Here is a 67,500-nt window from a genome sequence, read left to right on the forward strand (position 1 = left end):
TAGTCTGCTTTATAGTATAAATAAATCATTTCTTACCTTCACGCTGTGTCCAATAGTAGAGAGAACAAACCCACACCACAAAGCGTCACATTAGAATGCAAGCACGAGGAAATTCTCTCGCAGCTGATATTGAAGAGTTTGATGAAGTTACGTGGAGGTTAGCCAAAGCGATGGAGGCTGGGACATTCCGCTGCGCGCCGGTTGAAGAGATGATCTGGGGGCCTGGAGGTCTCCAAGCCCCGCTCGACTCCACCTGGTCCGGTGATGTCCCGTCTCGACCCCCTCGCACTCGTCAGCAAAGGCGGAAGTCGCAGTAAAAGGCTTCGCCTCTCGACATAGACGCGCAAACCCCACCATCACTCCCTCCAGGACACAGCCAGCTTCAACCCGTCCAGGACTCACTTCTTATGTCTGGTAAAGCTTTCGTTTTCCCTTCCATAGACTCCTCCGGCTGTCCAGTCAGTCACACATAATGCAGCAGTGACGTCACTCCTCTGACGTCTCCTGAGGACAGCGGTGACGAGAAATTTTTCTTAGAAAATTCACTCCCTCAGTCATCCACACATGACCTTAATGGCACTATCAGACTTCTTCACGGCATTTGTTTACAGTTCCAAACTGAGTCTCAGTTTTTCGAAGTCCTGCCGCCAGTGACTATTGCTCCCACCCAGTCTACCTCCTTCCTGAACTCCCCCCACCCACCCGTAGAGACATTTTTAGACCACGAGCAGCGCATCTGGCATCCGCTTATTGAGGGGGGGTGGGAGTAACTGTGCTACGGAGGTAGCACAGCTGCGCCCAGCCAAGCCACAACCTCTAGCTAGACCTCCATCACCGGTATTCCGGCCTGCCAAACCCCAACCCCCTGCTAGGCCGCCTCCACTGGCAGCATGGCTAGCGGCACCATGGGTTGCACCTATAGCTAGCCCTAGCCCAATTCCTGGCCCAAGTCCTAGCCATAGTCCTAGTCATAGTCTGAGTCCTGGTCCTAGCCCAAGTCACAGTCCTAGTCCGACTCCTAGTCCGGCTCCGAGTCTTAGTCCGAGTCTTAGTCATAGTCCGAGTTTTAGTCCGAGTCCGAGTCATAGTCCTAGTACAGGTCTGGATCCCACTCCAGCACCTGACCCTATGCTGGATCCCACTACAGCACCGGACTCTATGCTGGATCCCACTCCAGCACCGGACTCTATGCTGGATCCCACTCCAGCACTTGACTCTATGCTGGATCCTACTCCAGCACCTGTCCCTAGACTGGTTCCTACTCCAGCACCTGATCCAAGGCTGGATCACTCTCCGACAACTGACCCTCGGCTGGATCATACTCCAGCGCCTATCTTCACGACGACGACACCGCCTGCTTTGGCTGCAGCACCCGCACCCGCTTCGTCTGCGGCACCAGCGCCGTCTTCGTCTGCTGTACCCATTTCTGCTTTGACTGCAGCACCCGCACCTGCTTCGTCTACGGAACCAGCTCCGGCTTCGTCTGCTGCATCAGCACCGGCTTCGTCTGCTGCTTCCAAGCCCGCCACGTCGGCCACTGATGTGGCCTTGCCCTGGTCGTCCTCCTCGCCCTGCGCATCCTCCTTCCCGTCGGCCACCTCTTCGAGGTCGCCCACCAAGACTTTTGCGGCAGCGGCGTTCCATTCGCCACCGCCACCTCACTTGTCCTCGGTGGACTAGGGGACACACGACCTGGCGACCATCCACCATGTCCTACCTCCGCCCTTCCTTTGCTCCTGAACTTTCTTTGTGGGGGCGGGGTTCAAAGTATTTTTTGGGACATCTGGTATCCGTCCCTTAAGGAGGGGCTTATGTCATGATCCGCTACTTGGATCATGTCATATTTTGTTTTTGTTTTGTCTTTGTATCGTGTTCTGTTAATTGACTTCCTTAGTTCCTGGTGGCATTTCCTGTTTTGTTCCGTTGCCATAGTTACGCATTAGTGTCCCCTGCCTTTTTGTTTTTGAAGCGCACCTGCCTCGTAATGACTCTCCTTATTTAAGCCTGCCTTTTTCGTTACTCGCTCTCGCATTCCTGTTTCTGTCCCGTGCAACAGGTGACGACGCTGTTTCCCAAATGTGGTAAAAAGACTATTTGTTGTAGTTGTTAGCTTCCGCGCTATGTTTTTTTGTTTGTTCCCAAGCTCACATGATAGTGCTTTTAGTTCTTTCTCGCTCCCATGCTAGTTCTGTTCGTTTTGCCTTTAGCGCCTTGTGCAAGTGTTTCTGTTCTTACTCTGTTTTATAGTATAAATAAATCATAATTTCTTACCTTCACGCTGTGTCCAGTCCGACTGCATAATAGAGAGAACGAATCCACACCACGATGCCAGCAAAGCATCACAAAGACAACAATATCCACACAAAGATGGATAAAAACAACTGAAATATTCTTGATTGTTAAAACAAAGTAGATGCGGGAAATATCGCTCAAAGGAAGACATGAAACTGCTACAGGAAAATACCAAAAAAAGAGAAAAAGCCACCAAAATAGGAGCGCAAGACAAGAACTAAAACACTACACACAGGAAAACAGCAGAAAACTCCAAATAAGTCCTGGCGTGATGTGACAGTACACCTACTTTGAGACAAGAGCTATAGTGATGCATGGTTGGTTATGGTTTAAAGTCATATCCAACAATTGCGACAACCACTTTTTACTGTCCACCTAGTTTAGTGTTTTAACGATTTCTGCTGGTGGTGTGCCTCCGGATTTTTTCAACACAAAAATGTGCTTTGGCGAAAAAAAAGGATGGAAAAACACTGCCTTAAGAAAAGGGCGACTGCAGATATTTTGGATACTACACATCTCAGACAGCAAGAGAACTTTCGAACAGTCAGCTGTGATCCTACCCACCGGAAAACATGGTTCCTCCCTCTTGTGGATCTGATCGTGATAGGCAGCGTGTGACTACAAATATTGCTTTACGGATGTGATTGTGAAATGGCCAGGCAGCGTGCGTGATGCTCGCATCTTCGCTAACTGCCATTAGTGCGCAGCTGAAAGATGGAACCATCCCTTTGTGTCTTAAACAGTTTATCGCATTGTCTACTTTTTCATGTCGATTAAATATTTTATTAATTTGTGATGGCTCAGGTGTGATTCACTACAACAGGGCCTCACAGCACACTGGATTGTAGTTCATTGAAATACTGTACCACAACATTGGATATTGTTCAAAGGAGATAACTTTTGATTTAAAAGCTTGCAAACAAAACACTGCAAACAAATGTATAATGCACAGCAAACTATTTACAATATAGCTGGTTTAAATAACTTCACAGTGAAGTAAAGTCAACTACTGGAGAGCTAGTAGCAGATGGAAGTTTTTTGGGGGTTTTTTTCCGCGCATGCGTACTAAGTTGCGCCGGTGGACGGACGGGGGCCGTGGTCTTAAACGGAGGCATTGTTGTGCGTGGACACGAATAAGGTTAGGTTTAATTTACCCTGGCCAACCTTAAACGGGGCCTTAGTCAACCAGTGGTATTCAAAGTGTGGCCAAAATTACAAAAAGGGTCTTAGAGTTTTCTTAGCACTTATAGAAGTGATAAAGGTTATGTTGCACACCTGGAGGTTTTCTGTGCACTGAGGTAATGCACACTCTATTGGGCGGTTTAGCTCGGTTGGTAGAGCGGCCGTGCCAGCAACTTGAGGGTTGCAGGTTCGATTCCCGCTTGTGCCATCCTAGTCACTGCCGTTGTGTCCTTGGGCAAGACACTTTACCCACATGCTCCCAGTGCCACCCACACTGGTTTAAATGTAACTTAGATATTGGGTTTAACTATGTAAAGCGCTTTGAGTCACTAGAGAAAAAGCGCTGTATAAATATAATTCACTTCACAATTCACGCTTGTGGTGGCGGATCTCCACTCTCATGGTACAGGATACTTTTGTAGGATGCTTGCATAGAATTACAGGATAAACGCATAACACAAGATACACCACTCCATTACTTATACTGTGTGTACCTCTACTTGCTATATATAGTGACAAAGTTGCTAAAGTGCATCGAAGATCATTTCTGCTACATCTTAGTTCAGTTTCGTCTTTATTTAAAGGGTCAGTGCACAGAGACATTAAGCTCAAAGACAGATATGTTCTCCACCAGATTGAAGCTGAACCGCTAATTTCCACCTGCAGTCTCTGGTTACCTGAATTTAAAATATACAATAACATGCAATACAATTCTAGCACTAACGTATATGATGGCATGTAATCCAATTTAGAACAGTCCTAAAATGCCCTCTCGGGTCTTAAGGCAAACCAGGTGTGTGTGAGGTGTTTTGTGAAGCAGAGTTACGCCACACCTACGGTTATGCCACATTTCCATTGTAATTTGTTTATTAGCGACGGGGCGAACCAGAAGTGCCAAATCCGTTACAGGCATCCACAAATAAGTAAATATGGAAATACAGCTCGGCAGCACAGTGGAACAGGGGTTAGTCCGTGTGCCTCACAATATGAAGGACCTGAGCAGTCCTGGGTTCCATCCCGGGCTCGGGATCTTTCTGTGTGGAGTTTGCATGTTCTCCCGGTGACTGCGTGGGTTCTCTCCGGGTACTCCGGCTTCCTCTCACTGCCAAAAAACATGAACCAGGGGATAACTTGATTGGCAACACCAAAAATTGGCCCTAGTGTGTGAATGCGAGTGTGAATGCTGTCTGTCTATCTGTGTTGGCCCTGCGATGAGGTGGCGACTTGTCCAGGGTGTACCCCTCCTTCCGCCTGAATGCAACTGAGATAGGTTCCAGCACCCCCAGCGACCTCAAAAAGGGTCAAGCGGTAGGAAATGGATGGAAAAACAGCTACACACACCACTTGATTTTTTTAAAGACAGCAGGCATTCTTCTTCGCCACTGATTCAGTTCTCACTCACATCTTTGAGGTGCGTTCATGTGCAACAGTTATCTATGATCGCTGTTATCATTCTTTCAAGTGCACATTGTTCCGTGTCTTCTACAAACTTTGTATTATCGCTAATGTCTACAGTTTCAGTTTCATTTTGGTTTCGTAAAAAAAGATGCATCAGTTTGATTTAATCTCGTTAGAAGAATGCTGAGGCAGAACAACGGCAGATAAGGTTTTAGTGGATGTTCCACGCTAAATATTTGCACACTTAAAGTACCTTCACAGGGAAGAGGGGTTAGTGTGTCTGCCTCACAATATGAAGGTCCTGCAGTCCTGGGTTCAATCCCAGGCTCGGGATCTTTCTGTGTGGAGTTTCCATGTTCTCCCCGTGAATGCGTGGGTTCCCTCCGGGTACTCCGGCTTCCTCCCACCTCCAAAGACATGCACCTGGGGATAGGTTGATTGGCAACACTAAATTGGCCCTAGTGTGTGAATGTGAGTGTGAATGTTGTCTGTCTATCTGTGTTGGCCCTGCGACGAAGTGGCCACTTGTCTAGGGTGTACCCCGCCTTCCGCCTGATTGTAGCTGAGATAGGCACCAGCGCCCCCCACGACCACAAAAGGGAATAAGCGGTAGAAAATGGATGGATAGATGGATGGATGGATTTAAAGTGCCAGTAGAGTGGAAAAACAAGTTGACTTTATATGCTTATTTGTGTTCTATTGTATCCATTAAATCATATCCAGTTATATTTACAATCCGCAAATGATGCATACCGTATTTCCTTGAATTGCCGCCGGGGCGCTAATTAATTTAAAACCTCTTCTCACTCCTGCGCTTACCAAAGGCATGCTGTAAAAATTTAAGTGTGATATAAGAATACCATCATGAAAATCATATTTAATAAAAAAAACTTTATAATTGTACTACCTTTACTTATAAATGAACTCCATGCCAGCTCCTTCTGATCAAAAGCATCGATAACTTGTTTATAGAAGTCTTCCTTATCTTTCTTCAGTTTTTAGTCTCTCTGTCTTGATGGAAATGTTCCTTTATTACCTCCTGCTTCGATTGAAAGTCCAGTTTAGAAAACTGCTATCAGACTGCTGCTATCAGTTAGCTCGCCTCCTCAAGTGCGGGGCGACGACAGAATTATCCTCGGGTAACTCCCCCTTCCGTTCTGCTCCGTAGGTGATCTCTTTATCCCACCGCTGCCACCAGGAAGTTTTATTGTATAAATAATACACTGGTTTATTTAGGACTGGAACATGCTTTATTTCAGCCCGGTTGTTTACATAGCCAGCATTGGTGTTACATCCTAAAAGGTCCGTCGTGCACCCACCACATCATATCCGTCCCAGCACAATTCAAGTCACTCATTGTCACTTCTTCTCCAGCTGAGTAGTCGCAAGAAGGATCACTAGCGCCCTCTACCACCAGGAGGCGGGATTCATTTAATGACTCATATTTAACACACGCAGCTACGGTATTGTGACGCTCTCAAGCCGTTGTCTTGCGGGTTCCCAGGACCACCAAGGAAGGACATGGCTTGAGCAGTTTGACATTATTTATTTTTCAATAAAACCTCAGTCCAGTTTGCTCTTCCGCTCCTCCTATCCGCTCGCTCGCCGACGCTGCCTCCTCGCCGCCATCTTGGGCCAGCGTGCCCTGCCTGTCTGTCGGACCGTCGGCTCCACCTCTCCACAGCCATATTAATAAAACATAGCTGCTTACTGTTCTTTTTAGCATACCAGTATTCAATAGCTTGGACCTTAAATCCTACTGAATAGCTCTTAACCTTCTTCCCTTCATGAGATTTCAAATTACCGGTATTGAAATCAGCCTCCTCTATTTTGAAAATGATAACAGGGGAAGTGTCACTCGTGACGTCACAAGTTTGACTAGGCGGTAATACTAAGCATGCGCTAATTATTTTGGGAAGCGAGTTTGACCCGGCAGTAATTCAAGGCAGGCGCATACTCAATGCCCGGCGGCAATTCAAGGAAATACGGTATGTGAAATACCGTCTAAAATGCCACATATTCAGTCAGACATTTTGAATATTCCACTCCAAGCACCTTCGGTAATTTCCGTAGAATTGACATCACGGTAGTAACGCTTCTGCACTCTGACCATGTTATCAGATCAGTCATCATCACATTGATTTATCATTCATAATCCTTATGCAAGACAAGAACACATATGCGTGGCTTTTTTAAAAATCGTAAATAAATAGCAAATAATTAAATCAACGGATCGAGGGTCCTCTATTGCGCTCATCATACTCTCTCTAAAAATACATTCAGTAACCGCTAACAACATTCCATTTACATGTCAGGACATGATAATTTACCAAATTTGAGTGATATTATTGTTATAAGCGCCAACGCCAATGCAAACAGACTATTTTAGTGACACATTGATAGGAATGCGCTAATGATAGCTTACACTGCTATTGTTGACACACTATAAGCCGGCAGCTGCTTCTGCTTTGTCTCAAACTTTGTCTCAAACTTGCTAAAGTAAATTTATAATTCATGCATCTCTCACCTGGTAGTAGACCAGGGGTGTCAAACTAATTTTAGCTCAGGGGCCGCCTGGAGGAAAATATGTGCACACGTTGGTCAAACTATTAAAATTATGGAATTAAAACAGAAAAATAAAGACAACTTCAGATTGTTTTCTTTGTCTTACTTTGGCCAAAAACAGAACAAACACATTCTGAAAATAACACAATAAAAACAACAAAAAATACCGGCAGCGGTAAAGTTTACATCCATGAAGGAAAGAAGAAAGTGAATGAATGTTTATAACTGAATACATTTACATATGCATAAACATGTTTTCTTTCGTATTTTATTTTGTTTTATGAATTAACGTTTATGAAAACCTTTTTCCAAACCACAATATAGAATGTGAGATCTAGTAACAATGCATACATTAATCATTTGCTTTCAAAACCATTACAAAAACCTTGGGCCCAAAAAATTTACTGCGGGACCCCATTTTGAAAATTGTTAGTGCCAACACTGATAGACTATTGGTGCGTGCAAAACAGCAGCAGGCGGCTGTGGCCTGCGGGCCGGTTCTAATACTAATCAAATACCATCCCGGGGGCCATAGATAATTCATTCACAGGCCGGGTCTGGCCTGCGGGTCTTGACTTTGACACATAAGTAGTAGAAAACTGTGGCCATGGTTTGACAGTCAAAAAAGACGCTTCCTTTTTTTAACCCTTTGTGAGGATTGTGTTTGAATCTTCATTTAAACTGAATTATTTGAGTGTCCCGTTGGTAGACATCCTAGCGAGAGTTGAAATATTACAGTGTTTCTTTTATTATGGTTTGTTATTGTTAATTTGTGTGTTCAGCACCCAGCAACGCTGCTGATGCAATTGTGTCACAATAAAGCTGCACCCGTTTAACACTAGGCTTCTAAAACCTATTGTTCATCCTCTTTGTGTTCGGGCTCAAAAATATAAGGTCCTGGATCATATATTTTTTCCCAAAAGTAATCGTTGTTGACGCTCACAAAGACTGCTTGATTATCATTGTTGTTGATGGGGAAGAGATCTGTGGTTCCTAGCACAACATCACGCGATGAAATGACTGGCTTGTTATTAACTCTACAAATGGGTCGGGAATCTCTGAGATTAATACTATTTTTATCGTATATTTATTCACAAACTTTGGAAGTCTTTTGGTGTCATAAATGAGATATTTTTGATAATGCAACTTGTTGTTCCACTCTACTCTACTGCCTCTACTATCATGCGATAATATCGTGCAAAAATATTCCTCGCATAGTTTTGTCAGCTGGTGTCGAGGCTGAGGTGCCAGGAGAACTCTGCGTTGGCGTGGCTTCATCGGGTGGTGAGTGGCACATGACGCACCATGTGACCCGGCCAGCGTGATGGTGACATCAGATTAGCCAAGAAGCCACGGAAGAGACGCTGCATTCACACTAGGACACAATCAAAAGCTCCTGTCCTCTAAACTGCCATTATTCTCTGGTAGGGAGGCTTTAAAAAATGTATGTATGAAATGTATAATCAGATCAATGTACAGTCCAAAAAAATATTTTGTAGTTAATTTAATCATTTCATTTCCTGAGAACCCGCGATCCCGAAGCCGTAGAAAATGGATGGATTGGATGAATCTCCTTAGTAATTTTGGTAGAATGACCAATATAACAATACCTGATAATGTTCCCCACTTGGTATTTGCAGATTGCTATGATATGCTTTCCAGGAAATACATTTAAAGAGTGGGATTTTGACGTTTGATGTGATGTGACAAATGGAAAGGTTAGGCACGCATCAAGGTGTTATTTGTGCCAAGACAATCCAAACACTGCAGAACAGGTCCGTGCACAAGGATTATGTGTATTTTGATGATCTCGCTACACTGGTTTACAATAAAGTAAGGCCACGTTTGCGTAGGAATGATCAAAACGGGAAAGGTGTGTGTCAATTTTTTAAATCTGTTACCTTTTTTTCACGCTTGTGTGAAAGGATAAAAACTACGATGCGACGCAAATTAGCTTTGCATTACGCCGTTATCGTTTAATAGGTGTTTTGTTGTTTTAACGCATTCATATTAAAGACAACATTGTTATTTAAAACATTGGCTGTACAGGTCATGTGTGTTTATGATGGCGACAAAATAGTCGAAATCAGATAATAGTTCAAAGAATTACCATTCATCTTTTGTTAATAGAATTAGACATACCGTTTTTTCTGGACCATAGGGCGCACTGCCGGTGAGCAAGTCTATTCAGGTCTTTTTGCATACAAACGGCGCACCAGATTATAGGGCGCATTAAAGTGGTCATATTATGATTTTTGTCTGGATTAAAAACACTTTCTTGTGGTCTACATAACATGTGACGGTGGTTCCTTGGTCAAAATCTTGCATAAATATTGTGGGCGATCTTATTTACGTGTCTCATCTTCGACAGGGTCTTCTCCCCGTCATCTTTGTTGTAGCGGTGTAGCGTGCAAGGACGGGAGAGGAAGAAGTGTCAAAAGATGGAGCTAACTGTTTTAATGACATTCAGACTTTACGTAAATCAACAATGGAGCAGCATCTCCTAGTCCGTGTCCACGAGAAAAATTGTCCAACGGGAATTTTCTAATTACTAAAATGCCATGGGTGAATTATGTAAACCCACTACACAGGTATGTTTCTAGCGCTTCCATATCGAGATATAAGTTACAACTTTACGCTACTTTATATTACAAATGGCAACAGCGGAATATTCCCATAACAAGAAGATAGAGAAAAAGAAGAAGATTATCGACTACGGCATCGACATAGACTACAGTGGCAGACTTGCGCAAATTTTCAGAACGTATGCAGATCTCAAATACACATCAGCAGGTACCAAAAGGTAAGAAAAGTTGATTTTGCATAATATTGTGAAACAAAACGCTAGATAGTGTCTAATGGGTGCCATTTTGCAGTCCTTATACACACACCATAGTAATACTTGTAGCTCTGTCTACAGTAGCTGTAATGGCCCGACAATCCATCAGGCGAAGCGGCTTCAAAGTCATATTAAAACATTTTGACAAATTTTTGAATGCCGTGTTTAATGTTCTTTATTTTCAATGGAACATTTAAAGTTTTGGTGTTGTTTATTGCCATCATATTGCAGTGTACATGTATCTCTTATATGTGACTAACCCCTACTGGTCACACTTATCATTACACCATGTACCAAATAAAATAGCTTCGAGGTTGGTAAGAAAAAACCGAATTATTCCGTACATTAGGTCCATCGGGTTATAAGACACATTGGCGATTTTTGAGAAAATGAAAGGATTTTAAGTGCGCCTTATAATCCAAAAAATACATTTAATATAAATCTTTGAATTTAATTCACAGCTGTAAAAGTTAACGCATTTACACATGCGAGTATTACCAAAAAATGGTTGCATTATTCACATAGAAACACAGATTAATCGTGCTATTTATTTTGATTGCACATGCTCCTTTACCTGAACAGCAGAGGGTTACCTGAAAGGGGGTGCAAGTCAGGTCAATCCATGATAATAATATAGCAACATAGTGCAAATAACAAAATTTAAGCAGCTGTGAACACAGACTACAACAACAGAAAATGTACACAAATGCGAATAATTTAATAAAACAATAATTAAACTTAAAATTTGCAAAACCTAAAACCAGTGAAGTTGGCATGTTGTGTAAATGGTAAATAAAAACAAAATACAACGATTTGCAAATCCTTTTCAACCTGTATTCAACTGAACACACTGCAAAGACAAGATACTTAACGTTCAAACTGGAAAACTGTTATTTTTTGCAAATATCAGCTCATTTACAATTTGATGCCTGTAACATGAAACAACCAAAGAAACAACAAGTTTTGTCTGAGTAGACAAACAAAGAAACTGAACTACCAGTCAGGATAAACGTTGCCCTGGCTTTCACTCGCTGGTGTGAACTCAAAGAAGAGGAATTTCAAACCGATACAGCCTTGGCTCCATCCATCCATCCATCCATTTTGTACCGCTTATTCCCTTTTGGGGTCGCGGGGGGTGCTGGCGCCTATCTCAGCTACAATCGGGCGGAAGGCGGTGTACACCCTGGACAAGTCGCCACCTCATCGCAGGGCCAACACAGATAGACAGACAACATTCACACTCACATTCACACACTAGGGCCAATTTAGTGTTGCCAATCAACCTATCCCCAGGTGCATGTGTGGTCTCCGTTCCTGCTAAACTACAACTGCTCAAAAAAATTAAAGGAACACTTTGAAAACACATCAGATTTCAATGGTGAAAAACAATATGTTGGATATCTATACTGATATGGACAATTTAATGTCTCAGGAACAAAAGGATGCCACATCTTTTGATGGAAATACATTTTTTCAGCTTACAGAGGGCTCAGTATATAGACACCCCAAAAATCAAAGTGAAAAAGTTATGTGGCAGGCTCTTACATTTTGCTTAAATTCAATTTCTGCAACTCAAAATTGTTTTCAATATCTTGTGTGGCCCCCACGTGCTTGTATGCATGCTTGACAACATCGCGGCATGCTCCTAATGAGATGACGGATGGTGTCTTGTGGGATGTCCTCCCAGATCTGTCTAAGGACATCAGTGAGCTCCTGTTAAGTCTGAGGAGCAACCTGGCGGCGTCTGATGGGCCGAAACATTATGTCCCAGAAGTGTTCTATCGGGTTTAGATCAGGTGATCGTGAGGGCCATTCAATTGTGTCAATTCCTTCATCCTCCAGATACTGTCTGCATACTCTGACCCATGGTCAGGACCTACTTCACCAGCGTAGGGTCTGACCATGGGTGCAAGGATTTCATACCGATACCTAATGGGAGTCAGACTGCCGTTCCGTAACCGGTAGAGGTCTGTTCGTCCGTCCATGGAAATGCCTCCCCAGACCATCACTGACCCACAACCGAACAGGTCAGGCTGAATGATGTTGCAGGAAGCATAGCGCTCTCCTTGGCTTCTCCAGACCCTTTCACGTCTATCACAGGTGCTCAGGGTAAACCTGCTCTCATCTGTGAAAAGCACAGGGCGCCAGTGGCGGACTTGCCAATTCTGGTGTTCTATGGCAAATGCCAATCGAGCTCCACGGTTCTGATCAGTGAACACAGGGCACACTACAGGACGTCGTGCCCTGAGGGCACCCTCGTGAAGTCTGTTTCTGACTGTTTGGGCAGAGACATTCACACCAATAGCCTGCTGGAGGTCATTCTGTAGGGCTCGGGCAGTGCTCAACCTGTTCCTCCTTGTACAAAGCAGCAGATATTGGTCCTGCTGATGGGATGAGGACCGTCTACGACCCTGTCCTGCTCTCCTAGAGTAATTGCCTGTCTCCTGGAATCCCTTCCATGCTCTGGAGATTATACTGGGAGACACATCAAATCTTGCAACAGCACGCATGGATGCGCCATCATGGAGGAGTTGGACAATCTGCGCAACTACAGGAGGGTTAAGAAATCGCCTCATGCTCCCATGCGTAATAATGACTCTAGCTAAAGCCAACACTTGTGGAAAAACCGTTAAAAAAGATCAAGAGGGAGGAACTTGAAATGGCCTCCACCTGCAAAACCCATCTTGTTTTGGGGGCCATCTTGTTGTTGCCCCTCTTGTAGCTCCTTTCGATACACGGTAACACAGGGAAGTTCTTTTTTGTAAAACGAGTGTTTATTGACGCCTTCTTGCTGTATACACCATCCACGCCGACATGCCTCCACACCAACGCCAACACCAACGCCAACGCCAACACCAACGCCGTGAGAACTTACAAATGCAGTACAATACAGTACATCAGTCTTTGAATTTACATCAATAAACACTTGGAAATAAATTTAATTACAAAAAATACAATACCTCGTTGGCTGCTTGCAACGAAAAGAGGTTCTAAAAATCACTTGCTTGAAGTTTTACACAAATTATCGAATACACTCAAATCTTTTTAGGAGCTGAAGACATCGTGCTCAAGCACCCTCCCCTCTTGCATGTTCTACTTTGTTTACGGTCCGTGTGTTCGCAACATCACAACAATCGTTCCGCTTTGCAACACAATTAACACAATACATTTACATTTTGCTCAGGATATTTTACAATCACACATTTTCTAATAATATTTTATAAGTCTGCATCATTAACTTATTTATTAATATTTATTTATTTATGAAACATATTTAAAGTATGAAAACTCTCAGAAACAGCTACACCTCTTGAGCACCTGTTGTTAATTCCATCAACACCAATGCAGCTGAAACTGATTAACAACCCCCTCTACCACATAACTGACCAAAACCTTATCAGAAAAGTGCAATTGAATTCATGCCATACCCTCATAAAAACTGTTCCTTAAATTTTTTTGAGCAGTGTAGTGACTTTCGATGCCCAAATCAAAATGATAACGCTAATCTTAGCAATCAGAAATTTGCATGGTAGCAATAAATAGACACCAGGTTTCAGTACTACTTCCTTTGAAAAAACTCTCCTGGCGGTCTTTCTTTATTTTGAACCTGCATCCGCCTGATACATTTTTGGTATTAGCGTCGTATTTGTAGCGCAATTCAGGGTCATTTCTTAAAAGTGTCTGATATTTAACATTAGAATAGCCATTAGATATACATGAACTAATCATTATGGAAAATGTGGTCTTCTTCTGGCAAAATACTACCACTTTGGTCCACTGGCGCTGCCAAAATCAACCAAAATTGAAAGTTCTTAAGTGGGACTTTAAAAATGGTCAGTAAAAAAAAATGTATGCAAATTTTAGACCATGTCATGTTATGTAGAACACAAGGAAGTGTTTAAAAAGTACACTCAAAACTATAACATGACCCCTTTAATATTCAAATTATTGCCTGTACAGGTAATATTTAAATATGTTTGTCACATTGTATTGGTGACGAACCCCAAGATGCAGAGATGACGGCAGGCATTGAGCAGGAAAACATAATGTAATGTTCAAAAATTAAGGCAAAAAACAAACCAGGAACTCTGAGACAGGAAACAGGATGCCAGGAAAACAGGAACTGGAAGATGAGGAACAAAAAGACAGCAAGCTACAAACAGCTACAGAATATACTGTTGCTTACCGCTACCACATACAGCTACACTGACATCGATAAGTAGAAATGACAGTACTCCAGCACAGACCGGATGGGAAGGCAGGTTCAAATAGCAGCTGGCTGATTGACAACAGGTATGGCCAGGTGCCAATCAGCCACAGCTGAGGGCACACAGCAGGAAATAGTACACACAGAGGAAAAACTAAAAAACAACCAAACAACCAAACTGTCAGGGGCAAGCCTGACAGTAGCCCCCCTTCTCATAACAGATACCAGACGTTCTCGAAACCCTCCCCCCCCTCAAAAAAAAAAGTCCAAAGTCACGGGAGGGAGGAGGGAGGACAAGGAGGTGGGACGCCAGGCCAAGTGTCGCCGCATCCAGCGGGGAAGAGACAGGTGGCTACGGCGAGTTGAACGCCGCCGCAATTGGCGAGGCGGTTGCCCGTGAAACGACCACATCTGTGGCCAACAAGAGTATGGTGGCGCCTTCGGCTGGCCCACCGGAGAGGATGGTGGTGGCGACCCCTGCTGGCCCACCGGAGAGGAAGGGTGTGGCGACCCTTGCTGGCCCACCGGAGAAGATGGTGGTGGCGACTCCTGTTGGCCCACCGGAGAGGATGGTGGTGGCGACCCTTTTTGGCCCACTGGAGAGGATGGTGGTGGCGAACCCTTATGGCCCACCGGAGAGGATGGTGGTGGCGAACCCTGCTACCGGAGAGGATGGTGGTGGCGACCCCTGCTGGCCCGCCGGAGAAGATGGTGGTGGCGACCCCTGTTGGCCCACCGGAGAAGATGGTGGTGCGACCCCTACTGGCCGACCGGAGAAGATGGTGTGGTGACCCCTGCTGGCCCACTGGTGGTGACGCCCCCAACTGGCCCACCGGAGAAGATGGTGGTGGCGGCGTCTGCTGGCCCACCGGAGAAGATGATGGTGGCGGTGTATGCTGAAGATGGTGGCGGCAGCGTCTGCTGGCCCACTGGAGATGGTGGTGGTGGCGTCTGCTGGCCCACCGGAGTACATGATGGCAACTACTGGCCCACCGGAGTGTATGGTGGCGTCTGCTGGCCCACCGGAGTGCATGGCGCCGTAGGTTGCAGACCCACCGGAGATGATGGCGCCGTAAGTTGCAGACCCACCGGAGATGATGGCGCTGTAGGTTGCCGGCCCAGCGGAGATGATGGTGCAGTAGGTTGCCGGCCCACCCGAGATGGGGGTGGCGTCTGCTGGCCCACCGGAGATGGTGGCGGTGTCTGTTGCAGACCCACTTGTGTGAGGAGTAGCTGTGCCTCCTCAGTTGCACAGCTGCTCATAGTCTCCCCCCCCCTCAAGGGACGGATCCCAGACGTCCCCAGATAGGCCCACAGACAACAGGGGTGGGTAGGAGAGGGCTTGAAAAGCGGCCCAACTTTTCTTCAAATTAGCCATAATTGCCAGAATCCCAAAGAGCCTCTCCGCCATCGAAATCTCCGCGGGGTTCGTGTTTGGCTGGAGCATTCTGTCACATTGTGTTGGTGACGAACCCCAAGATGCAGAGGTGACGGCAAGCCTTGAGCAGGAAAACATAATTTAATGTTCAAAAATGAAGGCACAAAACAAACCAGGAACTCTGCGACAGGAAACAGGATGCCAGGAATTCAGGAACTGGAAGACGAGGAACAAAAAGACAGCAAGCTACAAACAGCCCCAGAATATAGCTTACCGCTACCACATACAGCTACACTGACATCGACAAGTAGAAATGACAATACTCCAGCACGAACCGGATGGGAAGGCAGATTCAAATAGCAATCTGGCTGATTGAAACCAGGTGTGGCCAGGTGACAATCAGCCACAGCTTAGGGGACGCAGCACTCAGGAAGAAAAACAGGAAATACTACACACAGAGGAAAAACTGAAAAACAACCAAACTGTCAGGGGCAAGCCTGACAATGTTTTTCCTATTAGTTTCAAAATCTGAACCAAGTAGACCTCAGTCAGCATCCCGGTACTTATTGTGTGTTCTTTCTATAAAGCAGGATTTAAACACGTAATGTTGTGGTTTTTCTGCCTGGACCTGCGTGCTCTACCTGGTTCGGCATAGTGAGAACGGGTAAAAGAGGCTTAAAGAGATCCGCTCCTAATGAGGCTTTGCACACTCAGGCGGCCTGTCAAGAACAATAAGAGAGCTCTGTGCTCCAAATGCTAACACTGGACTCAATTTGGTTGCTGTGGAACCCACCGCAAGCGCTTTGAACGGCTCAGCCTGAATGAAGTGAAGTTGCCGTCCTTTCAAACGGAGATGAAACATGTGGTTATAGAAGGCACGCTGACTGGTGTTACATAACACTCTGGGTTAGAGGGACCGAATCAGAACCTCATGCTCTCGTATGTGCTCTGATTCCATGCCACAGTGATTTTTTTGTAGCTCACAAAAAGGTTGGTTGAGGCCGAGTGGGAGGCGTCTTATGTTTGAAGTTTGAAAGAGTCTTTTGTAAGAGCCACTGAGATCCAAACGGAGTTTGCGTACAAACCGAGCTCACCATGAATAAACAAACCCCTCTTACATAAACAGCCCGCAAACTCGCCCCTAATTATCTTACAGCCTTGGACAATGGGCTTCCAACTCGAGTATCGTGGTGTCAAGATTGGTTTGGACATCGGCCTATGATAGTCCCTAACGTTACTTTGCCTTTCACTGTACTCCTTTACTATACACTTGACAGGCTTCAACCTCTCCTTTGCACAGTAGCTAATACACTCGGTGGGTACAGTAGATCTGCAAAATCAGAACAGGTTACACAATACTTAGCGTGGGTTTAATGTCATGGATATGTAACACATTTACATTTGCACACACGGATCACAGTCATGGTCATTGGCAGTTTTACAGTGTATGCTTCGGACATTACACGATCACATTAACATATCCGAAAAAGGAGCAGGAAGAAACAGAGATTATTTCAACCCAACTACTTTTGCCGCATTTTACCAATTACTGATGCAATAGTAGCTCAACTTACATGCTTTATTGGTTCTGCAACAGAGCTCTTTACATAATACACTTGTATTTCAAATCAACGTCGCCTATTGAAATCACAATTACAAATACTTCTAGATGACAAATACTATATGAAAAATAATACAATACAACAAAGAAATACAGTAGTTCTATGAAGTAATCTTATAACAATGTACTGTATTTTTCTTGGAGAGTGGACTCCCTCTTTTGAGCTGCTTCTCTGTCAAACCATCAGCTGCTTCTACATATTTTCATGGATGAACATCTGCCATTTAGATATTATTTCGACATTCTTGGTCAATAAATATCATCAGTAGTGTCTTTCACACCATTTTCTTCATTCCCATAGTTGGAAAAGAAAAGTTATGTCCACCTTCTGTGGACGGGACTCTCGCTGCTGTGTTGGATCCGCTTCGGACTGGACTCTCGCGGCTGTGTTGGATCCAGTATGGATTGAACTTTCACAGTATCATGTTAGACCCGCTCGACATCCATTGCTTTTGGTCCCCTAGTGTGTGTGTGTGTGTGGGTGGGCGGGGGGTTGCCCACATATGTGGGGGGGTTGCCCACATATGTGGTCCTCTCCATGGTTCTCATAGTCATCATTGTCACCGACGTCCCACTGGGTGTGAGTTTTCCTTGCCTTTATGTGGGCCTACCGAGGATGTCATAGTGGTTTGTGTTGTGGTTTGTGCAGCCCTTTGAGACACTAGTGATTTAGGGCTATATAAGTAAACATTGATTGATTGATTGATTGATCTTTGACTATAATATAATGCTAGCAAGCAAGTGTAACTGTGATGAGACTTCTTCCACTGTTCTCAGCATTATTTGTTTTCCTTCCAACCTGCGGGCAACAAACGGACAATGTCGGTATCCCATCTTTCTTTGGCTTACGCCCTCAGCCATGTACAACTTTTCTGTCTACATATACATCTTTAACAATTTACAATGAAAAAGAAAGATACAAACAGTCTGTAAAATATTGAAATGTATATTCTAAGAGCCATTCCCTGGCAGAACAAAACATGCAGTATTTGCTATACTTAACACCTTAGAAAATAAAATAAAACCACAAACCTGCGGGCGACAATCAGACAACTTTACGCCTAAACACACAGAATAACACTCGTTACCTACGCACGTAAGCACACACGCACGTAAGCACGCATGCACGCACGCACAAACACACTGAACAAGTCCTATACAACAAAGAGCGGCCGGTTGGCGCCAATGTTAGCGATGTTGAATTTTACCTGGGATCTGAACATAAATCAAGAGGACAACACAGGTATACATATACACATTCTTGGTACAGACATTCATTAATTAAAGACCTCATTTCTACCGAAAAACAAATAAAATGTCGGTGTGATCGTCCGACCGAGACTCCCCCTCAGCCATGTAAAAGTTTTCTGTGAGGGGAAGAATGGAGGGGCTACACAACCCTGGAGGACTACAGGAGCTCAGGAGGGACACAAATATATCAAACGGCCCTCTCACAGGCTAGCAAAAAAGGGAACTATTTGACGATAAAATTCACAAACAAAATGTGATAAATTACAAAGGTGTATTTTAACTCCGTTACACAAGATCAGATGTTATGTGAGGATCTTAGGGGGTTCACTATGACATTTGCTGCGCCAACTAATGGCGGGGATGCTTGTACCTCTCATTTCGCTTACAACTTATAGCATAACAATTAGCCAGCTTTTATCTCAAAGCACTCTTATGAGGTACCACCTGGGCCGTCAAAGTGAAAGGGAAAGTGGTGACGTAGTAACGGGGCCCCAAATATAGGTAATGTTTGAATATTTGTTTTCTGTCACTTATTATGTAAGTTATAAAAACAACACCATAAATGTTCAAATAAAAATAAATATAGTCATGAAAGTTCACTGATAGGGTTGCTTTAATGAAATTAACAATGTCTACACACATTGCTCCGGCATTTTGGTGTAAAAGGATGAAGTGATAGAAGACAGGTAAAAATATAACAAATTTACCTGTGGCAGCATAGGAGGAAGTTATGTACATTTGCATCTCATTGCCCGTAACTGTGGTGCGTTCAAGGACCCTTGAAATGAGAAAGTGTTTTTAAAAGATGGGAGACTTAACCCCCGGGTGCTGCACTAATAATATTATAAGCATAAGAATAAGCATGTATTATTATGATTTATTATAATACCCACTGAATCAACTATGTGAATCAACTAATCTCTATTTTACACTATGACAGAAAAGAACATCTGAAATATTAAAAATCATATTTAGGTGAACAAGGACAGGTTGTATAATTATTTAAATTCATATTCTGGCTACTTTTTTATTGAGTACAAAAAAAATATATATATATTGACAAAAAACTCAAAACTAAATAATTTTGGGGGGTTATCTTGATCTTTATTTTAATCTTCTAGATAAATTAATCCCATATTTTAAAGTAAAAAACCTAATTAAGGTTTTGACAAAGCTGGTTTCCACCAAAACTATGCAATAGTTGTTTTAAGTGTATGTAAATACACCAAGTGTTTGTGTATGAGACAGTAACGTTGGGTTTACTTTAGAGGGTGGAATGGGGGGCTCATCCAGTAGTCTTGAATATAAAGGCTCAAAATGTGGTGTTATGTCTCTGGGTACCAACGCAATTAGTTTTAAATGTCACCATTTACTTAATAGGCAGGGAAAATATTGGACTGTGTAGCAATAGACAGTGTATGCAGTGATGAGAAGAAAAAAGTGTTAAAGAATGTGTACATAAATAAATTGAAAAAAATACAATCAAGTACATGAACAAATAAGAAAATACAGGAGTATTTTTTGTTATATATTTTTTTATAATGTTAATTTAACATAATATAATTGTTTGATAATTTAGTTTTGCATGTCTCATGACACATTATCTGTATGTAGTATTGGCTATATTTTAAATAGTTGTTTGTGTGCCATGTTGTTCCAGACCACAGCAAACGTTACATAGCTTGCCAAAGATTGTAATAAATCTATTAAAAGAAGACAGCCTGCCATTTCCTTTAACTTGGACGCACACATCTATACTTTTTGGCCATTGAAAGCCAGTAATTTCCTGGAGTTATCTCACCAAAGCTGCCACAAATGATTGGAGGATGCAGGAAGAACTGTGGACACTCTTGTGATTTGTATAACATCGGACCGTCTGCTCCACAGGATGAATTTTAAGGATCAGCCATAGACATTTTAGAGTGAAAAGCAAATTTTATTTTCGCTTGCATACAAAACATTCTAACTTGAATTGTTTCCCTGCCTTCGAGACTCTCCCAAAGGACAGTGTGATGAAGACACAACAAACTCCCTTCTTTCTTGTCTCTCATGGACACACACCTGTTGTTGTTGACTTTGGACTGACTAGCGGCAGCACGACACCAAGGCCACGGAACAGAGACAGGCGGCAGGCTTACAAACGCACATGCATCCACAAAAAATATACCCCACACACATACCCCATTTGCTATGGAGTCTTTTTCCCACTCCAGACTGGGCCCTCTTTGGAGCCTAGTCTAGATTGTATTTTTTACTCATCCTTCCCCAGCGTTTACCTTTTTTCCCATCTTTTATGGGGCGCCTTATGGCGACCCATCAGCTTTCCTGTTCTCTAACCCTGTACACTGTTTGTATAATCTTGAATGGGTTTGAGCTGAAAACAAACAACGTTTTGTTGTACTTGTGCAATGACAATAAAGACCTACCTACCTACCCACCTTTTGAGTAGCCTCTGATTTCTAATGTTGTAAAAATGTGTAGAATAAATATTAAATTTCAACATTTCTGTCAACAAAGATTTGCTTCAGACTGCTACACAGTCATTTTAGTAGAAGGCTATTCTAGTTAATATAGACACTTACGTCATGTGTTGCCTTTATTTTAAGACTTACTTTTTATACCGCTTTTCATTTTTTGCGGTTCCAGACAGATTTGTTTTTTGTACGGGGAGGCACATGGCTTATGACTATTAGTACGTAGTGATGAATGGTTGTTTAGTCTATAAAAAATGGCAGAATTAGAGAATAAGTTGAAAAAGTAATTATTTGTTGCATTGTGTGCAATGTTACACAGCATTAAATATAATTGACTGCATTAAATTTGAAGTTTGCAGTGGTTCACAACTATAAGATGCTAATTGGTTGGTGTCAGTTTATTTCGAACTAGCAATCAATTAGAGGCAATGCATCACATATTTCCAGTTGTTTCATTACAACACGTACACAATGGAATAGGAAGCAGTGGAGCTTATTCGATCCTAACCCCTTTTCGTATCATAGCCGTTTTTAACCCGTTTGTTTATTTTCTATTAGTTACAAAACAGTAAATAAATGAATAGATTAGTAATTAGATAAATGAATATACAATGAATAAGTAAATTATGAAATACATAAATAAATAATAATTAAATGTCCCATAAATAAATATAAAAATAATGTATTGTTGACCTATGAAATAAATACAAACATTTGTACAATTATCTAATGTATTTTAAATAAGGTTCAAGAAGTTTATAAAGATTCTTCTTCTTTGTATTTTGTGACCACTTTGTCTTTGAACAATTTCTTAAATTAGATTATATTAGAACATTACTTGATTTCCTTGCTTAATGCATTCCATAATTTAATTCCACATACAGATATGCTAAAGGTCTTAAATGTTGTACATGCATACAACACTTGTCTAAGGTTATATTTCTCCTCTATTGTTGCGAAGAATGTTTGTACATTCTTGGGTATCAGTTTATACTTTGCTTTGTACATCAAATGCACCAAGTCCTTAAATTTCCAGATGTTTGATTCTATAACTAAAGGGTTTAAGTGTTCTCTATATCCAACATTATGTATTATTCTGACTGACTTTTTTTGTAACACTGTTAGTCAATTTTTGTGAATTTTTCCCTATATTCCTGCACAATAACTCCAGATATGGTAACACTAGTGAATATGAAGTGATGTTTGGTCAACAACATATTTTTCTTTATTCAATATTGACGTGTTTCTTGCAACTTTATGTTCTATATATTTTATATGAGATTTCCAGTTAATTTTTTCATCTATTATTACACCTCACAATGTAATTGATTTTACCGTTTCAATATCTACTCCGTCTATTTGTATTTTAGTTTGACTTTGCCTTCTACTGTTCCCAAATAGCTTTATTTAGTTTTACTGAGATTCAATGATAGTCTGGTTTTGTCAAACCATCTTTTTAATGTGTTATTATTTATATTAGTTACTGTGTGTTCTCTCCTGAGCTTTAGGTTTGTTAACTTAACAAATGTTGTTCATATAGAAATCAAACAATTTTGGTCCCAGTATTGATCCCTGAGGTACGCCACATGATATATTTAGTGCTTTCGACATTTGTTCTCCTATCTTCACGTAACGCTTCCTCCTGGTTAAGTAGCTTCATACCCAATTCAAAACCTCTGATACCATACAGTTCTAATTTGTTTACTAAGATATGATTAACCCAAATGCTTTCACATGATCCATAAACACTGCTGCCGCACTCTTTTTACCATCAGTTGTTTTGGTAATCTTTTCCGTTATATCAAATAATGTCATTGACGTTGAGATGTTGACTCTGTATTGGTTGTCTGTGAGTGTTTCACTTTTATTCACAAATTTGTCAAGTCTGTTGCCAAAAATTTTTCAATAATTTTAGAAAATTGTGGAAAAAGAGAAACAGAACTGCAGTTTGTAAACTGGTGTTTGTCTCCAGTCTTACAAATCAATACAACGTTTGTTATTTTCATTTTGTTTAGGAATTTGCCTGTTTGAAATGATAGGTTACTGATATATAGAAACTACATATCAGCAACCTAGTATTTCAAACAGGCTTGTCAAAGTATAAGTATAAGTCTATATTATAGACCTAGACTTAGACAAACTTTTTTGATCCATAAGGGAAATTGTTCCACACAGTATCTCAATTACAAAGGATGGAAAGGATAATGTAGGTATTAAGTAGACAAAAATGTACCATAGTAGCAATCTAAAATATAACATATATGTAATATTAACATATTATATATACAGTATATAGTATACTGATATATTATTATATTATATGTTATATAATATATACAGGCCCCTTTGACATTTGAGTTGGGAAAATGTGTTAGATGTAAATATAAACGGAATACAATGATTTGCAAATCCTTTTCAACCCATATTCAGTTGAATGCACTACAAAGACAAGATATTTGATGTTCAAACTCATAAACTTTATTTTTTTTTTTGCAAACAATAATTAACTTAGAATTTCATGGCTGCAACATGTGCCAAAGTAGTTGGGAAAGGGCATGTTCACCACTGTGTTACATCTCCTTTTCGTTTAACAACACTCAATAAACGTTTGGGAACTGAGGAAACTAATTGTTGAAGCTTTGAAAGTGGAATTCTTTCCCATTCTTGTTTTATGTAGAGCTTCAGTCGTATTTTACCCTTCATAATGTGCCACACATTTTCGATGGGAGACAGGTCTGGACTGTAGGCGGGCCAGGAAAGTACCTGCACTCTTTTTTTATGAAGCCACGTTGTTGTAACACGTGCTGAATGTGGCTTGGCATTGTCTTGCTGAAATAAGCAGGGGTGTCCATGCAAAAGACGGCGCTTAGATGGCAGCATATGTTGTTCCAAAACCTGTATGTACCTTTCAGCATTAATGGTGCCTTCACAGATGTGTAAGTTACCCATGCCTTGGGCACTAATGCACCCCCATACCAACACAGATGTTGGCTTTTGAACTTTGTGTCGATAACAGTCTGGATGGTTCGCTTCCCCTTTGGTCCGGATGACACAATGTCGAGTATATCCAAAAATAATTTGAAATGTGGACTCGTCAGACCACAGAACACTTTTCCACTTTGCATCAGTCCATCTTAGATGATCTCGGGCCCAGAGAAGCCGGCGGCGTTTCTGGATGTTGTTGATAAATGGCTTTCGCTTTGCAGAGTAGAGCTTTAACTTGCACTTACAGTTGTAGCAACAAACCGTATTTAGTAACAGTGGTTTTCTGAAGTGTTCCTGAGCCCATGTGGTGATATCCTTCAGCGATTCATGTCTGTTTTTGATACAGAGCCGCCTGAGGGATCGAAGGTCACGATCATTCAATGTTGGTTTCCGGCCATGCCGCTTACGTGGAGTGATTTCTCCAGATTCACTGAACCTTTTGATGATATTATGGACCGTAGATGTTGAAATCCCTAAATTTCATGCAATTGCACTTCGAGAAACGTTGTTCTTAAACTATTTACTCATGCAGTTGTGGACAAAGAGGTGTACCTCGCCCCATCCTTTATTGTGAAAGACTGAGCATTTTTTGGGAAGCTGTTTTTATACCTAATCATGGCACCCACCTGTTCCCAATTAGCCTGCACACCTCTGGGATGTTCCAAATAAGTGTTTGATGAGCATTCCTCAACTTTATCAGTATTTATTGCCACCTTTCCCAACTTCTTTGTCACGTGTTGCTGGCATCAAATTCTAAAGTTAATGATTATTTAAAAAAAAAAACATGTTTATCAGTTTGAACATCAAATATCTTGTCTTTGTAGTGCATTCAATTGAATATGGGTTGAAAATGATTTGCAAATCATTGTATTCCGTTTATATTTATATCTAACACAATTTCCCAACTCATATGGAAACGGGGTTTGTACAATATATAACAAATTATACAATATATAACTAATTAAAAAATAAATAATGACCTGCAACCCCATTTGGGACAAGCAATAGAAAATGGATGGATGGATGTTAAAGGTTCTGAAATCTCTTCAACAACCTTTTTAATCGTTTCCATATCAATGTTGTTACAGTCAGTAGCCATCATAACAGTGCAAAATACAACCACGATAATCAAAGTATTGTTGAATCAATAACCAAAATTGAGGTTAATTATCGCTATGAAATATATAATTTTGGATACTTGAATCTATGAATATTATTCAAATGTACCAAATGAAACATCTAGTGTGTTGCATCATATTTTCTTGTTAAAAATACTGGTACCAAGAAAGACAAAAAAAAAAAGACAGCTTTTTCAAGAAACCTTCCTGAGGGCTGGATTTTACAAGAATGTCTTTTATAAGATTGAAACTGTGCCAGTTCAAGGATTATTTTCCATAATTTTATGTATTTACTAGCTGTGAGACATCATCTTGCCAAAATGTTCCACAGCAGATATTTATTCCAGTTTTAATGAAGAGTTTCTAGACAAATGGAATAATATTTTGTAGCCTGAGAGAAACAATCAGATGACCTGACTTGGGTTGAGGTGATGTTACACAAACATGCCCGCTGTACCCGTGCCAGCTAACAGAATTGGTTTCGTGCCGAAAAAGGATTCTTGTTTTATTCCCTCCTGCACCACAATGCTGTGGAAACAGTTCCCACGGTGTTGCCACGCCACCTGGGACACCCTTGTGTGACAGGAGCACTGTGTTTACCTGGACACGGTGTTCTCAAGGACAAGCTGCAGAAAAAAAGCCTGTTTGTCTTCGTCATGAACTCTTAATATGCTATTATTCCCACTCAATTTAGGCCTTGTTTGTCATTGCTTTTACACCTTCCAGGGTTCATATGACATTATGTAAATATAAATAATCTGTTACAGGGTCAAGTTGTCAACAATACAAAACCATATTTAACTGTACAGATATTTTTTGGGGAACATTTTTGCCATAAAAGTAATGAATGGGTAAAAAGAAGTTACCTTAAATAGAGTAATTGCTCTTATCTTTGTTGATGTAAGTGTAATAAGTTCATTGTCGTCAGGGATGGGCAACTTCCATATTTAAACCAATAAGGCACCAATTCCAGGTTCTTGGGAATGGATGCTAAGACACGTGGGTACCAATTTTCTGTACTTTTGTGTTTGTTAATGTGTTAAAAAATATTAATTGTTTAAAAATAACATCTTTTTTAAAAAAAGTAACATTTAACAGTGAGGTTATGATGACAACTGTGCTGTCCAGTGTTGCCTTAGCCAGGAAGTAATCTTTGCCATTAGGTTGAAGGTGGTGTCAGTCTTGTCTGTAGTTGAGCCCTACAAAGCAGTGTTAATTTTGACAGAAAAATTAGATTTAGTTTTAGTCATAGTCTTTTGATTAAAATGTAATTTAGTTTTAGTCATAATTTAGTTATTTAAATTGTTTTAGTTTTAGTCTAGTTTTAGTTGACGAAATATCATAAGATTATAGTGGACGAAAACTACAGTAGATTTAGTCGACTAAAGGGTAATATGTAAACTTTCCCTTCAATTTCTGAAAGTCAAAGCAAAATAGCGGAAAAATCACCAATACAAGTTATATTTTGATGAAAATCATGTCTCAAATTCAGTATTTCACGAGTAAGCCGTGTAATAAACGGGATAACGTCGAGTGAGTCTGGCAGACATTTTCGTCTCGTTTTTATTCGTTGACGAATATGTCAACACACCTCGTCATCGTCTTAGTCCACGTAAATTATTTTTTATTTAGTTATTGTCTCGTTTTAGTCAGAAAAAAAGGTCGTTGACGATAACTATGACGAAAATTTTTCGTCAACAAAATTAACACTGCTACAAAGTGCTTATATTGTAAATATATGAGCTAAAATTTTCATTATGTCCTCTCATTCATATACTTCTCAAATGTTGTTTTTGTCAGACAACATTTTCGGTATAAGGGATGGAATTTTTACCTGACATGTTTCTATTGTCATCTGCAGTCTTCTTCAAAAATTCCAGGTCTGCCTGGTTGGACACGCCGAAAAGAACAGCTGGTAGGCAACACATCACAGTGGTCAGTTGACCCTTTGGAAGAAGACTGGGCATGACAGTCGAAAAATGTCAGGTAAATAATCCATCTGGTTTACCGCAAATATTGTCTGACTAAAAGAAAATGTGAAAAGTGAAATCTAAGTACTGTACTTATTACACACCAGATGTGTACTAGACCTGTGCCTCAGAACTTATTGTTCTCCTTGATTTTGTGTTTAGTTCTGTTCCTAGCGCTCCTTGCTTCTCTTTGTTGTCATTTCTTGTTTATTGCTTAGTGTCCCCACCTGCTGCCGCCTTTATATACCCGTCCTACCCTACCAGCCTTTGCAGGATTCTTGTTTGCCTTATGCGATTGTTTGCGACTGGTTTTGTTCGACTACCTAAGTTGTTCATGGTATGCTAAGGGATTTATTTTTGCTACACTTTACATGTGCTTCTCTACAGCACAACTCCATCTATTTTTGCCAAGAAGGATTAAATCTGCATCTTACCCGCACGCTGCTTACAGCTTTCCCTTTCGCATCTTAGGAACACGAATTTCGCTCCAATGTGACCCGAGCGTGACAAGTTCCATTCATCCATCCATTTTCTACTGCTTATTCCCTTTTGTGGTCGCGGGGGTTGGGGGTTGTCTGGCGCCTATATTAGCTACAATCGAGCGGAAGGCAGTGTACACCCTGGACAAGTCGCCAGTTCATCGCAGGCCAAACAGATAGACAGACAACATTCACACTCACATTCACACACTAGGGCCAATTTAGTGTTGCCAATCAACCTATCCCCAGGTGCATGTCCTTGGAAATGGGAGGAAGCCGGAGTACCCGGAGGGAACCCAAGCATTCACGGGGAGAACATGCAAACTCCACACAGAAAGACCCCGAGCCTGGGATTGAACCCAGTACTGCAGGACCTTCGTATTGTGAGGCAGACGCACTAACCCCTCTTCCACTGTGACAAGTTGTTTGATAAAAAAATGCATCTTAGATATTGTTTTGATCAGCAAATTTGGAGGTGTTAAAATGGCCAGGTAAAATGGCTAATGCTAATTAGCATCATGTCTGTGTTATATTGATTGATTGATTGATTGATTGAGACTTTTATTAGTAGATTGCACAGTACAGTACATATTCCGTACAATTGACCACTAAATGGTAACAATGAATCATCCATCCATCCATCCATTTTCTACCGCTTATTCCCTTTTGGGGTAGCGGGGGACGCTGGCGCCTATCTCAGCTAGAATCGGGCGGAAGCAATCAATATTTATTTATATAGCCCCAAATCACAAGTGTCTCAAAGGGCTGCACAAACCACAACGACATCGTCGGTTCAGATCCCACATAAGGGCAAGAAAAAACTCACAACCAGGTGGGATGTCACTGTGAATGACTATGAGAAACCTTGGAGAGGGCCGCAGATGTGGTTGGAGTGTTTGTTCCTGCCTTGGAGGCGAGTATCTTCACACAGATCTGACGTTGCAGTCGTACATCCTAACTTTCTTCTTCTTCATTCTTTATGATGTTGACATATTGTACTGAGCAGCCAGAAGAATGTGTTGTGCTTCCACCACGTCGAACTACTGTATTTTCCGGACAAAGGGCGCACCAGTTTAAAAGGCACACTGCTGTTGAGCGGGTCTATTCAGGTCGATTTTGATTAAAAATGCACATTGGTTTAAAAGGCACAATAAAGGGGTCATATTATATATTTTTTCTAAATTCAAAACAATATCTTGTGGTCCACATAACATACAATCCTCTTTCAATAACAGAGCAGCATCTCCTCATCCGTGGCTCAACAATGCAACATCAACGCCGGAAATGTGTCCTGTGAAAAACCATCCGACCGGAACCCTCTTATAACTAAAGTTCTGTGGGTGAATAATGTAAACTCACTACAGTTTTTATTGCTTTGATAGCTAGTCTACTGAAAGATATCAGTAAGAACTTTACACTACTTTATATTAGAAATGGCAACAGCGGAAGATGAATGCCACATAAGAATGTATAAAAAAGAAGCTTATTACTACGGTGCCTGTAGGGCCTACAGTGGCGGACGGGCGCACATTTTCAGGACTTATGCAGATCTCAAATACACATCAGCAGGTACCAAAAGGTAAGAAAAGTTGCTTTTGCATAATATTGTGAAATAAACCGGCAGGTAATATGTCTGCCAATAGGTGCCATTTTGCGGACCTTATACATGCACAATAATAATAATTGTATGTTTAATGTGCCGACAATCCATCAAGCGGTGCGGGTTCATAGCTTACCAAAGTCGTACTAAAACTTGTTGACAGATTTTTGAGCGCCGTGTGTAATGTTCTATATTCTCAATGGAACATTTAAAATGTTGGTGTTTTTTACTGGCGTCATATTGCAGTCTCCACGTATCTCGTATGTATGATCTACTGGTCACACTTATCATTACACCATGTACCAAATAAAATTGCTTCGCGGTCAGGAAGCACAACCAGAATTATTCTGTACATTAGGGGCACCGGGTTATAAGGTGCACTTTCGATTTTTGAAAAAAATGAAAGGATTTTAGGTGCACCTTATAGTCCGAAAAATACGGTAAGCTCCGTTTTCAGCTCTGTGGATATCATAACACAAATTCCCTGTCAAAATGTTGATGTTATAAAGACATTTTTATCCGTCATGTCCTATTGCACAAACACAGTAAGAGCATGGCGAAGCACAGATCTGTGAGTCATTTATAAGACTTCTTATGAAATTCCTCATGAAATTGGCAAGGACATTTTGTTCCTCATTTGGAAGGGAGAATAAATAAAGCAGAAACTCACACCAGATGTGGAATAAAGAGCTTTGTCACTCCCGGTGTTCTTTAGACCCAAGCACAGAAGGCCCTTCATTATCTTTTGTTCCGCCCTGATGTATTTTCCCAGACAGTTTGGGACAAACTGCGGCTACGAAATTTACAATAATCTCGAGGTTCTAGTTTGGCAAAGTTCGCTCTCCTTCCGCCACTGGAGGGCAATACCTCGCTTCATAGTTGGGCTTTGGGGTTTTGGGTGCTGACACACACACACACACACACACACACACACACACACACACACACACACACACACACACACACACACACACACACACACACACACACACACACACACACACACACACACACACACACGCACACACGCACGCACGCATGCACACACACACTGGTCTCAAAGGACAGCAAACTAGTAATATCCGCAATTACAGTGACAAGCCTTTTCCACTGATTTAACACAATTAACCAACTTTACATTCCTCAATTGACTCCATTTGGTTTTCAGTTTGCCAAAACATGCCTCAATCCCAGCCTTGCTTCAACCCTTTATAGGCCTTTGTTGGCAGCTTTTAGGATTCTGTGGTTTTTTGCAAGTCAACACCCATTTTTTTCCTCCACCATGAAGGATTGTTGTTGAAACTCTTTGAGTAAAAAAAGAAGGACAAGGAAAATTATAAAATGCAGACTAATTGAGTACAAATGGTACAATCTGCACCCAAGAAACAGGATACAGATTGTAAGAATGTGCATGCCGTTACATAAAACTATGTATTAATATTTCCTTTTTATTGAACATTGAAGTTTTAACACTGAGTTGATAAAGATTACTGTGCTTTCCAGGTGTTGTTTCTCAGAGGTCTCAAACTTGCGGCCCACGGGCCAATTGGAGCCCACAAGACAATATTTTACGGCCCCCACCTTAATATAAAAGTTTAATGTAAGTGTGGCCCGCAGGTTTTATATGAATGGCAATGTACAGTGTAGGGTTGTGCGGTATTAGTATAGTACCACGATACTAATGAATCATATTCGATCCTAAACCGCCTCTAAAAAGTACCCAATACTCAAATTTTTGGTATCATCCAAAACTAATGTAAAGCATTCAAACAGAAGAATAAGTGATTATTACATTTTAACAGAAGTATAGGTAGCACATGTTAAAAGAGAAAGTAAGCAGATATTAACAGTACATGAACAAGTAGATTAATAATTATTTTTTTACCACTAGTGCCTCATAATTTTGACAAAATAATAGAATGGAAAACAACACAATATGTTACTGCATATGTCAGCAGCTAAATTAGGAGCATTTGTTTGTTTACTTACTATTGATTGATTGATTGATTCATTAAAAGACAAGTTGTCTCGTATGTTCACTATTTCATTTAAGGACAAACTTGCAATAAGAAACATACATTATATTGCCAAAAGTATTTGGCCACCTGCTTGACTCAACATATGAACTTGAAGTGCCATCCCATTCCTAACCCATAGGGTTCAATATGATGTCGGTCCACCTTTTGCAGCTATTACAGCTTCAACTCTTCAGGGAAGGCTGTCCACAAGGTTGCGGAGTGTGCAGATAGGAATTTTCGACCATTATTCCAAAAGCACATTGGTGAAGTCACACACTGATGTTGGTCGAGAAGGCCTGGCTCTCAGTCTCCATTCTAATTCATCCAAGGGTGTCTTGTCGGGTCCAGGTCAGGACTCTGTGCAGGCCAATCAAGTTCATCCACACCAGACTCTGTCATCCACATCTTTATGGACTTTGCTTTGTGCACTGGTGCACAGTCATGTGGGAAGAGGAAGGGGCCCGCTCAAAACTGTTACCACATGATTGGGAGCATGGAATTGTACAAAAATGTTTTGGTATCCCTGAGCATTCAAAGTTCCTTTCACTGGAACTAAGGGGCCAAGCCCAACTTCTGAAAAACAACTTCACACCATAATTCCTCCTCCACCAAATGTCACACTCTGCACAATCCAGTCCGAAATGTAGCATTCTCCTGGCAACCTCCAAACCCAGACTCGTCCATTGGATTGCCAGATGGAAAAGTGTGATTCATCGCTCCAGAGAAGGCGTCTCCACTGCTCCAGTCCCAGTCCACTGGTGAAGTGCTTTACACCACTGCATCCGACGCTTTGCATTGGACTTGGTGATGTGTGACTTAGATGCAGCTGCTCGGTCATGAAAACCCATTCCATTAAGCTCTCTGCGTAATGTACGTGGGCTAATTGGAATGTCACATGAAGTTTGGAGTGCTGTAGCAACTGACTGTGCAGAAAGTCTGCGACCTCTTCAGCATCTGCTGACACCTCTCTGTCAGTTTACTTGCCCTACCACTTGGTGGCTGAGTTGCTGTTGTTCACAAACTCTTCCATTTTCTTAAAACAAAGCCGACAGTTGACTTTTGAATGTTGAGAAGCGAGGAAACTTCACGACTGGATTTTTTGCACAGGTGGCAGGCATCCTATCACAGTTCCACGCTGAAAATCACTGAGCTCCTGAGAGCGGCCCATTCTTTTACAAATGTTTGTAGAAACAGTCTCCATGTCGAAGTGCTTGATTTTATACACCTGTGGAGGGGCCAAGTGATTAGGACACCTGATTCTGATCATTTGGATGGGTGGCCAAATACTTTTGGCAATATAGTGTATGTTTAATGTACCGTAAGATTTTTTGTTAAAATAAAGCCTATAATGCAATTTTTTGTGGTCCCCTTTATTTAAAAAAGTACCAAAAAGTACTAAAATAATGGTATCTGGACAACACCAGCATAGTGTTGTGTGTGGAGCTGAATGAACCTACCAATCACGGTGGGGTATATGGACCAAGGAGGCGGGTCATTAACGAAGCTTGATGCACCCAGAGAAACATGTCTCAATGAGTGAAAGTGACAGCAGCGTTGCCATAGATAGTTTTTCTCCTTCCCTGACTGGCTGCCTCGTTTCTATTGGACACACGAAGACATTCGTCACAGTTCGTCACACTTTAAAAAAAAACTTCTCCAGGTTACTGCCCAGCCGGGTGATATATGTACATGTGTATATACAGTACAGGCCAAAAGTTTTGACACATCTTCTTATTCAATGTGTTTTCTTTATTTTCGTGACTATTTACATTGTAGATTGTCACTGAAGGCATCAAAACTATGAATGAAAACGTGGAGTTATGTACTTAACAGAAAATAACTGAAAACATGTTTTATTTTCTAGTTTCTTCAAAATAGCCACCTTTTGCTCTGATTACTGCTTTGCAAACACTTGGCATTCCCTCAATGAGCTTCAAGCACACATTTGAGGTGAAAACCATGTCCTCTTGGAGCTCATCGAGAGAATACCAAGAGTGTGCGAAAAAGTTATCAGAGTAAAGGGTGGCTATTTTGAAGAAACAACAATATAAAACCTGTTTTCAGTTTGCATTCACTCACAATATCCACAGAAACTGCATCGTCTATTTAGTATGGTGTTTTTTTTACACACCGGCTGTTTGATTTTAACTTATCAACAGCCCTTCTCAAAGCCACCAATGACCTCTCCTCAATCTCCGACCACCTCAGTATTCTCCTTCTCCTTGACCTCAAAGCAGCTTTTAAAACCATCAACCACACCATCCTCCTTTCCCGCCTGGAATCATCCCTCAACATCACCGGTCCTCCCTCTCCTGGTTGAGGTCATATCTCACTAACAGACAACAATACATATGTATAAACAACTGCACCTCCTCCACTGCCCCTCTGTCCCAAGGTGTCCCAAGGTGTCCCCCAGGGTTAGGTGCTTGGTCCACTTCTCTTCATCTTGTACATGTTCGGTAACATCATCCGCCGCCATCACCTCCAATTCCACTGCTACGCATATGATGTCCAACTATACATCTCCACAAAATCCATCTCCTCAATAACTCTCTCCACCCTGACCGACTGCCTCACTGAAATCAAATCATGGATGCACTCCTACTTCCACAAACTCAACTGTGACAAATCTGACATGCTCATCATCGGCCCCAAATTCTTAACCAAAACTGCTCACAACTTCCACCTCTCTGTCGACAACTCCACTTTGTCCCCATTCTGGACAATAACTTCCCTTTTCGAACACCATGTGAACCATATCACAAGAACTGCTTTCTTCCACCTTAAAAATGTTGCCCGTCTTCGTCCATCCCTCTTCTTCTCTGCCGCTGAAACCCTGATCCATGCCTTCATCATCTCCAGACTTGACTACTGTAACAGCATCTTTTTGAATTAGTTTGCTCGTTGATGATTTTTTATGTTTGGTTTTGTATTGTGTTGTTATATTTATATGGTGATTATTATTCCGTGACTGTAAATTGTTTGCCTGTTTTTTTTATCGATGCTTTTATTTATTTTATTTTTGTCTGTATTGTGTAGTTATAATTATATGCTTTTACTTGTGATTATATTGAGTTGTGGACCCTAGGAAGACTAGTGGGTTGTTGCGGCAACCAGCTAAAGGGGATCCTTAATAAAAATCAAATCAAATCACTACGGCTCATCTTGCAAAATTCTCAAAAAAACTCCAATACATTCAAAACTTTGCCACCCACCTGCTCATCCACACCCGCTCCCGTGAGCACATTACCCTAGTCCTTCAGAAACTACACTGGCTCCCCGTTCCTCACCGGATCCACTTTAAAATCTTCATCCTCACCCACAAAGCCCTCCACAACCAGGCCCCCTGCAACTTCACCAACCTGCTTCACCGCCATACCCCTTCGAAAAGCCTCCGCTCCCCACCACTCAGGACCAAGCTCAAGACCTGGGATAATCTTGAACTCTCATCCCAAACTCATCCGTGACTGCTCAGACCTTCCCACCTTCAAAAGCCTTCTCAAAACACACCTATTCAGATCTGCTTTTAACCAGTGATTAGTGTTCTGTGTCCTGTAATGTCCCGCCTTGTGATTGTCCTGCGTTATTATGTATTTTACAATGTACTGCTTTTATATTTCCTGTATTTTATATTATTACTTTGAACTGTTGCAAATTTTATTTTTTTATCCTGCAAAGTGTCTTTGAGTACTCTGAAAAGTGCTATACCAAATGAAATGTATTATTATTATTATTATTATGTATTAGGCATGTAATTTAGCATCAATCTAGCGCATTTTGAAAAGAAAAGCCTTAATGTACTTTCAAGCGACTCGTTCTTGCTTTGTTGGCATGGAACATTGTAACATTACCTAGAGCAGGGGTAGGGAACCTATGGCTCTAGAGCCATATGCGGCTCTTTTGATGACTGCATCGGGCTCTCAGATAAATCTTAGCTGACATTGCTTAACACGATAAGTATTTAATAATTCCGCTGGTAATCACAGTGTTAAAAATAACCTTCAAATTATAAAACATTCTCATGCATTTTAATCCAACCATCCGTTTTCTATCGCACCTTTTCAAGATGTCGCATTAATGGTAAAAAGTATTATATTTATTATCGGTTAACTTTTAGAATAACAATTTTATTAAAAAGATTAAGAAAACTTACTATACTCTAAAAATGTTGGCCTTACTTAAAAATGCATGCATTTAGTTGTATTCAGTGTTAAAAAATATTATATGGCTCTCACGGAAATACATTTTGAAATATTTGGCTTTCATGGCTCTCTCAGCCAAAAAGGTTCCCGGCCCCTGACCTAGAGGCAATACTTTTGAGTCCTTGTCTCCCTGCCAAGTGCTTGGCAACCAGACATGATGGCACATGCAACAAAAGTATCGAAATATGGGGCGGTTACTTGATAGTACTAATGTAATTTGATTGGTCCCCTCAAAAGCACTGAATTCTGTATCTATCCCTACCCATTATTTATTAAACCCTTAAAGGCCTACTGAAATGAGATTTTCTTATTCAAACGGGGATAGCAGGTCCATTCTATGTGTCATACTTGATCATTTCGCGATATTGCCACATTTTTGCTGAAAGGATATAGTAGAGAACATCCACGATAAAGTTCGCAACTTTCGGTGTTAAGAGAAAAGCCCTGCCTCTACCGGAAGTCGCAGACGATGACGTCACAAGTGTGGGGGCTCCTTACATATTCACATTGATTTTAATGGGAGCCTCCAACAATAAATGATATTCGGACCGAGAAAACGACAATTTCCCCAATAATTTGAGCGAGGATGAAAGATTTGTGTTTGAGGATATTGATAATGACGGACTAGAAAAATAAATAAATAAATAAACGCGATTGCATTGGGACGGATTCTGATGTTTTTAAACACATTTACTAGGATAATTCTGGGAAATATCTTATTTTTCTGTTGTGTTGCTAGTGTTTTAGTGAGTTTAATATTACCTGATAGTCAGAGATGTGTCTCCACGGGTGTCTTGACGCCACTGCCTTAGGGGAGTCGACGGCAGCTATGGACGGCACAAGCTCAGCTTTTCTCTGGTAAGAAGCAGCTTTTTAACCACAATTTTCTCACCGAAACCTGCTGGTGATTCATGTTCGCTTGACCGCGCTCTGATCCATAGTAAAGTTTCACCCCCAGGAATTTTAAACAAGGAATCACCGTGTGTTTGTGTGGCTAAAGGCTAAAGCTTCTCAACTCCATCTTTCTACTTTGACTTCTCCAATATTAATTGAACAAATTGCAAAAGATTCAGCGACACAGATCTTCAAAAGACTGTGTAATTATGCCGTTAAAGCAGACGACATTTAGCTGTGTGTGTGTGCAGCGCTCATACTTCTTAAAAACCTGTGACGTCTTGCTTACACGTCATCATTACACCACGTTTTCAAGACAAAACTCCAGAGAAATTTAAAATTGCAATTAAGTAAACAAAAAAGGCCGTATTGGCATGTGTTGCTATGTTAATATTTCATCATTGATGTATAAACTATCAGACTGCGTGGTGGGTAGTAGTGGGTTTCAGTAGCCCTTTAACACTGAATGTCATGTGACGATGGTTAACCACTGATTTGTTTTTATTGCAAAATAGATAGATACTATATGTAAATAGAAATAGTCTGTTTCAGGGACAAGCTGTCCCCATCATTGAGTCTTTATTAACTGTGCAAGCAACGCTACTGTAGTGGGTGTCCCTTATGGGCATCCGTAGTTGTTTGTGTATGTTCGGAGCATGCATGCTGAAGTAGACAGCCGTGTGTGTGTCTCTGATTTATACATGGTGTCAGAAACGTCAAAAAAATGCGCCAAGTTATTTAATGTGTCACAGAGGACACATGAAGACATATACCGACGGCGAAAGGTAGTGTTTTTTGTTTTATTAGTACGAGTGAAGTTAGTTCCTAAGTTAGCTGTCACAATGAGTGAAGGCAATGCACCGGCGCTTCCCCACCATGGAGACAACTTTCAAGTTAGCCCGCCAGAAAAGTTCGACTGTGGAGACGGGTAGAAATGGCTGAGATGGAACAAAGAAAGCTATCAAGTGGCGTCAGGACTATTGCAGGTCAACACGCTGATGAGTACTTCATGTGAGAGGATGCGGAGGACATTTTAGATGCTTCGCAATTGACATCATGTCAGAAACAGAACTATGCTGTGGTGATGAAAAGTTTTGGTGATTATTTTTTGGGAGACAAAATGTCATATTCGAGTGCGCGCAGTTTAATGTACGGAAACAGGAGCCTGGTGAGTCGGCAGATAGCTTTAAAACAGCAATACACTGTACATACACTGTCTGAACACTGTAACTTTGGAGTGCTTCGGGAGGAGTTAATAAGTGACCGCATAGTAGTAGGGATAAGGAATATCGTTCTGTCAGAAAAATTACAAATTGATGCTGATTTAACCTTATAAAAAGCCATAAGACAGGTTAAACAGTCAGAGGTGGTTAAACAGCAACAGGCTGTGATGTGGGGTGGGTCTCCACAGGCAGAGGAGAGGATAGAGGTTGACACAAACAGGGACACAAACAACACGGCTAGGCGAGATCAAGACAAACGGGGACTCTAAGTAGTTCAGAGACATGTCAGAAATGTGGAAGGAGCCCCCATAACTGGAAGGACTGCCCAGCTAACAATGCGGAATGCAGAAAGTGTCCCAAATGAGGACATTTTGCCGCTGTGTGTCGATCCATGCAGCCTGTGCATGAAGTACAGGACAAACTACAACAGGATACCCTCTTTCTGGGGGAGGTATGAGGGCAAAACTCAGGGTGGCACACAGACATTGGACTTAATGGAGAGTTAATCTCCTTCAAAATTGACACAGGTGCAGCGGTCACCACGATCCCCACCAATCTGTATAAATACAGCAAATATGCCCCCTTGAAGAAAACAACCAAGAGACTAAATGGTCCCAATAACATTGTTCTACAAGTCGCTGGGCAGCTGAAATGTCAGCTTAAGAGTAAAAATGGAACAGTTACCGTTACCCAGCCCGTGTTTGTGGTGGACTCATTGGTCAGACCCCTACTGGGCCTGCCAGCCGTAGAGGCCCTACAGCTGGTGAAGCGAGTAGATGTAGTAGAGGATCCGGGGGAAACATTTAAAAACAGGTTTCCCATGGTGTTTGCTGGTCAAGGTAGGCTCGACAGGGACTATAGCATTCGACTGAAGGAGTATGCGAGGCCCTATGCACTCTCAACACCACGCAGGGTGCCGATTCCTCTGACAGAGAAAGTAAAGGAAGAGTTAGAAAGGATGGAAAAGATGGGGGTAATTTCGAAGGTGGACAGGCCAACAGCATGGTATGGTGCCCGTAGTTAATCTTAATGGGAAAATCAGAATCTGCGTGGATCTGACCAGACTTGATGAGGCAGTATGTAGGGAAAGGCACATATTGCCATCAGTAGAGGAGTCACTGGCACAGTTAGACGGAGCAAAGGTATTCACCAAGCTGGATGCCTGGTCTGTTTTTTGGCAGATTCCCTTGGTAGAAAAAAGCAGAGAACTTAAAACATTTGTAACCCTTTGTGGCCGCTTTTTGTTTCAATGTCCTACCATTTGGAATCAGCTCAGGGCCAGAACACTTTCAACGCCGCATGTCGCAGCTCTTAGAAGGACTGACAGGGGTTGTTTGTCATGCTGACGACATATTGGTGTGTGGGGTGGACCGGGAACAGCATGATGAGAGGCTGACAGCGGTGCTCTCCAGACTTCAGGATGCTGGGCTCACCTTCAGGCTCTCCCTGAGCCACACCTCCAGCCACAGTCGGCTCCACAAGAGCCACCAACCCCACAAAAGGAGTACAGAACAGAGAGAGAAGCAACACCAGGTACACCAATCAGAGAGCAGGTAACCCAGACACCGAAAGCAAGAGATGCTATGAGACGGCAGGTAAAGCCACCAGGGTGGCTTAAAGACTATATCTCGTGAAAGGACAGGACATAACAAAACACATCTTGTGTAATGTAAAAGCCAAAAAAGGCAATTACTGTTTGATTGTAAGTTGGCAACTATGTTGTTTTGTTTTGTTGTCGTTTTTTTTCTCAGGGAGAAAAGAGGATGGTAAGGAATTTGTTATGCAATTCTCATACATAATGCCTTTATAGGGTGTTCGGTTGATTCGTTATAAATGGTGATGCTTATTTATAAATACATTGCAATTATTGTTCATTCCTTGTTGTACATTGGAGAAGGGGAGATGTAGTGGATGTCCCTTATGGGCATCCGTAGTTGTTTATGTATGTTAGGGCCATGCGCAGTTGGTTCAGTAAAGTCTACACCACTGAAGTAGACAGCCGTGTGTGTGTCTCTGAATTCTACAGCTATGAAGGAAGATATCTATATTGTATAGTTCTTTTCTGCCGACAATGATTTTACATAAGGGTTTTCCAGGATTTAGCCCAAACGAATGGAAAATCCTCAGTATGAGTGGTCATGAGACCTTTACGAGTGGCAATCTCATGGAACGCTGTGCTACACAGAGCCAGCTCTGTATGTCCAGTGACTGGAGTTTTGTCCAGTTTACACTCATTATGTAAATATCGGTATTGGAAATGAAGTGCTGGACAATATCGACATATGGTTATCCGTAACCAAAGCCAATTTCTCGCATCTCTAGTTGCATTGCTTCTCAGTTGTACGTGTTTTCAGCACAGGAAGGTGTCCGAAGTAAAGCTCGTCATGACAGCACAAACAGCCATTTGGTTGCAAAGGAAGCTGTGCTGTCAAGGGGCCAAATGACGCGGAACTGCCCATCATCGCTTTGAGAGGCTATTATCTTTGTTATTTGCTAAATTTGTACACTCGTTTCTGAATCTTACATTTTATATTTTAATTAGGTGAGATATGTAAAGGTAAAAACGCTAATACTCCTAAGATTCCAAAATGTTGATGACAAAGACGTACTGTAATGCAGCTCTGACCTCAGTGACCTCAATTCCTCACTCAAGTGTAAAAGTACCGTATTTTTCAGACTATAATGCGCACTTAAAATCCTTTCATTTTCTCAAAAATCGACAGAGTGCTTTATAATCCGGTGCGCCTATTGTATGGCATAATCCTGGTTTTGTTTACCGACCTCGAAGCAAATTTATTTGGCACATGGTGTAATGATAAGTGTGACCAGTGGATGGCAGTCACACATAAGAGAAAGGGTTCCGGTCGCACGTTTTTTCACAAGACACATTTCCTGCGTTGATGTTGCATTAGTGAGCCACGGATTAGAAGATGCTCTGATTTAAATAAAGTCTAAATGTCATTTAAACAGTTAGCTCCATCTTTTGACACTTCTTCCACTTCCGTCCTTGCACGCTACACCGCTACAACAAAGATGACGTGGAGAAGACGTTGTCGAAGGTGCGCCACGTAAATAAGACCGCCCACAAAAAGGGAGATCCTGAAGCGACTGTCAGAAAGCTATTTGAAGATATGTAAAAAAAAATATATGCAACATTTTGACCAAAGAACCGCCTTACATGCTATGTGGACCACAAGATAGTGTTTTACATTCATTAAAAAAATAATAATACAAATATGACCCTTTTAATGCGCCTTATAATCCGGTGCGCCTTTTGTATGAAAATAGACCTGAATAGACCCGCTCATTGGCAGTGCGTCTTTTAATTCAGTGCGCCCTATTGTCCAGAAAATACGGTACTTTACTGTGCAGCACTTTATGAGACTTATTGTTTTAAATTGTTGTAAATTGTGCTAGATAAATTAAGTAGATGGTGTTAGGTTGGATTGTGTTTTGCAGAGGTGGGTAGAGTAGCTAGAACTTGTACTCAAGTAAGAGTACTGTTACTTTAGAGATTTATTACTCAAGTAAAAGTAAGGAGTAGTCACCCAAATATTTACTTGAGTAAAAGTAAAAAGTATGTTGTGAAAAAACTACTCAAGTACTGAGTAACTGATGAGTAACCTGTTCGTTTAATGATTACGGCAACAAATAATGCACAAAAACATAAAAATAGCAATGAGCAAATTCAGAGCCAGGAATATTTATTAAGCAACTAAAACAATATTATATATTAAATAATGATACATTAAAATAAAATAAAAATTTAGGCAAATTGGATCTTTCTGTGTGGAGTTTGCATGTCCTCCCCGTGAATGCGTGGGTTCCCTCCGGGTACTCCGGCTTCCTCCCACTTCCAAAGACATGCACCTGGGGATAGGTTGATTGACAACACTAAATTGGCCCTAGTGTGTGAATGTGAGTGTGAATGTTGTCTGTCTATCTGTGTTGGCCCTGCGATGAGCTGGCGACTTGTCCAGGGTGTACCCCGCCTTCCGCCCGATTGTAGCTGAGATAGGTGCCAGCGCCCCCCGCGACCCCGAAAGGGAATAAGCGGTAGGAAATGGATGGATGGATGGATGGGCCACAATAACTTAACAGCACAGTAGGCATTGATTGATTGATTGATTGATTGAAACTTGTATTAGTAGATTGCACAGTACAGTACATATTCCGTACAATTGACCACTAAATGGTAACACCCCAATAAGTTTTTCAACGTTAATCAATTACTTAATAAATGACCAAGTCGAGGTAATCTACCTCATATATACATACACACACATTTCATATATATATATATATATATATATACATATATATATATATATATATATATATATATATATATATATATACATATATATATATATATATATATGTATATATATGTATATATATATACATACACACATATCATATATATATATATTTACATTTATATATACAGTATATAATTTATATTTATTTATTTTGCCGTTTTTGTTCACATGTTAAAGGTGTTTTAATGAATGTACATGCATGTTTAACATATAGATTCCTATCTTTAATGAAGACAAGAATATAAGTTGGTGTATTACCTGATTCTGATGACTTGCTTTGATTGGAAACAGACAGTATAGTGCTGGTAAGTCCCGGTTTTCAAATGGAGGAGAAAACCAGTTCCTCCTTCCTGTCTAATACATCATGAAAGTCGTTGGTTTTTGGCATCTTATTTGTCCAGCTTCCATATTCGTTTTTATACACTTTACAAGAAATACATTGGCGGCAAACTCCGTAGCTTGCTAGTTTGTTTGCGCTGGCTTTCGGAGACTCTTATTTTGTTAGCGCAGGCGCGATGGAGTGGCACTTTTATTGTGAAAACAGGAACTGTGCGATCAGTCTTTAGGCTTGTGACGGGAAGTACGGTTGAAATAAAAAGTGTATTTTTTCCTTTACACTTTTGATTGATTGGTTGATTGATTGAAACTTTTATTCGTATATTGAACAGTACAGTACATATTCCGTACAGTTGACCACTAAATGGTAACACCCGCATAATTTTTTCAACATGTCGGGTTCCACGTGGACGGTCACGTGACCACCTGGCTCTGTTTGATTGGTCCAACGTCACCAGTGACTGCATGTGATTGGTGAAACGCAAGCATGCGTAGTTCCTACTTTGAATGCGCGTCTGACAAAAACAAAACAAACAAAGCGTGCATTAACAGATCGATTAAAAAAAAGTAGCGAGTAGCGACCTGATTGCAGATAAATGGAGCGGAGTAAAAGTAGCGTTTCTTCTCTATAAATTTACTCAAGTAAAAGTAAAAGTATGTTGCATAAAAACTATTCTTAGAAGTACAATTTATCCCCAAAGTTACTCAAGTAGATGTAACGGAGTAAATGTAGCGCGTTAATACCCACCTCTGGTGTTTTGTGACTTTATAGGCAACGATTCCTGAAAAAAATGTTGTTAGTATTGCAAATTGAGCGACCTTAGGGGCTTCAGAGGTTTCACAGTACTATACTTGTCTCAACAAACATGGAACATGTTCAAAGACATTCTGGTGAGATATCAACAAACACACAGGTGCACAAACAGGACAGAGCTGTTATAATCTGTTACGTACATGCACAGGACATTTTAAACAAGTCTAGCTGTGCTTAACCACAAGTAAAATGTGCAAAAAATAAATACAAGCCACACACCAATTGTTGTCAACAGGGCTGGATTTGTGTGTGCTGTTTGTTTAGTCTGTGGGGTGAGCATGTTAAAGACTGTGGGAAAGATCGCCTCTGACGTGAGTCATCTTGTCTTGCAGAAACAGCTGCAGCTCACAGTGTGACGTTTTGCACTTTATTGACTTTTTACGCAATCTGCACATGTCCAGAAGAAGCTTCAAGGTTAGGAGTTGGCAGAAAGGGAGTTTTTTTTGGCGTCTCCTGGGCAGGCTTGTAAAGAGGATGGAAAGATACATGAGACTTAAGAAGACATTACTGTTGTCCCGAGCTTGGTTGATGTTCAGTACAGCATGCAGATTTGGGCTCAACGGGGCCATGACTTGTAACTAGCGGTGGACCGTCAGGGCCAGCAAGGCCTTCTCTGCTGGCCTAACATAACCAGAAATCATGATCATAATTAAAGACAAAAGTATATTTTTATTTACTTTCCCTAAATATCTAAAAGTATTCATATTCTCTTCATGTCATATTATGCTCCTTCCAGTACTGTTGTCTTTATGTTAGAGCTTTTATCCAATCGGAATTCAGCCAGCATATGTTGCCGTGCGGAAATGCGCCCGAAGCCTTCACAATCAACAATGCAGGCGTCTGTGCATTGTAAGTAAACGGGAACATACAGTTGATAGACAATTGCGATAGCCAATCAGATCACAACTTGTTGTCACTAAGGCCTTATAGCTGGCCTAGGGCAGATATATATTGTGATGTTATGAGCTCGGTAACATAAGAACTCAATTACCCAGCATGCCACAGCAGTGAAGAGCATGCACAGTAGTCGCGTTTAGCAATGCCGGAAGCGGAATGTTTTTGATGAGCACCTTGTGGAGTAAACTTTAAGAACTCAGCCAACTTGCATCTTTTATGATTAGACAAGACAACACATACATTTGCAAGGCAATTTCGAAGAAGGATATTTAAAGAGAAACTACATCTTGTGAGATGATGTTGGCCAACCCCGGAAGCTTCAACTGGTTCTACAGATTGAGTTCAGATTATTTCTTAATTTTTTTCACGTTTAATATGTTTTTTGCAATTTTAATTTTGACAGTACCACATAAGAAATGTTTTAATTGCTGATGCGGGTTTATTGATTTTTAAATGCGCCAGAAAATAACTCGTTATGTACACTGTTGGTGGGGACTCAATGCCCAGTAGTGTTATTAATGTGTTTCTGTATAGTATTTCTCCAGCAATGGTCATATGGTGACATCAATTATGGTATTTAGAGGTGTTGACCATTGAAGTCGGAAATCACTGAAGGCCTAGTTGGGAAACGCACGGCCCGCCACTGCCTGTAACCATAGATCATGTGTAGTTTGGATCTCCTGTGTTATGGGTTTATTCCTTGTTTAACGATCAGATTTTGATTTCCACTTCCTGAATGTGTCGTCATGCAGTGACTTGACCACTACTACTCACCGCCATTCTCTTACCTGACTTTGATTAGCAGTCCAGAGAGTCACCTGCGTCTTCAGAGATCAGAGAACTTTATAAGCCAGCCTCAATACTTGATAGGTTCTATATTATTGCGGTGTTGCGTTAATGCACACATTTTGCGTTGCGTTAATGCACACATTTTGCATTGCTTGTTAGGTGGTGCTTTAATGCTATATGTTTGCATTTGAATGCTTTCCCTGTACTTCTTGTGCGCTTTCCTGCCGCACGACTCCTTGTGTTTTTCCTTTTGTTAGAATAAAAACATTCTACCTGCACGTTGACTCCAGTCTTTGCCTCGTGAGGTTACGAACACCGCTACAATGCCAAGATGTGACAGAGGGTTCAAAATTCACAGCCATAGAGGAGTATACTGTAGACCCCACGGTTATAGGCACCAACGCCCCCCGCTACCCCAAAGGGAATAAGCGGTAGAAAATGGATGGATGGATGGATGGAGTTGGTTTCCAAACTCTTGCCATTAAGGGCTCTGCATAATGATGACCCAGGAACACTTTCACTTTCAACCTATCTTTTTTAATAATTTATTTTTTTACAGCTAAAACATACAGTGGGGGTAGAGCCTGTGGGGGGAATAGAGTCCTCAACATTCAAGTACCAGTGAATAGAAAAAATAATTTTGCCTCAGTATTAAAGATATTATTATAATTGTCGGATTTATAACACCAAAATATTTACAAAGTTTGGGAGTAAATAAAAAGGATCAAAATATTATCAATCGTATGGAGAATCCAGAGTCATTTAAAGAGATAATGAGCACACACAGATTCCTTCGCCATCAACAACAATGCAAATCACGAAGACTTTGTGAGAGCCAACAACGATAACATTGGGAATAATTATAATCCAGAATTTTTGGGGTTATTTTTGCAGTCATTTTTTTTTTTTGCCTGAATTTTACATAGTGTGAGCTACAAGTTTTAGAAGCTGTGTGCTAAACAGATGCCACTTTAGTGAAACACTAAGCATCATGTAGCAGCATTGATAAGTGTTAAACAACAACTACGTACATAATACAAACCCCGTTTCCATATGAGTTGGGAAATTGCGTTAGATGTAAATATAAATGGAATACAATGATTTGCAAATTATTTTCAACCCATATTCAGTTGAATATGCTACAAAGACAACATATTTGATGTTCAAACTGATCAACTTTTTTTTTTGTGCAAATAATCATAAAATTTAGAATTTGATGCCAGCAACACGTGACAAAGAAGTTGGGAAAGGTGGCAATAATTACTGATAAAGTTGAGGAATGCTCATCAAACACCTATTTGGAACATTCCACAGGTGTGCAGTCTACTTGGAACAGATGGGTGCCATGATTGGGTATAAAAAAAACCAGCATCCATGAAATGCAAAGTAATTCACAAACAAGGATGGGGCGAGGGTCACCACTTTGTAAGCAAATTGTTGAACAGTTTTAGAAAAAACATTTCTCAACGAGCTATTGCAAAGAATTTATGGATTTTGCCATCTACGGTCCGTAAAATCATCAAAAGGTTTAGAGAATCTGGAGAAATCACTGCATGTAAGCGATGATATTACGGACCTTTGATCCCTCAGGCGGTACTTTATCAAAAACCGACATCAGTGTCTAAAGGATATCACTACATGGGCTCAGGAACACTTCATAAAACCACTGTCAGTAACTACAGTCGGTTGCTACATCTGTTAGTGCAAGTTAAAACTCTCCTATGCAAAGCAAAACCCATTCATCAACAACACCAAGGAACGCCGCTGGCTTCGCGGGGCCCGAGCTCATCAAAGATGGACTGATTCAAAGTGGAAAGGTGTTCTGTGGTCTGACGAGTCCACATTTCAAATTATATTTGGAAACTGTGGACCTGGTGTCCTCCGGAACAAAGAGGAAAATAACCATCCGGATTGTTATAGGCAGGAAGTTCAAAAGCATCTGTGCTGGTATGGGGGTCCATTAGTGCCCAAGGCATGGGTAACTTACACATCTGTGAAGGCACCATTAATGCTGAATAGTCCATACAGGTTTTGGAGCAACATATGTTGTCATCCAAGCAATGTTATCATGGACGCCCCTGCTTATTTCAGCAAGACAATGCCAAGCCACGTGTTACAATAGCGTGGTATCGTAGTAAAAGAGTATGGGTACTTTCCTGGCCCGCCTGCAGTCCAGACCTGTCTTCCATCAAAAATGTGTAGTGCATTATGAAGCGTAAAATACGACAGCGGAGACCCCGGACTGTTGAACGACTGAAGCTCTACATAAAACAAGAATGGGAAACAATTCCACTTTCAAAGCTTCAACAATTAGTTTCCTCAGTTCCCAAACGTTTATTGAGTGTTGTTAAAAGAAAAGGTGATGTAACACAGTGGTGAACAAGCCCTTTCCCAACTATTTTGGCACATGTTGCAGCCATTAAATTCGAAGTTAATTTTTATTTGCAAAAAATAAAAAATAAAGTTTATGAGTTTGAACATCATATCAAATATCTTGTCTTTGTAGTGCATTCAACTGAATATGGGTTGAAAAGGATTTACAAATCACTGTATTCCGTTTATATTTACATCCAACACAATTTCCCAACTCATATGGAAATGGGGTTTGTAAAATGATTGCTTACTGTACAATGTCTGCGATGATGATTGATAAAATGTTCATATCTTCCCGTTAGATAAAAAAATAATACTCCGACGAAGTTTTAAAAGGAAAATTAGCTGACTGCAGACACCGTCTCTGGTTGTCGTGTCTTTATCTTTATCGCCGGGTGTTAAATTGAATGTTACAGATGAACAACTTGTAGATTTATGTGTAAATCCTCCTATTATTCATATGAGAGGCATGGTTTAAAATCTGGAATAAATTGAATTAGCCAATACTCGATATAACAGCAGCATAAGCTGTAGTTACTTCTCTGTTATCAATGCATTGCTAAAAAATAGTTTGTCTGCGTTAGCGCTTGTGATAACAATATTGTTATTATTTGGTTAATGTTGAAGTCACCATATGTAAATAGAGTATCGTTGGCGGCTTTTGGAAAGAGAGTGGATGCTTTGCAAATTTGCTAAGCCTGCTAAATATGTAGGGCCTGCAGGCACTGCTTCAGGAATGCAGCACTGTTTTTGTCTATTTGTTTAGACTTTAGTGAGCTTTGTGTATCTATTATGTTTTTGACAGTAACTTTCTCAAGCATATTTTAACTAGAATAATAAAATGACTATAAGGCAGTACAAATAGATTCTGCGGACTCATAATTAAATAAGTGGTGAATGCGCTGCAATTACTGCAATTAATGCAGTGACAATGTGTCTATTCAGCCCGCATTGTTGGGCTTCAAAGAAGACATAACAGTCCAATCTGTGGCTTCGCAGGGTTCCTGCTGCACCCCGGCTGCGTTGCGACCTTTGCCCTCCCTCCCTGCTTAGAAACGAACAGGTTGTAGGCGCACAAAAATAATGGTGTATTCACGTCATTCTTTCCCTGTTGTGTGCCAGTCTTTACTTGACGATGGATTAGAAGCAAATTGATCTAGAAATGATGACAACAACGCAGCACTTTTTGAACCTTCTTGTTGTTGTGTCTCAGTCAAAGCTGGCATGTGTTGGATGTTCTAAGGAAAATAAAGGATTTGCCAGGATTAGGACTGTGCAACAGACTGTCGCTGGTAGAAGGCATCTTGCTGGTGCATCATCAAATACATGATCAGCTTTTAATCTTTCAAGAGCTGATGGGTGTGTGTGTGTGTGTGTGTGTGTGTGTGTGTGGTGTGTGTGTGTGTGTGTGTGTGTGTGCTGCTTTCTCATAATCAGTCTTAAATCTCTTCACCCAGAATTATTTTGCCGTGTGATTTATCAGCTGTTGCCGTCATCATTACGTTCCTGAAGAACAGTGACGTCAAGGACTAAAGCATTGACAGTAAAGAACACAATGGAAAAAACTGATTTTTAATCCTCAGAATGCATGACTGCATGAATGCACTGTTCGCGCCGAGTCATCTAATCTGAGATGAATCGCACAAACCTGATAGGCTGTTACCACCTCTTCTCTTTTTACATTTCAAATTTGGAAAACTACGGTTTCATGTCACACAAACTGTTTCTTTTTTTTTCTTGCATGGTAACCTGTTAACAATATTCATAACAAACAAAGACAACCATTAGCATAAACTTAACTATCAGTAGTGACTGTTTGCAACATTTTACGTGTATACCTCAAGGAGTATTTCTTAACCATAGGGGGCACATTGTTGGGTGGAAAGCGCCCCAGGAGGGCAGCAAAAAAAACATCTATTTATAAACTTTGGTCCGTATGAACTCAGTTGTAATACACTTTTCTACCACTTGTGGCAGTAATGGCAATCTCAAACAAATAAGAGAAGTCTGGAGCTAAAGTAACAGAGTTTGTTTAAGCGCAAAAATTATGACTTAAGTGGTGAAGCTGTATTTTCATTTACTTACATCTTATTGTAAGTTTATTTAAGTGACATTTATTATTATTATTTATTATTTATTAAGTTACAAATGATTTATTTTATTGCTGAGTAAGTTTGAGTTGCTGCTTCTTTTGCAGTATAAATGATTAATATGTATTAATCAAATAATATCATTGAATATTATTATTATATTATTTAATCAATGGGATTTAATACAAATAAATTCCCATTTAATTGCGGTTCCTGGGGTAACAATTCGATTCAGAATCGATTTTTGATCCAAACTGATTTTCTCAATGTATTGTTTGGCATAATAATTATAATCAAACGCTTTAAAAAGTGGTTCCAGGTTATAAAAGGTTGCGTGGAGAAGGCCTAAAAAACATATTTTTAAAATATCGATACTTTTTTTTTTTTTTAAAGAATTAAAGTATTTTTGATTTTATTTCTTTGTTTTGATGGGTTTTTTAAATTTATGGATAGTTTTGGAATCGGGATGAATAAGAATCGCTATTTGGACATGAATTGAGTTTTTTGTGCTATGGTTTCATATCATTTGACAAGGTTCATCCTGTTTAGCTTTAAATAGGTTAGATATCATTATTAAATCTGATTACGATCAAGAGTGAGATTGCTAATTTAATGTGGCCTGCGTGGGTCCCAGCCACCTCTGTATTGGAAAAGTTGGGCCCCAAGGTCCAAAAGGTTAATAACCTCTGACCTAGAGGGAGCTAACATTATTTTTTAAGCATTATATCCCACCCTCTTATGGCTTTTTAGCATGTAATGACAAGAGGTGAGTAGAGTAGCCAAAGATTATATTCTTGTAAGATTTGTGTTACTTTATAGTGATATGACTCAAGTAAAAAGTAGTCATCCAAATAATAAAAAAGTAAGTAAGTATTCTGTGAAAAAAAATACTCAAGGACTGAGTAACTGTATAGTAACTTCTGGTTGATTTACCGTATTTTTCGGACTATAATGGCTCTTAATATCTTTTTTTTTCTCAAAACTCGACATTGCGCCTTACCCGGTACGCCTAATGTACGGAATAATTCTGGTTTTGCTTACCGACTTCGAAGCAATGTACATGGTTGTACATGGTTTAATGAGAAGTGTGACAAGTAGATGGCAGTCGAACATAAGAGATATGTGTAGCCAGCACTATGATGGCAGTATGACTCAAGTAAACAACATCAACAATTTATATGTTCCTTTGAAAGTATAGAACATTACACACTGCGCTCAAAAATCAATCAAAATGTTTTAGTATGACTTTGGTAAGCTATGAAGCCGTACCGCTAGTTGGATTGCAATGTGCTTCAACATACAAGTATTATTATGGTGTCTGTGTATAAGGTAAGACTTATTATCTGGCGTTTTTTTTCACAATATTATGCAAAAACAACTTTTCTTACCTTCTGGTACCTGTTGATCTGTATTTGGGATCTGCATAAATCCTGAAAATTTGCGCGCTTCCGCCTTTGTAGTCTGTGACGACACCGTAGTCGATAAGCATCTTCTTTTTCTCTATGTTCTTGTTATGGGACATTCATCCTCCGCTGTTGCCATTTCTAATATTAAGTAAAGTAAAGTTCTTACTTATATCTGTCAGTAAACTCGCCATGAAAACACTAAAACATACCGGTGTAGTGATTTTACATTATTCACCCAAGCAACTTCAGTTATTAGTGAGTTCCGGGCGGACGATTTTTCACCGGACACATTTCCGGATGAGGAGATGCTGCTCCTTTATTGCTTTAAGTGAAATCTTAAATCAATAATGGATGTAACTGTCATTAAAATAGTTAGCTCCATCTTTTGACACTACTTCCACTCCCGTCCTTGCACGCTACACCGCTACAACAAAGATGACAGGGAGAAGACGCTGTCGAAGGTAACACACGTAAATAAGACCGCCCACAAAACAGCACATCCGGAAGCGACTGTCATAAAGCGGCTTAAAGATGAGCTGTAAAACTTTCACTAAACAACCACCAATACATGTTTTGTAGACCACAAGAAAGTGTTTTACATTTAGAAAAAATATATAATAATATGACTCCTTTAATGCACCCTATAATACGGTGCGCCTTTTGTTTGAAAGAAGATGAAAAATAGACTATTCATCGGCAGAGTGCCTTATAATCCGGTGCACCCTATGATCTGGAAAATACGGTAGTAACTATTTTTTTAATGCTAATGGTATTTCCACTACAACTGTCATTGTTTATGTATTTTATACTAACAACAAAATGACTGCAAATTGTTTTCTTTTTAAAATGTTTACATTTGCACGCGCTCCAGGTGTGTACACAACAGTGCTGAGTGACAAGACCTAACAATATAGTTTATATATATTTTTACTCCTCACACCCAGCGCGTTTTTTATTTCCATAAGCTTTGAACTAACTTGCTTGTTTACTTGTTTGGTAAAAGGTTAATAAATCAGTCACATATTGTTGCATTTATTTAAAGCTTTGACAATAACAATATGGCACTAATAATATTTCTGTCCCCTTAAAACAGATTTATTTTCCTCAGATTTAATTTAATAAAGTTATCTGAGCAAGTACCAACTGAAGATATTATTAACTCAGTAAATGTTACTGAAGGTTTGAAGGTTTGATTTGCCAACTTCATTTGGATAAAAAACAAAAAATATTATTTGAGGTTGGGGAAAATCAAATGCAATGTGTGCAAAAGACGTTAACAATAGCTCTTCTATTCATTTTTAGGTATATCACGCGTATAATCCGACAATTATGCTGCCACAAAATAAGTGTTATGTATGTGCAATCATGCGTGTAAAATGTTCTCATGGTCAACACACACACACACACGCACACACACACACACACACACACACACACACACACACACACACACACACACACACACACACACACACACACACTGTATATCCTGGCTATTACATAACCTTCGTGTAAGACTTATACACTCATGGAGAAGCATTGTTCAGTGTTGGCCTGCCACTCCTTGATAAACCCTGATTAAAGTGTAAAATATGAAAGAAAACACACTTGAGATGCCGTTTGTTCAATGTGTAAACCTGCCTTGACCGTCCACTGTGAGTGACGATCGTGATTTATCATGAAAAGTTATCCTGTTTCCAGTATGAGGTTGAGACCATCACCTTTCTGAGAAAGTCAACGTGACTCATTGCATCGTTGTTATGGATTTAAGTCTAAGTCATATTAGACTGAGACTAAGGTTAGCCACGCCTAAAGACAATTTGATTAAGCTAATTTGTTGTTTTTTATGTTCGCTCCCAGTCAGCCACTTACAGTTGCAAAGTGCATATTATTTGAATAATAATAGTCAGCTGTATACCTGTCGAGCGAACACAAGAGAATTTAACCATAAATCAAATATTGACAGAATCACTTGCAGTTCAAAATAAGTTGTGTGCTCTGCCTTGGTCAGACCGATCCAGAACACAGGATGGAGCTGATTAGTTTCCCAATATACTGTAAGTCCTAAATTACAAGGAAAAACTAACCGTGATAAAACAAAGTCCAACAGGAAAATCAACAAACCTGAGTAGGATTACAGTGGAATATGTTTATCTAAGGCTGCAATAAAGACACGCCCAAAGACATTGTAATAAACCTTACTGTCTTATTTAGTGACAGTGACAGTATCTAAAGCCTTTGGGGTAATACAATAGATAAAAGGTCTGGGCTTACTTTTTTGTACTTTTAATTTTATTTAACTTTTTTCATATCCATATTTGTTAAAGATTATGACTTATATATATATATATATATATATATGTATGTATATATATATATATATATATATATATACATATATATATATATATATATATTATATACATACATACATACATACATATATATATATATTATATACATACATACATACATACATACATATATATATATATATATATATATATATATATATATACACATATATATATATATATATATATATATATATATATATATATATATATATATATATATATATATATATATATATAGGGCTTCACGGTGGCAGAGGGGTTAGTGCGTCTGCCTCACAATACGAAGGTCCTGCAGTCCTGGGTTCAAATCCAGGCTCGGGATCTTTCTGTGTGGAGTTTGCATGTTCTCCCCGTGAATGCGTGGGTTCCCTCCGGGTACTGCGGCTTCCTCCCACTTCCAAAGACATGCACCTGGGGATAGGTTGATTGGCAACACTAAATTGGCCCTAGTGTGTGAATGTGAGTGTGAATGTTGTCTGTCTATCTGTGTTGGCCCTGCGATGAGATGGCGACTTGTCCAGGGTGTACCCCGCCTTCCGCCCGATTGTAGCTGAGATAGGCGCCAGCGCCCCCCGCGACCCCGAAAGGGAATAAGCGGTAGAAAATGGATGGATGGATATATATATATATATATATATATATATATATATATATATGTATATATATATATATATATATCGTAACCCTTAAGTATGGGGAACATACTCACCATTAATTAGTTGCTTTTTTAAAATAACAAAGACTTATCGGGACACTCCAGCAACATGTTAGGGTGAGGGTGAGAATTGGGGTTGGCGTAACGAATGAGCAACAATTCTAAGGTAATTGAGAAAACACTCTTAGTTCCTGGTTGTATAACAAGGCCATGCAGAAGAAGGCATTAATAAGTACTTAATAATGACTAATTAAGTGCCAATGTGTTACAAATTTGCATGTAATAAGGTACCGATTAATGGCGAATACGACCCCAAAGGGAATAAGCGGTAGAAAAATGGATGGATGGTGTTTCCCATACTAAAGTGTTACTATATATATATATATATATATATATATATATATAGAGAGAGAGAGAGAGAGAGAGAGCGAGAGAGAGAGAGAGAGAGAGACAGAGAGACAGAGAGAGAGAGAGAGAGACAGAGAGAGAGAGAGATGTACAAACTCCGTTTCCATATGAGTTGGGAAATTGTGTTAGATGTAAATATAAACAGAATACAATGATTTGCAAATCCTTTTCAACCCATATTCAGTTGAATGCACTACAAAGACAAGATAATTGATGTTCAATCTCATAAACTTGATTTTTTTTTTGCAAATAATAATAAACTTAGAATTTCATGGCTGCAACATGTGCCAAAGTAGTTAGGAAAGGGCATGTTCACCACTGTGTTACATCACATTTTCTTTTAAAACACTTAATAAACGTTTGGGAACTGAGGAAACTAATTGTTGAAGCTTTGAAAGTGGAATTGTTTCCCATTCTTGTTTTATGTAGAGCTTCAGTCGTTCAACAGTCCGTGGTCTCTGTTGTCGTACTTTACACTTCACAATGCACCACACATTTTCGATGGGAGACAGGTCTGGACTGCAGGCGGGCCAGAAAAGTACCTGCACTCTTTTTTTTACAAAGCCACTTTGTTGTAACACGTGCTGAATGTGGCTTGGCTTTTTCTTGGTGAAATAAGCAGGATAATTTGTAAACCATTGTATTCCGTATATATTTACATTTCTACAAACCCTGTTTCCATATGAGTTGGGAATTTGTGTTGGATGTAAATATAAACGGAATACAACGATTTGCAAGTCCTTTTCAACCCATATTCAGTTGAATATGCTACAAAGACAAAATATTTGATGTTCAAACTGCAAATAATCATTAACTTTAGAATTTGATGCCAGCAACACATGACAAAGAAGTTGGGAAAGGTGGTAATAAATACCGATAAAGTTGAGGAATGCTCATCAAACACTTATTTGGAATATTTCACAGGTGTGCAGGCTAATTGGGAACAGGTGAGTGCCATTATTGGGTATAAAAACAGCTTCCCAAAAAATACCCAGTCCTTCACAAGAAAGGATGGGACGAGGTACACCCAGCAAATAGTCAAAAAGTTTAATAACAACGTTTCTCAAAGTGCAATTGCAAGAAATTTAGGGATTTCAACATCTACGGTCCATAATATCATCAAAAGGTTCAGAAAATCTGGAGAAATTACTCCACGCAAGCGGCATGGCCGGAAACCAACATTGAATGACTGTGACCTTCAATCCCTCAGATGGCACTGTATCAAAAACCGACATCAATCTCTAAAGGATATCACCACATGGGCTCAGGAACACTTCAGAAAACCACTGTCACTAAATACAGTTTGTCACTACATCTGTAAGTGCAAGTTAAAGCTCTACTATGCAAAGCGAAAGCCATTTACCAACAACTTCCAGAAACACCGCCAGCTTCTCTGGGCCCGAAATCCTCTAAGATGGACTGATGCAAAGTGGAAAAGTGTTCTGTGGTCTGACGAGTCCACATTTCTAATTGTTTTTGGAAATATTCGACATTGTGTCATACAGACCAAAGGGGGGGTGAACCATCCAGACTGTTATCGACGCGAAGTACAAAAGCCAGCATCTGTGATGGTATGGGGGTGCATTAGTGCCCAAGGCATGGGTAACTTACACATCTGTGAAGGCACCATTAATGCTGAAAGGTACATACAAGTTTTGGAACAACATATTCTGTCATCTAAGCGCCGTCTTTTTCATGGACACCCCTGTTTATTTCAGCAAGACAATGCCAAGCCACATTCAGCACGTGTTACAACAGCGTGGCTTCGTAAAAAAAGAGTGCGGGTACTTTCCTGGCCCTCCTGTAGTCCAGACCTGTCTCCCATCGAAAATGTGTGGCGCATTATGAAGCGTAAAATACGACAGCGGAGAAAGACTGAAACTCTACATAAAACAAGAATGGGAAATAATTCCACTTTAAAACCTTCAACAATTAGTTTCCCTAGTTCACAAACATTTATTGAGTGTTGTTAAAAGAAAAGGTGATGTAACAAAGTGGTGAACATGCCCTTTCCCAACTACTTTGGTACGTGTTGCAGCCATGAAATTCTTAGTTAATTATTATTTGCAAAAAAAAAAAAATAAAGTTTTAGAGTTTGAACATCAAATATGTTGTCTTTGTAGAGCATTCAACTGAATATGGGTTGAAAAGGATTTGCAAATCATTGTATTCCGTTTATATTTACATCTAACACAAAAAACATATGTATATATATATATATATATATATATATAAAAATATATATATATATATATATATACATACATATACATATATATAAATATATACATATATATAAATAAATAAATAAATATATATATATATATATATATATATATATATATATATATATATATGTATATATATGAGGGGGAGAGGGATTCACATGGCCCCATTCGGCATGGTTTACCTGACACATGAAAGGTGACAAATGGGGTGTGTTGGGGGAGGTGGGGGGGGGGGGGGGGGGGGGGGTTGCATGATATGGTTCAGCCACGAGAGGCCAAAAGAGTGTTGAATATCTTAGAATGTGTTTTGTGGCCATCCCAACTTTGACCATAGTGTCAGTTGCTATGTAGAGTGGCACTTTCCATCATTTTCAGCAGACTGCTTTGCAAAATGATAACAAATCCCCCCCCCTCCCCCCCCCACCCCCCACCCCATGAGATCTACCCAGGAATGGGGCCATATGAATCATTTCCTTACTGTATATAGTAATGGTATAATGTTACTCTCCTTACTGCATTCAATCGTCAAGTTTTGAAGTTATTTCTTCAAGACAAAAATAGGATGTAGTTATGTTATGTTATGTTATGTTATTTTAATTTTCCTAAAGGAACTCTCCTGAAGGAATCAATAAAGTACTATCTATCTGTTATTACAAGCCGGTGGACCTTTAGCATGATTTTGAAGCTATTAGTTTAAGGCACCATTGCTACATATTGTACCTTTAATGACACCTTGATATATTTACAGTATGTATATTTATAGGACATGACTGGGGCATGAGTGCATGTTTGTGCATGCATGCTTAAAGGCAGGTGAAAAACAGGCCAATATGCATCCTGGAAGTATGAGCAATCTCTTTGTTTCCATCTGCAAAACAATGCATGTTGTTTTCAATAGACAATGGACAAACAGGCTTCTCCTGTCTTACTGGTCACGACTAGAAGCACATGGGTCGATAAACAAAGAAAAAGCAGCTTTTTATTGTCCGTCCAGCCTGGACATGCTCAACCTCAACAGTAGTCATACCAGGTTGTTTATGATGAACTCAAGACTTTCTTATTTCATTAAGTGAACTTAAGATGAGTTTCATGAGAGGAGAAACGGACAGTGTACATCATAATCTGCATGCAGGTGGGGATTTCTGCAGTTATGATCGTACCCACTTTGGGAGGATGCATTTTGTCAATGCCTTTACAGCCAAGTTGCTAGGTAACCATACTCTATGTCCGTGAAAACATCCATAAAACGCAACAGTGTTCTTGAAGGAAAAGAGCAGAGGTTGTGAACTGACTGATCAAGCAAGGTGTTTAAATACACAATGTCCACAAAAACTGTACATCATTATAATCACTGCAGCTAAATGATGATGATAATAATAACAATCATTAATATTGATACATCATATGTGTGTAGTGCTTATCTGGTAGGCATCAAAGATGATGAGGAATCAGAAATGAATCAAGCATAAAATTCAAAAGCTAACAATTTTTTCTGTTCTTAAATATGAATATAATTCAACATCTGATTTACAATGTGTAATGCATTTAATTCATACAAACTAAAAATGAATATGTTCAATATAACGTTGTAATAATTTAGAAAAGAGCATTTCGGTTATTAAGCTGCTAAAAAACCTAAAACCAGTGAAGTTGGCGCGTTGTGCAAATCATAAATAAAATCAGAATACAATGATTTGAAAATCCTTTTCAAACTATATTTAACTGAATAGACTGCAAAGACAAGATACGTAACGTTTCAACTGGTAAACTTTGTTATTTTTTTGCAAATATTAGCTCATTTAGAATTTGATGTCTGCAACATGTTTCAAAGAAGCTGTTCGCCACTTTGTGAACAAATGTGTGAGCAAATTGTGGAACAGTTTAAGAGGGAACCACAAAAGGATGACACAACAGCACAGAGCTCCTGCCAACAGCAGCCACTTGCCATCTTGGCAAAAACAAAACAAAAAAAATGTTTGTGATCTTTGATCCCTCAGGCGGTAATGCATCAAAAACTGACATCAGTGTGTAAAGGATATCACCCCATGGGCTCAGGAAAACTTCAGAAAACCACTGTCAGTAATTAAAGTTTGTTGCTACAGCTGCAAGTGCAAGGTAAAACTCTACTTATTATGCAAAATGAAAGCCATTTATCAACAACACCCAGAAACGCCGCTGGCTTCGCTGGGCCGGAGCTCATCTAAGATAGACTGATGTAAAGTGGAAAAGTTTTCTGTGGTCTGAGGAGTCCACATTTCAAATTGTTTTTTGAAAGCTGTGGACGTCGTGTCCTCCATACCAAAAAGGAAAAGAACCATCCGGACTGTTATTGGCACAAAGTTCAAAAGCCAGCATCTGTGATGGTTTGCCGGTATGGGTAACTTACACATCTGTGAAAGAAACATTAATGCTTGTAGTTACATACAGGTTTTGGAGCAACATACAGTATGTTGCCATCCAAGCAATGTCTTTTTCACGGACGCCCCTACTTATTTCAGCAAGACAATGCCAAGCAACATTCTGCATGTGTTACAACAGCATGAGTGTGGGTACTAGACTGGCCTGCCTGTAGTCCAGACCTGTCTCCCATTGAAAATTTGTGGCACAATATGAAGCCTAAGCTTCGACAACAGACTGGTTAACAACTTAAGCTGTACATCAAGCAAGAATTTCAAATAATTCCACCTGAAAAGCTTCAAAAATTGGTCTCCTCAGTTCCCAACTGTTTACTGAGTGTTGTTAAAAGGAAGGGACATGTAATACAGTGGTAAAAATGCCCGGGTGCCAACTCTTTTGCAATGCGTTGCTTCCATTAAATTCTAAGTTAATGATTATTTGCAAAAAAAAAAATACAAAAAATAAATCCTCAGTTGGAACATTAAATATCTTGTCTTTGCAGTCTATTCGAATGAATATAAGTTGAAAAGAACCCTCATCAAATCATGGTATTGTTTTTTCTATTTACGATTTACACAACGTGCCAACTTCACTGGTTTTGGGTTTTGTACACACTGGTGTATCAACCATTAAAGGAAAAAACAAAACAAAAACTATTGTAGATCATAACCAATGCTAATTATTTAGGGCAGCACTAACCTTTGTTAAGCCCTATATAGTCATATTATGGTACATACAGTATAAAGTTATACAAAGTAGTATTAGATATGGACAGAATTGTAACATTCATAATATAAAGGGGTTTTAATGCAGTATGTTGTATTTTTTTATATATGAGATTTTTCAGTATGTATTTCGCCATATTTGGCAGCTTGAGCCAAAATGGCCACCACACAAGTCACTTTAGAACCATGTGATTTATGTTGGCCAATCAGCAAACACAAGCAATCACAACAGTGAATTAAAGTTATTATTAAGTATAATGAAAGACATAAATAAATATTTTACCTGTGGATAACAAATATACTGACATTAAAAAAAAATTCTGATGATATACAAACGTTTTTTAAGTTCACAATTCCAGGAAAAGTATGACAATTCTAGTGAATACTGTAGAGCAGAGGTCACCAACCTTTTTAAAGCCAAGAGCTACTTCTTCGGTACTGATAAATGCAAAGGGCTACCAGTTTGATACACACTTAAATGAATTGCCAGAAATAGCCAATTTGCTCAATTTACCTTTAATAAATAAATCTACATGTATAAAAAATGGGTATTTCTGTCCGTCATTGCGTAGTAAATTTTTTTTTCCTTTTACGGAAAGTTTTTTGTAGAGAATGAATGATTAAAAAAACACTTAATTGAACGGTTTAAAAGAGGAAAAAACACGAAAAAAATGAAAATAAAATTTTTAAACATAGTTTATCTTCAATTTCGACTCTTTAAAATTCAAAACTCAACCAAAAAAAATTAAGAAAAAACTAGCTAATTCGAATCTTTTTGAAAAAAATTAAAAAAGAATTTATGGAACATCGTTAGTAATTTTTTCTGATTAAGGTTAATTTTAGAATTTTGATGACATATTTTAAATAGGTTAACATCCAATCTGCACTTTGTTAGAATATATTACAAATTGGACCAAGCTATACAAAGACAAATCATTATTTCTTGTAGATTTTCCAGAACAGAAATTTTAAAAGAAATTTAAAAGACTTTGAAATAAGATTTAGATTTGATTCCACAGATTTTCTAGATTTGCCAGAATATTTTTTTTGAATTTTAATCATAATAAGTTTGAAGAAATATTTCACAAATATTCTTCTTCGAAAAAACAGAAGCTAAAATGAAGGATTAAATTAAAATGTATTTATTATTCTTTACAATGAAAAAAAATACTTGAACATTGATTTAAATTGTCAGGAAAGAAGAAAAAGGAATTTAAAAGGTAAAAATGTATACATGTTTAAAAATCCTAAAATCATTTTTAAGGTTGTATTTTTTCTCTAAAATTGTCTTTCTGAAAGTTATAAGAAGCAAAGTAAAAAAATAAATTAATTTATTTAAACAAGTGAAGACCAATTTTTTAAAATATTTTCTAGGACTTTCAAATTCTATTTGAGTTTTGTCTCTCTTAGAAATTAAAAATGTCGAACAAAGCAAGACCAGCTTGCTAGTAAATAAATAAAATGTAAAAAATAGAGGCAGCTCACTGGTAAGTGCTGCTATTTGAGCTATTTTTAGAACAGGCCAGCGGGCTACTCATCTGGTCCTTGCGGGCTACCTGGTGCCCGCGGGCACAGCGTTGGTGACCCTTGTTGTAAAGAGTACATTAAACAAGCTTAACCCCAAAATGCAGGTTATTAAACATCAAAATTGACAGTTTTTCAAATACACAGATGTGTGAATAATAGAGCACAGTAGAATTGAAGGTTGTTCCTTTTTGGTGCTTAGCTTTCATCATCCATTCACTCGTTATGCAAGCCCCCGCAATAAGACGGTGTCAGAGTTTAATACAGTTTTCCACAACATTTCCAAATAGGACAAATTAAAATAAACTCCGCCACGTGGTTCTTCGGAGATGACGAATAGAATCTTTTGAAGTAGTTTGACCTCGTGGTTTGTCTTGTTTGCACAGCGGCACATAGTGACAGACCCGGGTCGGCCTGCTCGCTGAGGGTAAACAAGGCGACTCAGAGGACCACACGTACAACGCGCCGTTAGGTGTGTCGAGGCTGTTTAAATGCGTCATCATGGACTGGATTTTACGAGGCATTTTTCATTGAAGTCGGTTTACAGCTTGGGTTGTATAGAGTGAGTGAATGAATGGAGCTGCAATTGATCTTATTAGAAACAATAATGTGTTTATTGTTACTTCTTGTCTTGTGACTGAAAATTAGGCTGGAGGAGACATGTTACCAAGACAAAATACTGGCATTATTACACAATATTTTAGCCTGGAGTTCTTACTTTCTAATCTAACTGCTAATGTGGCATTTCATTTGGACTTTTATAACTTTTAAAGGCCCTAATTGTTAGTATTTTTTTAACTATTTTATAAGTGTCAATGGTTCCTTTATCGTCCATTTAAAGTGTGTTTGACACAATCGAGCCTTGTTATTACAAAACCAACTTTTCTTACTTGTTTTTGTGTGTTTAGAATCCCCGTTTGAGCTCAAACCAGGGAGGCATGGCAATATATTTCGAAACCGATCTTATCTTCTTCCAAACTTGCTCCAAATGAGCCTGATAGAATTTGAAACATTAGTGACATATTTTGGCTTAGTTACGTCAGCTATATTACGTTGGATATCTCAATATATGGTAGACGTTTGCCCAAACACTATTGCGCAAGTTTGCCATTTTTAAGTAAATAAGACTGCCCTCAAATTGGCGCATTCTGAAGAAGGTGGCTGGAAAATGGTCCAAAACCTGTATGTACCTTTCAGCATTAATGGTGCCTTCACAGATGTGTAAGTTACCCATGCCTTGGGCACTAATACACCCCCATACCATCACAGATGCTGGCTTTTGATCTTTGTATATTTGTATTGTATTGTATATTTTAACAATCTAGATGGTTCTTTTCCTCTTTGGTCCGGAGGACACAAAGTCCACAATTTCCAAAAACTATTTGAAATGTTGACTTGTCAGACCACAGAACACTTTTACACTTTGCACCAGTCCATCTTATATTAGCTTGGGCCCAGCGAAGCCGGTGGCATTTCTGGGTGTTGTTGATAAATGGCTTTCGCTTTGCATAGTACAGTTTTATTTGCACTTACAAATGTATCGATGAACTGTATTTACTGACAGTGATTTTCTGAAGTGTTCCTGAGCCTATGTGGTGATATCATTTACACACTAATGTCGGTTTTTGATTCCGTACCCCCTGAGGGTACCGGTGACCTTCGATCACCGGTATTTAATGTGGTTTTTCAACCTTGCCGCTTACATGCAGTGATTTCTCCAGATTCTGTGTGCCTTTACGGACCGTAAATGGTGAAATCCCTTAATTCCTTGCAAAAGATCATTGAGAAATGTTGTTTTTAAACTGTTCGACAATTTGCTCACGCATTTGTTCACAAAGTAGTGACCCTCGCCCCATCCTTGTTTTGCGAACTACTGAGCATTTCATGGAAGCTGCTTCTGCACCCAATCATGGCACCCACCTGTTCCCAATTAGCCTGTTCACCGGGGGGATGTTCCAAATAAGTGTTTGATGAGCATTCCTCAATTTCTCAGTCTTTTTTGGCATTTGTGCCAGCTTTTTCGAAACGCGTTCCAGGCATGAAATTCCAAATGTGCTAATATTTGCAAAAAAATAACAAAGTTTTCCAGTTCGAATATAATGTACATACAAGTCAATAACATCAACAAAGCTCACCTTTGTGCATTCACGTACAGCATAAAACGTTTGGTATGCAAAATGGGACAGAGAAGGAGTGGCATAAAACACATCTTACTGTGGCAGCATCGTATAAAGTTGTACATTTATGCAAACAAACTATTGTGATTTCAAGGACCACTGAAATTCGTAGGTCAAAACGGCGCTCAGCAAATACTCTAATCAGTGAAGCATGTTTAATATAAACAGTGGGATTTCTAACAATTAGGAAGGTTTGAACAATTAAACAAGGCGACACTGTAAAGAATCTGGGTGTTATCTTTGACCCAACTCTCTCCTTTGAGTCACACATTAAAAGCGTTACTAAAACGGCCTTCTTTCATCTCCGTAATATCGCTAAAATTCGCTCCATTCTGTCCACTAAAGACGCTGAGATCATTATTCATGCGTTTGTTACGTCTCGCCTCGACTACTGTAACGTATTATTTTCGGGTCTCCCCATGTTTAGCATTAAAAGATTACAGTTGGTACAAAATGCGGCTGCTAGACTTTTGACCAGAACAAGAAAGTTTGATCACATTACGCCTGTACTGGCTCACCTGCACTGGCTTCCTGTGCACTTAAGATGTGACTTTAAGGTTTTACTACTTACGTATAAAATACTACACGGTGTAGCTCCATCCTATCTTGCCGATTGTATTGTGCCATATGTCCCGGCAAGAAATCTGCGTTCAAAGGACTCCGGCTTATTAGTGATTCCCAAAGCCCAAAAAAAGTCTGCGGGCTATAGAGCGTTTTCATTTCGGGCTCCAGTACTCTGGAATGCCCTCCCGGTAAAAGTTTGAGATGCCACCTCAGTAGAAGCATTTAAGTCTCAAGTTAAAACTCATTTGTATACTCTAGCCTTTAAATAGACTCCCTTTTTAGACCAGTTGATCTGCCATTTCTTTTCTTTTTCTCCTATGTCCCAGTCTCCCTTGTGGAGGGGGTCCGGTCCAATCCGGTGGCCATGTACTGCTCGCCTGTGTATCGGCTGGGGACATCTCTGCGCTGCTGATGCGCCTCCGCTTGGGATGTTTTCCTGCCGGCTCCGCTGTGAACGGGACTCTCACTGCTGTGTTGGATCCGCTTTGGACTGGACTCTTGCGACTGTGTTGGATCCATTATGGATTGAACTTTCACAGTATCATGTTAGACCCGCTCGACATCCATTGCTTTCCTCCTCTCCAAGGTTCTCATAGTCATCATTGTCACCGACGTCCCACTGGGTGTGAATTTTTCCTTGCCCTTATGTGGGCCCACCGAGGATGTCGTAGTGGTTTGTGCAGCCCTTTGAGACACTAGTGATGTAGGGCTATATAAGTAAACATTGATTGATTGGTGATTGATTGATCATTTTTTTGTTCCACAGAAACCATATTAAAACCAAAAAATTATATTTTTCCTCATTTTCTTCTATTGTCACACATTTTTGAAAAAGCTCCAGGGAGCCACTAGGGCGGCGCTAAAGAGCCGCATGCGACACCTAAGGGAATTAGATCAATTTGCTTTGTTTATTATGACCTAAACCTCAGATATGAATGTTTTGTTTAGATATATTCACGTATAATAACTTACTGTATAGCGTATTTATTTTAATATACAAAATAAAATGAAAAAATGATTCTCAGAAATCAATAAATAAAAAAGGTACAAATGTATCATCCTTTCATTTTGTTTTGTGTGGCTCTTGCTGGTAAAAGTTGGACATCGCTGCTGTAGGGTACAAAATGTTACTGTTACAACATCATTAAAAAGTGTCTTTGCATAATGGGGCACCTATAAATAGGACCTAAAGCATGTTTGTGCAAGATTATCTCGGCTTATTCCAACAAAAAGTATTTGACTCACTGTGTGCACAGTTCTTCAGGTGGTGTGACGTCATTTTCCTTTGCACTTCGGGGAGGGCGTGCACTGACTCACGTTACGGGGCGGCAAGGGTGGCTCTCGAAAACTGAGTCATGACTGGGAGACAAGGCAGTTGGTGTGCAGACGACTATGAATCTCCCGACTTTATGGACTTCTTTTTTTGGGTGAAGGGCGTTTAAACTATTGAAGCAAATCTGGCTGCAACATGAGCGGGAACGCCTGAGAACACTTTTTTTTGTTATTTATTTTGAATTTCATGCTTGTTTATAAAATTAGTATACGTTTTTTTTTACCTATAACAACATCACACAATCGCCTGCATGTTTGTATTGCATATGCTTGAATAAGCACTGCACTTTTCCACAAATTTTCAGTTTTGGTCCTCTTTTATTACTACATTGAGACATAATCGGACATGTGAGAGTATGACAGTGTGTCGAAACTCCATTTTGGAATCTGTTCCTGTCCATAAATAAGCTTAAGTACCGGGGTTGGGGAGAGGGGGTTGGGTGTCTAGCTGCAGGAGCTCTGGTATCTGACCTTTGACGGCCAACAGCTTTTCAAGTATGAACTGAGCTGAGGTTGAGCATGACTGCTTGTGACCTCAGCACATTTTAGTCGTCTGCAAACTAGGTCAAATATGAATATATACCTTATTTTCTGGACCAAAGGGCGCACCGGATTATAAGGCACACTGCGGATGAGCTGTTATGCCCTGATGTTTTGTTCTGTTAGTTTTGACGACCTCAGTTCTGTTTTTTTGCACCCCTGGGTTTGTGTTTCAGTTGCCATGACTGCAGATTAATTTCACCTGCCTCTGATTAGTGTTCGGGACGCTCACCTGCTCCTGGGCACTAACCAGAGAGCTATTTATTCCAGTCTTCCCCACAATCAAGCTGACTTCCCTGTTTGCATCATGTACCGGTTAACGACGGCTATAGTTTTGATTCCTGTTTGTATGCTAGCTTTCACACTAGGGTCTTTCTAAGCTTTTTGCTTTTGTTTTTCCTGTTTTTCCTGCATGATTTTTGAGAAATAAGTAATTTCCTACCTGCACGCTTCATACAGGGTTTTCCGTCTGCATCTTGGGAGACCTTTGCATAAACTTACAACTAAGTCCTTAGATGAGCGGGTCTCTTCAGGTCTTTTTTCATACAAAAGGCACACCAGATTATAAGGCGCATTAAAGGGGTCATATTATGATTTTTTTCTAAATTTAAAACATTTTCTTCTGGTCTATATAACATGTAATGGTGGTTCTTTGGTCAAAATGTTGCATAGATTATGTTTTCCAGACCATCTTCAAGTCGTATTCTGACAGTTGCTTTCAGATGCGCCATTTTGTGGGCTGGCTTATTTATGTGTCTCACCTTCAACAGCATCTTCTCTTCGTCATCTTTGTTGTAGGGGTGTAGCGTGCAAGGACGGGAGTGGGAGAAGTGTCAAAAGATGGAGCTAACAGTTTTGATTACATTCAGACTTGACTTAAATCAACAATGTGGCTCACTAGTGCAACAACGCCGGAAATAGATGGATAGATAGATAGATAGATAGATAGATAGATAGATAGATAGATAGATAGATAGATAGATAGATAGATAGATAGATAGATAGATAGATAGATAGATAGATAGATAGATAGATAGATAGATAGATAGATGGATAGATAGATAGATAGATAGATAGATAGATAGATAGATAGATAGATAGTACTTTATTGATTCCTTCAGGAGAGTTCTTTCAGGAAAATTAAAAATGGGAAATGTGTCCCGTGAAAAAATGTTTCGAGGTGAATCATGTAGCCCCTCGACACTGGTAGTTTTTAGCGCTTCCATAGCAAGATATAAGTTAGAACTGTACGCTACTTTATATTAGAAATAGCAACAGCAGATAGTGAATGCCCCATAACAAGAAGATAGTGAAAACAAAGAAGCTTATCGACGACGGTATCGACACAGACTACATTGGCGGACGTGCGCAAATTTTTAGGACTTATGCAGATCTCAAATACACATCAGCAGGTACCAGAAGGTAAGAGAAGTTAGTTTTGCGTAATATTTTGAAACAAAACGGCAGATAATATGTCAGCTAATTGGTGCCATTTTGCGGTCTTTGTACTCTCACCATTGTAGTACTTGTATCTCTGACTACGCTAGCCGTAATGGGCCGACAATCCATCAAGCGATGCAGCTTCAAAGCCGTACTAAAACATTTAGACGGATTTTTGAGTGCCGTGTGTAATGTTATTTATTTTCAATGGAACATTAAAAGTTTTGGTGTTGTTTACTGGTGTCATATATGTATAGTAGTGCAAAAACGTATTTAGTCAGCCACCGATTGTGCAAGTTCTCCCACTTAAAATGATGACAGAGGTCTGTAATTTTCATCATTGGTACACTTTAACTGTGAGAGACAGAATGTGAAACAAAAATCCAGGAATTCACATTGTAGGAATTTTAAAGAACTTATTTGTAAATTA

General features: G+C 39.9%; 1 long non-coding RNA gene across 2 annotated transcripts; it reads right to left on the minus strand.

Annotated features, from left to right (window-relative positions):
* Positions 1–4,323: 4,323 nt before the first annotated feature.
* Positions 4,324–42,513, minus strand: LOC133568948 (uncharacterized). 2 transcript variants are annotated; one of them, XR_009809708.1, is made up of 3 exons: positions 42,277–42,513; positions 32,835–32,976; positions 4,324–4,576 (listed from the first exon to the last, which is right to left on the minus strand). It is a non-coding gene; the product is annotated as an uncharacterized LOC133568948 (long non-coding RNA). The 2 variants fall into 2 exon arrangements; XR_009809709.1 differs by lacking the exon at positions 4,324–4,576 and adding an exon at positions 19,445–19,511.
* Positions 42,514–67,500: the final 24,987 nt, after the last annotated feature.

Source organism: Nerophis ophidion, linkage group LG14 (genome assembly GCF_033978795.1).
Source record: "Nerophis ophidion isolate RoL-2023_Sa linkage group LG14, RoL_Noph_v1.0, whole genome shotgun sequence".
Taxonomy (NCBI): Eukaryota; Metazoa; Chordata; class Actinopteri; order Syngnathiformes; family Syngnathidae; genus Nerophis; species Nerophis ophidion.